The sequence below is a fragment of the Phaseolus vulgaris genome, chromosome 7 (assembly GCF_051622355.1).
Source record: "Phaseolus vulgaris cultivar YP4 chromosome 7, ASM5162235v1, whole genome shotgun sequence".
Classification (NCBI taxonomy): Eukaryota; Viridiplantae; Streptophyta; class Magnoliopsida; order Fabales; family Fabaceae; genus Phaseolus; species Phaseolus vulgaris.
This window is the reverse complement of record NC_143504.1, coordinates 45,391,127-45,453,294: the sequence shown is the minus strand read 5'-3', so window position 1 is coordinate 45,453,294 and position 62,168 is coordinate 45,391,127. Positions and strand designations below refer to the sequence as shown.

Sequence of the window (62,168 nt, the reverse complement as noted above, 5' to 3'; positions counted from 1 at the left end):
CAGCAAATCATGTGGTGCAGGGGTGGTGCTCGAAGGACCATGTGATGTTATTCTAGAGTAAGCATTGAAATTTGATTTCAAAACGTCAAACAATCAGGCCAAGTATGAAACTATCATAGCCGGTCTCAATCTAGCCTTCAATTTGGAGGTAAAAAGGCTCATTTGCAAAATTAACTCCCAACTTGTTGTCGGTCAACTTAAGGGAGAATTCAAAGTCAAAGAATCATTGCTACATCGATATTATCATTTCGTTCAAAATTTGATTGCTAGATTTACTGAGGTAATGATCCAGCACATCCGCCGTGAACACAATGCCCGAGCTGATATGCTCTCACATCTAGCCATGATAAAAAAGAAAGGGCTCCATCGTCGGTCATCTACGTTACCCTGAACAACCCTAGTATTAGTTCAGATGAGTGCATGACGGCTGATGTACAACCAAATTGGATGACACCCATCAAACAAATTTTAATAGATGAGAACAACGGGGCACACTCAGAAAAATTAATGAGGCAGCAAGCCGCTCGATTTCTTCTTATCGACCAGGATCTTTACCGTCGAGGATACACTCGACCTCTCTTAAAATGTATCACCCCTAACCAAGCTGACTATGTCATGCAGGAAATACACGATAGGGTATGTGGTACGCACTCGAGAGCAATAACAATGGCTGCTAAAATATTACAGGCAAATTATTATTGGTCGACCGTACAGAGTGATTGTATAGATTTTGTGCGAAAATGTGTGAAGTGCCAGGAATATGGTAGCTTATCTCATCAAAGGCTTGAGGACCTTCATTATACTCTCTCCTCATGGCCATTTGTGAAATGGGAAATGGATATCATCGGACCCTTTACTCCAAGAAAGGGGCAATGTAAATTTCTTTTAGTGGGAATAGACTATTCTACCATGTGGATAGAGGTCAAATCCCTGACGGCCATCACAGTACGGAATGTCCAAAACTTTGTATGGAAAAGCATTATGTGCCGTTTTGGAATACCACATGTCATTATCACTGACAACGGTCAACAATTTACCGACTGAGGATTGACTGAATTTTATAAAAAACTTGATATTAAACATATCACGAGCTCAGTGGACACCAGCAAACCAACGACCAAGTCGAGGCCACCAATAAAATCATTCTTAATTAATTAAAAAAGGGACTTGAACCAGCTAAAGGTAAGTAGACTGAAGAGCTTCTCGAAGTCTTGTAGGCTTACCGGTGTACACCACAATCTACTACAAAGGAAATCCCATATAGCCTGACATATAAAACAAAAGTTATGATCCCAATTGAAGTCAAAGAGCCTTCTCTATAACGAAAATTCTGGATTTGAATCTTAACAAATAAACTTTTTTGGTTGGCCTCGACCTAATCAACGAATTCAGGGACAAAAGAAAGATAAGGGAAGAAGCATGCAAGGTTCGGGCGGCAAGAAGGTATAACTTGATGTTAAAACCAAGAAGCTTCCAAAAGAGAGATTTGGTCTGGCGGATGTCCAACGATGCCCAGAAAAATGAGGGCAAATTCTCGAGCAATTGGGAAGGATCTTTCCGCATTTCAGACATAGCGGCCGGCGGGGCCTATTATCTAGAATTTCTATCAGGCAAAATTGTATTGAGAATGTGGAATGTCACGCATCTCAAATTTTATTATAGTTGATAAAATTCAATGAAAATAGTGTACTCTTTCCTCGCTCGGTTGTTTTATCCCTAAGGAGGGTTTTTGACCAAGAAGGTTTTTACAAGGCATTTAAAATATATTCTTGATTATTTATACACTGTTGACGAGGATTACTCGGTATTGGCTGCCGCTCAAATGTTAGTGATCCTTACCGGCCGACCAAACCATTATCACACTATCACCCCAAGCGATCAAAGTAAAAGGTGTTTTCACTCTAACTGAATTCATCGAGGATAACCCCTCGACCAGCTTAAATAACTATTGCCTAGAACGATCGTAGTATAATAAGAGTTTTCACTCCAACTGCATTTATCGGGGATAACCCCTCGACCAGTATAACTTGTTATCGTCCCGTGTGGCCAGAATAAAATAGGAGTCTTAACTTCAACTGCATTTATCAAGAATACTTTCTCGACCGGTACCACCTATCGCTCATGCGTTCTGGGTTTGGAGTCTTAACTCCAACTGCATTTATCAAGAATACCTTCTTGACTGGTACAACCGATTGCACCCCAACTTAAGTTATCAAGAATAACTCATTGACAAATACAAACCACTATCACTGAACGTGATCAAAATAAAATAAGAAATTTCAACTAAATTCATCGAGAATACCTTCTCGACCAGTACACTCTACCACTAACACGATCAGAATAGGAGTTTTTACTCCAAATCCATCAAAAGCCAACTCCTTGGCCAGTACAAATATCTATCGCGGTTAGAATAAAATCGAAGTTCTCACTTCAAAATCGTCAAGGTTACCAAATAAATTTACCATGCAATTGGCGGTTATAAAAGTCATCCTTGACTCCAAGCACCAATCTCGTCCCAACGCACGATGGCTTATAAAAAGAACAGGCCTTATACTATGACCAACTTATTACGCCACGTTGATCGAACGAAGTTATTTGGATTGCTATAGTTTAAATTATGTTACTCCTGATGCTCGACTTAATATGCAACATCTATAACTATAAGTTGTTTGAGGAAATTTATAGGATCAATCAGCAATTGCTAATTGTGTTTTTAAAGCATTGAACGCGTTCGTTCCAAATTATTGAAGACGGATTGCAAACGGCTCGGTCAGCCAGAACATTATCACTATGGAAGCAAGCATAATCAAAGTTAAAGATGTTATCAGCGAACGCAAAATGTTACAAACAAAGTGTTCAAAGCAAAAAAACAGTGCAAAAATTAAGACTTGTTCAGTACCCATATCTCGGGTTCAAGATATTACGAATATATTTATAAAGGTTTGATAACCTCCTCCACGGAGGCTTCGGCTTCTATATGAGCGCCGCCAAGGTTATCTCCTTGGCCTTTTCCATTCTTTGCTCCATTTTCTTCATCTTCGCCGACCGGCAACAATTTGTCATCTACGACATCCTTGTTCATGTCGTACCGGCCATTCTCCAAAGGAACCCCATGGCCACCTAATGAAGGTCCTGATAAAAACAGTTCTTACTTATTTGCAAGATGAAGGATTAGCATTTCTCCAATTTGGTGGATAATGTCTTCTCCCTCTCCGCGGTTTCGTCTTGATATTTGGTGAGGTCAATCTTCCCCGCCTCGGCCTCGACCTTCCACACGGCCACCTCCCTTTTCACCTTGTCGGCCTTCTTGGTGACTTGGCACAGTTTTTCATCCAATTTCCCCATCGTCTCATGGGTAGTCTTGAGGGAATTTGCATATCTGCCTTTAGCTTCGCCATCATGGTGGCCAAGTTCCTCTTCAGCTCTTCCCCCAGCGTCTCACGAATAAACAAGGCGCGACTATGAATCTCGGTCAGCTTCGCTACCAGGGCATTTGTCGAGACGGTTGCCAAAATTCTCTCTTCTTCCAGAGTCATCGCAACTTGGATACCTTGAGCCAATTGTAGGTGTTGGCCGAGCATGGTTGGCTGGCAAGAGGACAACCCCACCTCTACCCTTTGTTGTGTAAATTTTGTTACTCGACCCATCTTTTTGGGATCACTAGAGGTGTGATCACCTTCGGTGGCACCATGTCGACCGTAGGGGTTGAGTTCCCCGTCCCAAGTAAATCGAAAATGCTTAGTTTTCTTGCGGTTGCCTGCCTTCTTAATTGTTTAAGATAATTTGCCGACTCGGGATCTACGCGCGACATGATGGTGCAAAACACAAATGAATTAAACACCTCGTCAAAATAATGAATACAATCGTGCACATAAGAAGTTCATATACCAGTAAAATCCGTCCATCTCTTAGACGACTTGTACAAAGCTACCAACTTTCGAGTAGGTAACTTATTCGGGAGTTGGTCGAGTACACAAAGAATTTATTTTTCCCAAGGAATCATCGAGCACCTCGGTCAGGAGACATGTCTTGTCGGATTTTGGGTCCAATGAAAAGGAAATTTTGTTCTCCCTTTTGCATCATAAAAGTAGGGTTTGCCATCCGGCTCCACAAAAATTTTGAAATTATATTTCTTTGAAATTTTTATACAATGAGGTATAGGGTGCAAATTGAATACTCCCTGGTCGACATGTCAAAGACAGCTAACTCACTGGAGTACTCGAATGAGAGTTATAATAGAATAAAAAAGATTGAGGAGTGGGTAATAGCTTGAAAGTATCATAAAGAATCCTAAAAGCTTGAAGGGTCGCCCACGAGTTGGAATGCAACTGGGTTGGCGCCTCATTAAGGATCTGAAGGACCCCATGGTAAATTCATCAAAGGGGAGGATGACAAGTAAATCGTTAAAAAATGTGTTATATACAAAAAAAAATCTAGAGAAGCGCTTTCCTGGTTGTGGCCACGAATGTCGACAGCCAGTGCATCTAAAGGTGAATTGGGTTTCAAGATGGACACTTTGGATAAAAACTTATCCAAAGCATTTGGACCCCTGAAGCAAGTAGGGACGTCCAAGATGCGTGGATAGACCCACTCGTAGCTCAGGCAATCTGGCCTAAGGTCGAACGAGTGGTCTAATCCACTCACGTCTCTCACTCCACCAGATGCGGTGTGGGTAAGCTCATAAGACTCAATATTTAAAATACTATCAGAAAGATCGGCGGAAGAATACATTATTAACCTTGGTGCAAGAAAAGTGAAAGAAAGCTGGTAGACCCGACACTTAGAGCAAACTAAGTAAACTCTATAGCACAATAATTAAGAAATAAACCTTACTTCGTTTAAATGAGGTTTTATTTATAGGAAACCAAAGAGGAAAGAGATTATCATGTGAACTGCTCGGCACCGTTAGATCAGCATTCATCCAATAGCTCGTGCCATTCGACATATGAAACGACACTAAATCTCAACTGTTAGAACTCTCTGATTAAACAGTACTCACAAAACGACGAATTTTTTCGAAAAAGCAAGCGTCACATCTCTGCCAAGCATTTAATGCACACAATAGTCACATCTCGTCTCGGGAACTCCAACGGTCATTCCATGACTCTTCATAAATTAATTTCTTAGAGTCTGGGGGCAAGTGTACCGGTATGTACCAGATGAGCTACTCTCGACCTCTGTGACCGACCAGTCATGTCAAAGAATATCTCAAGACATGAAATAAATGACAATAACAATAGTTACTAGGGCACTTAATAAGTCACATTCATGTCCCAAAATATGCGGGAAATACCTCTGACAAATCAGCTAGGTATCGATTAACCAATTATAGATATTCTCTAAATATATCTATACTTTCTTATAAGTCATGGATTATGCTACAAATCAGTTGTTAACTGATACTTGATTGATTTAGCCTATTACCATAAGGACGCATGACCAAAACTATAAATAAACACCTCTACGGAGGTGTAAGGTACGCTTTTATCAATTACCAATATACACTCTTTACACAAAATACTTACTTGATCATTGGAGTACCCTTTCTAGGTCACCCCCGACTAAGCATCAACATTTGTGGAAAGAGACTCAAAAGAAGAAATCAGAGGATCACCGACACATCAGCAACTGTACGCCCAGTATCAGGTACTACCTATGCTCTCTTTGCCTATACAGTGTAAGTGCAATTTTGAATTTATTAGGGTAAAAAATGTAATTCTTTTTATATTCTTGTCATTTTAATCAATGATTTTGATTTTTTTTCTTATAGTTTTAGTTTTTTATTTTTAAGAATGATAATTTTAACCTTTTTTATTTTACATTGGTTTGTTATTTTATTTTTATATTTTAATCAATTAATTATTTATGGATAATATTAATATGTTATTTATTTTGTGAGAAATTTTGTTTAGTAACTTTTGAGGAAGTGAATTAGCCCTGCGCATAAAAGGCTTAGAGTGATAGAAGAATGGTTCTAGATAGTGTCCTATAGAAGGAAACTTATTTGTCAGGATTTTATATTTTTAAGTTAAAGTTGAAGTTAAAACGTAAGTATTAAATGTTCTTAAATAGAACAATAAATACAATTGTTCAGTTCTGAAATGATGAAAAGGACGTGTCATGAAGCAATTTTACTTTATAAGTAGGAGTATTTTAAAGAATATTTTTATTTACATTATAAAATGATTTAAATTTATGTTTTTAAATATTTTTATTTCAAATAAAATAAAATAGAAATATCAACATATACTTAATAACTATAAATATAAAATAATTTACATACATTTTTCATACAACATACTCAACCAGTTATACACTGAAAATAGATAGCAACTCTCCACTTTGCGGATAGCTATGGTTGGGTTTGGCATCATTACATTGTATAACCTTTTTTATTAGAAAAAGTTATAAGAACAAAATTTATTGAAAAAATATTTTATTGAATTTTTTATACTATTATTTTATGTTTTAAAGTATATGGATTTTAATATGTTAAAAAAATTTAAATTATTTCAAAATATTAAAATAAGTATATTTTAAAGATACAGTATATTGACACAATAAAAAATTCTACAAATAATCCAAATTAAAAATTGTACTATACAAAAGTGGGTCGAAATAGTATATGACATTGGTTATAACAATTGTCGTTGGTGTCGGTCGCTTGGTTATATTCTCTTCTCCTTAGAATCTCACTCCTTCAAACTTCAAGACTCCTTCCTCAATTCGCTAGCGCTTGGTCGAGATTGACATGTAAAAATTACTCTAACGATCAAATAAGTACTTTGTGTTCGGAGTGTATAATGAAAACAAATAAAAGCGTACCTTATTTCACTATAGAAGGTTTATTTATAGCATTGAGTCATGGGTCATCTAAATGATGAACCGAATCTAGAATGTATCAGTGTTAGTTGATATCTAGGGTGGTTATCCTGATTTCTCAGGACATTGCCTAGATTTGATGGGATATGACCCTGATTCTTAGGGAGTCTCTACAACTGTCTTAATTGCTATTTATTACAACTTCTTTAAATACACTTTCGATCTGTCGGTCGGTCACCGAGGTCGAGTGACGTGGATCGTTTGGCATCCAACCAGTACACTTGCCCCGGACTTGATGAACGTGTTTCAAAAGAGTCTAGATGTAACTATTGGACATCCTGAGGTAAGAACTGACGTTTACGCTTTAAATGTTGTGTCAGAGATATGATGTGTGTCTTTGCAACGCGTCGTTCGAGTTATGCACTTTTTGATTGAAGAGATCTAATGGTTGGTTGGTCGTGTCATTTCGAATTTGAGTGTTGTACACCCTTGGATGAAAATGGATCTAACAGTACAAATGGAACGACGTTTCGCTCCTTTGATTTTTGCAAATCTATAAATAGAGGCTTTGTTTGAACTGTGTTACGTTTTCTGCTTCTCTCTTTGAATCTGAGTTTTTAAGAGTTTTCCGAGTGCCGAATGCATCAATGTTCTTTGCATCTTCACTTTTGTTTCTTCAAGAGGTTAGTAATGGCCTATTCTTCTAGGTTTTGTAGTCTTCCCTCTTGTTCTTCCTCTTCCGAGCGTACACATTCTGAACCTAATGAGGTGAGGGATGTAGGTAATTCTGATCAAGAGGTCGACCTTGTTAGTCGACCGCCTTGCTACCCAAATTATGAGTGGGTTGATCCACGCGTCATTGATATCCCTACTTTTTTTAGGAGTTCGTCCGCTTTAGATGGATCCCTGTATAAAATTTTAGTGTTAAAACTTGACTGTCTTTCGGATGTGGTTGCAGTTGATAGTTGTAATCACACCGACCAGATTTTCATCATTGGGAAAATGGTCTTCAAGACGTTTTCTTTGTTTACACTTGTCTTTTTAATGATTTGCATGTAACGCTTTCCTTCGATGAATTCACTATGGGGTCCTTAGGATCCTCAATGTCGCTCCCACACAACTACATCCAAATTCTTAGGCAACTCTCCAGACCTTTTGGTTGATTTGTGACGCCTTTATGTTGAGGTCGTCCCTTTAATCTTTTATTTTCTATTACAACTCCCAACTGACTCATCTTGTGGGTTGGTTATCTTTGTCAAATCATTCGGATAGTATTCTTTTTATTCTCTTTACCTCGTCCAAAAAAACTTTAAAGAGAGTAAACCATATTTCTATGATTCTGTGGGGAAACCCAAATTCTCATTCCATTGGACCCAGTCGCCTACACTTTATACTTCATGAGTGAGGTCTTCGACGACCCCTCAGGAAGAAGAAGCCTTTTATGTCTTCGATCAAATTTCGAACAGGCTCCCTACTCGAAAAATCCTGACCGTATAAGAGTCGGCTCACTGATGGACAGATTTTACTGGTTTGTTAGAAACTTGGAAGTGAATTAGCCCTGCGCATAAAAGGCTTAGAGTGATAGAAGAATGGTTCTAGATAGTGTCCTATAGTCAACAAGGAAATTTATTTGTTAGGATTTTATATTTTTAAGTTAAAGTTGACGTGAAAACATAAGTATTAAATGTTCTTAAAAAGAACAATAAATACAATTGTTCAGTTCTGAAATGATGAAAAGGACGTGTCATGAAGCAATTTTACTTTATAAGTAGGAGTATTTTAAAGAATATTTTTATTTAAATTATAAAATGTATTTAAGTGTATGTTTTTAAATATTTTTATTTCAAATAAAATAAAATAGAAATATCAACATATACTTAATAACTATAAATATAAAATAATTTACATACATTTTTCATACAACATACTCAACTAGTTATACACTGAAAATAGATAGCAACTCTCCACTTTGCGGATAGCTATGGTTGGGTTTGGCATCATTAGATAGTATAACCTTATGTATTAGAAAAAGTTATAAGAACAAAATTTATTGAACAAATCTTTTATTAAATTTTTTATACTATTATTTTATGTTTTAAAATATATTGATTTTAATATATTAAAAAAATTTAAATTATTTCAAAATATTAAAATAAGTATATTTTAATGATACAGTATATTGACACAATAAAAAATCCTTCAAATAATACAAATTAAAAGTTGTATTATACAAAGTGGGTCGAAATAGTATATGAGATTGGTTATAACAATTGTCGTTGGTGTCGGTCGCTCGGTTGTATTCTCTTCTTCTTAGAATCTCACTCCTTCAAACTTCAAGACTCCTTCCTCAATTCGCTAGCGCTTGGTTGAGATTGACATGTAAAAATTACTCCGACAATCGAATAAGTACTCTGTGTTCAGAGTGTATAATGAAAACAAATAAAAATGTACCTTATTTCACTATAGAAGGTTTATTTATAGAATTGAGTCATGGGTCATCTGAATGATGAACCAAATCTAGAATGTATCAGTGTTAGTTGATATCTAGGGTGGTTATCTTGATTTCTCAGGACATTACCCAGATTTGCTGGGATATGACCATGATTCTTAAGGAGTTTCTACAACTGTCTTAACTGTTATTTCTTACAACTCCCAACCGACTCATCCTGGAGGTTGGTTATCTTTGTCAAGTCGTTCGGATAGTATTCTTTTTACTCTCTTTACCTCGTCCTACAAAAAGTTTAAGGAGAGGTACTTCAAGTTTTTTGTTGAACCAGACGGTAAACCACATTTCTACGATTCTGAGGGGAAACCCAAATTCTCATTCCATTGGACCCGATCGCCTACACCTTATACTTCATGGGCGAGGTCTTCGATAACCCCTCAAGATAAGAAAGCCTTTTATATGTTCGATCAACTTTCGAATAGGCTCCCTACTCGAAGAACTTTGACCGTATACGAGTCGGCTCATGGATGGGTAGATTTTACTTGTTTATTACGATTAACATGCATGTATTTTTATTCAATATGTTGACCGGGTGCTTAATTTTTTTCTAAATTTTCAAAAATAATGTCTCATGTCTTGAAATAATCTTTGTGGTTTTTCTTAAAATAACTTGTTGTCAAATAATCGTTTAAGATTTTTGGAATGCCATTTGGGCTTTAGACTTGATTTGCCTCTTGAAAGAAAATAACAATATTCTTTAAATAAATTGTGTGTTTAGGCTTTAAAGTTTAATGGAATGTTTGATAAACTAGTCGTATGTCCTTATTCGTCGCATTATGCGGTCGTTCGGATAGGGTTCCTAATTGTTAAGGAAATTGCCTTAGCCAATATTCATGGTGAGATAGCCATTTTGAAAGCAATATCTATGATCATGTTAATGCTTTTATTCATGCGGTCGGTAAGGGCTATTAGTTGTTAAGCAAGTTGCCTTAGCCGATGGCCATTTGTAGGCAATGTCTCTCATAATGGGAATGCTTTTACGTATGCTAATTGTTAAGAAAGTTGTCTTGATCGACTAGATTTTCAGGGGTATGGTGAGAGAGGCATCATTAAGGCATTGTCCCTGACCATAGGTATGCGGTCGGTAAGGGCTATTAATTATTAAGGGAATTGCCTTAATCAACGAGGTCTTCGTAACTTCAAGTTATTTTTGTTTTGTCTTGTAAAAGGATTGGTGTAACTTACAAGTCAAAACTGAAACACCAACCAATATAATTTTAAAGTGTTTCGTTAAAACCTTTTCGGCCAAAAACCCTCCTTAGGGATAAAACTTGAGATGTGTGGCATTCCACGTTCTTGGTACAAATTTTCCTAATAAAAATTCTAAATAATAGGCTTCACCGTCGTCGTGTCTTTAACTCGGAAAGGTCCTTCCATTTTCTTAAAAATTTTCCTTAATTTTTTCTAGCATTATTGCGCATTCGCCAAACCAAGTCCCCCTTTTGGAAGCTTCGAGGTGCCACCTTTGATTTGTAGCTTCTAGCCGCCCGAATCTTGCAAGTTTCTTCTCTTATTCTGCTTTTGTCTCTAAATACGTTGATTAAGTCTAGTCCAGCCGATAAGCTCTCCTAATTGATGTTGATGTCAAATAGTTGACGTCGTAGGAAAGGTTCCCCGACTTCTACCAAGATCATAGCCTTAGTGTTATACGTTAGACTGTATGGAGTTTTCTGGGTGGTTGTTTTAGGTGTGCACCGATAAGCCCATAACACTTTAAGAAGCTCTTCGGTCCACTTGTCTTTCAATGGACTGAGTCTTTTCTTTAATTCGTTATGAATTACCTTGATTACAGCTTCAGCCTGCCCATTGGTTTGAGGGTGCTCCACCGAGCTAGTGATGTGTTTGATGTTGAGCTTCTCGTAAAATTTTGTAAGTCTACGGTTGATGAATTTTTTATCGTTGCCAATGATGATAACGTATGGTATGCCAAAATGGCATATTATATTCTTTCATACGAAATTTTAAACATTTCGTGTTGTAATGGCTGTTAAGGGTTCGACCTCTATCAACTTAGTGAACTAGTCAATTTCAAGAAAGAGAAACTTACATTGTCCTTTACCTGGGCTGAAGGATCCAATGATGTCCATCCCCCATTTTGCAAAGGGCCATGGGGAGAGGATGTAGTGTAGGTTTTTGGGCTTCTGATGAGATAGAGCGCCATACTCTTGGCATTTCAAGCATTTGTGCACAAACTCAGTGCAATCACTCTAGACGGTCAGCCAATAATACCCTGCCCTGTGTACTTTTGTAGCCATAGTTCTTGCTTCTGAATGACTACCACATACGCCTTCATGTATTTCGCGCATGACATAGTCGGCTTGATCTGTTGATATGCATTTCAATAACAGCGAGTGCACCCTCGACGATAGAGATCATGACCAATAAGGACAAACCAAGCAGTTTGTAGCCTCATTATTTTCTCCTCTTGTACTCCACAATCACCATTTTCTAGGAAGCATTTGATAGGAATCATCCATGTTTCTTTTTCAACAATGTCCATGCATTCGTTCGTGTTAACATTGGGATTCTTGGGGACTACATAGAGGACTAATGGTGAAGCCCTTTCTTTTTGGTAGTATCCAACCTTTAAAGCATGTCGACTCTGGCTTTATGCTCACATCGAATGTGTTCAACCTAGAAGTTCTTGAATTTAGACATCATATTCCGAACGAGATGATAGTACTTTTGCAGTAAAGACTCTTTCACCTCAAGTTCTCCTTTAACTTGTCTAACTACTAGCTGAGAGTCGCTTCTACAAATTAGTTGTTGGGCTTCCATGTCATGTACTAAAAAGATGACCTCATACTCTACTTGATTATTTGACGTTTTGAAGTCAAACTTTAATGATTTTTCAAGGAGAATGTCGCTCAGGCCTTCAAGAACTACCTCTCCTCCACATGACTTATCATTGGATGAGCCATCCACGTGTAAGATCCATTGGAGATCTTCATCTTCAGTCGGTCAAGGGCTGAGTTCAACAATGAAATTAGCTAAGGTTTGGGACTTAATTGCCCCCCTTGGTTGGTACTGGATGTGAAATTCAGATAATTCAATCGTCCACCCAATCATTCATTCGGTCAAATCAGGTTTAACAAGGATCTTCATAATAGGATAATCAATCTTTACTATAGTGTGGTGATTTTGAAAATACATTTGCATCCTTCTCGCAATGATAACAAGTCTCAGGGATACCTTTTCAATTATTTGATAACGAACTTCTACACCGTGTAAGACTCAGTTAATGAAATAGATCGGTTGCTCTCCTTTTCAAATTCTTGTACTACAGTCGCGCTAACTGCTTCTTTTGAGACTGTGAGATATGCTATAATTGGTCATTGAGCATCCAGTTTTTGTATGACTGAAGAGGCCGCCAAGAATGCTTTCAAGTGAAGGAAGATTTCCTCACATTCAAGTGTCGAGTTGAACTTTTCCGCTTTTTGCAAAAGTTGGACGATAGGCTTGGTCTTTTCTGCCATCTTTGGCATAAATCTGGATAGAGTCATTAGTCAATTGATCAAATTTTGTATTTCTTTTACATTTTCAGATTTTCTCATTTCAGTGATAGCCTTACACTTAACTAGATTTGGTTCAATGCCACGATGGATGGGCATGAAGCTTAGGATTTTTTCACCTTCTACCCCGAATGCACATTTTTCGGGGTTAAGCTGCATACCATGGTCTCTAAGAGCTTTGAAGACTTCTTTGAGATCTTGAATGTGTTGTAGACATGAATCAGATTTGACCACTATGTTGTCAACATAAACTTCGACATTTCGGTTGAGCATTCCTTTAAAAAGTTTGACCCATCAATCTCTGGTAAGTTGCATCAGCGCTCTTTAGATAGAACGACATAAAAGTTGTCGCAGACGGTTATAAAAGTAGTTCCAGTCGGTCATAAAAGTTGTTTTCTCCTTGTCCATTGGATGCATTTGGATTTGATTGTATCAAGAGTATGCATCTAGGAAACTTAAAATATGTTGATCGGTCGCCTCATCAACTAGACAGACGATACTTGGTAGAGGATAAGCATCTTTTGGACAAGCCTTGTTGAGGTTGGTGTAATCTGTGCTCATCCTCCACTTACCATTAGATTTTTTAACCATGACCACATTTGTCAACCATGTCGTGTACTACGCTTTTTTTATGAAGTTGGCTTTGATAAGCTTATCGACTTTATTGTGAGCTGCATTGCGCTTCTCTTCACTCATCTTCCTTTCCTTCTGGGTGTCTAGTCTTGCTTCTTTATAGATCGAAAGATGATGTGTGATGACGTCCGGACTTACCCCTGGCATATCAGAGGTCTTCTAGGCAAATAAATCAACATTCTCAATAAGTGTCTGACTTACTAATTTGTTGTCGGTCGGCTGCAATGAAGTCTCTATGTGTTTTGTATGCTCTTCATCACGCAGAGGTAGAGGGCGAAGTTCCTCGTCAGGCTCAATATGAGTATAATTCAATTGGGGATCAAGATCTACCAATGCAACTATATATTCCCTTCGGGGAGATCTTGATTCCCAAGACCGATTTCTAATCAGCCCTATTGATCTTGGTAAGTTTCCTCTTCTATGTTTTTGTGACCGTCCACATGGTGATTCTCTATAATGTAGTTTATTGGTTGGTTTGACTTTAGCATTCTCGAGCTACCTTTTGGTTGACATGAGCGGTGACTATGTCACCTGAAGGAGATGGAAACTTCATGGCAAGATATGAAGTTATTACTATTGCTTTAAGACGGTTGATGGACGACCTTCTGAGCAAAATGTTATACGAAGTATTAGCGTTAACAAGAAGATACCTAATTCTGATAGTTTTGTGGATATACCTACATTCGCCGAATGTGGTGTATAAATCAATGTATCCTTGAGTCTAGAATCCTCATTTTTTGAAGGTTTTCCAGTACAGAATATCAACCAAACTTCCTTGGTCTACCAAAGTTTTAGTAACGACAAAATTGTCAAAATCAACTATAATGACCATAGGGTCGTCTTGAGTGGGGTTAATAGTAGTGAAATCATCGTCTGTAAAAAGTATTGGTGGGATTCTTGGTCGTTGTCTAATTGTGGTAGAATAGACTGACTAAATAGCCCTTGCATGTTTCTTGCAGGCTGAACTTGAACATCCTCCACACGCAAATCCTCCAACGATTGTGTTTATTACCTCACTAACATTTCTTCTTTAGTGGTTGCCCCGCCTGGGGCTTTCGCTCTTTCTTTGCTATTTTGAAGGATGTCGGTCGTCCTCATGACGACATGATTGTTCCTTCTCTCGAGCATGCTGAGGGTATGGCTCTCGTTCGTCTCTGGATGGATACCTTTCTCTTTATAGAGATCGATATGAGCCTCTTGTTTGGAAAAATTTGTGCAAGTTGTCAGTTGAGATAAGTTCTTCAGTTTTATCCTTCAATGCCTGACACTTTTCGGTCGTATGGTCGAAGTTACGGTGGTAGCCACATTGTTTAGACACATGTCGGCATCTCTCGGGATCTGTAGCTTTTTCAATGTCGGGATCAAGTCAGCATGTAATGCTTTGTCCATGATATTTCTTCGATCAACATTTAACGGGGTATAAGTGTGAAACCGAGGACCTCAGTTTTCTCTGGATTTGTCATATCGACGGGCACATATCTACCACCACGATCTTTATCCTTTCCCTTGTCTCCTTTGTTATATGCTCGAGCATTCTTGAGATCATCACGCAATTCTTCAAGTTGCATGAATTTAGCCCCTCGATTTCTCAGTTCATATAAGTTTTTTGTTGGTTGTTTGATTAGACTATTAGAGAGCTAGTCGGGTTGGAAAGTCGATATCAAGTGATGTATGGCTACCTCTGGGATAAGATTTTTTATACTCAGGGACAATTTGCTAAATCTTTCCATGAATGCTATTGTTTTCCCTTCTCTTGTCTTATGTTGACAAAAGTTATAAATGTTATGTCGTGTGGTCGACTAGTTTAGAATTGGGTGCCGAATTTGGCTGACAGAGTTTTGAAGCTATCCACTAAATCAAATAGAAGTTGAGTGAACCAACTGAGTGCCCCTTCTTTAAGAGAGGTAGGGAAAACCTTGCACCATACTTGTTAGAATATATGGCCTTTAAACAATACGGGGGTGAATTGTTTGAAGGAGATTTTCGAAAAGGTTTAATGAAACTCAGTGAAGAAATCCAGAAAAGGAACCAAGTTAGCCAAGAATACAAACTATTTTAAGATGAAACACAAAAAAACAACCGGTTGTTTTCAATTGTTTATACTAGTGAATTAAAAACAACTTAAAAACATAATCTAAAAGAGATCAGAGCAAGAGAAATGTACACAAGCAGTTTATACTGGTTCACTCTTAATCCTAGAGCTACATCCAGTCCCTAGAAACTTTTGGGTTTCTACTATGCAACCAAAACAGATTACAACACAAACCACCAAAAGAGTGACCTTGAACCCTTAAGAAACACACTTCTTTTGGCACAACAATCCACAGAAATCAGAATGCCCTCTGATTCTGCACTTACACTCAATTACAAAAATACAGTAATCAAGAAAGAAGAGAATAGAATACACATGGGTATTACAAAGCTTAAAGATCATAAGTACACCCCAATCCTATTCCACACACTTGAAAATCCAAAGGTTGAAGTGAATCTTGAAAACTTGAAATTCAATTTGCATTATGATTTCTCAAAACTATTTCTCTGTCATTCCAAGAGCGTATAACAAACTATTTATACTCCAGAGAATAATTAAAAACATTTAAAACAGGAGCGCATTCAGTTAGAAATCATTTAAGAGAGATTCACAAATCAAAATTGAATTCTGTTAGGATTTTCAAAGAAACAATCGGTTGAAAACACGAAACAACCGAATGATTTAGTTTGACAGTTAAGTCAACCAAGTCAAACAACTTTCAACCTTTTTCAAAACCTTCCAAGAAAAAAACAATCGATTGAGTCGATAAAAAAATAGGTTGTTTTTCACTTAGTTGAAAAACATTCCATTTTAAAAAGGATTTTAAATCAAATCAGTTTTGGATTTAAACAAGGAGTGGATTACACTTTAATCTACCCAGATCCCACCCATACAAAGCAGCAACACTAGCCTTTCATCAAACACCTTGGATTTGGATTCTTCAAAGCTCTTGATCACTCTTGATCAACAATACTGACTTTTCTGTGGTGTAGAGATTCATTTGTGTTTTGTAGACATTCATGCGTTCATCCAGGTCTGTGAAGCCATCATAAAGCTTGATGTTCAATCCCTTCCATTTAGGGGGAAGTCGTGCTTCCATAATTTCGTTAATGAAGGGATGTTCCTTCAGGTCATTGTCCTATTCAATGGCATAAGTGCGTTTAGTGTGATGTCTGAACGACTGGTGAGTCTAAGTTTGAACAGTGACCGCTTTTTCCTGATTCTAGGTATGTTCGCTCAGAGGAGATTGTCTTTGTTGTCTATGCGCAGACTCGGTTAGTTGTCGTCTCAACTCTTCATTTTATTCTTTGAGGAGGCGCACCTCCTTTTCATTCTTCAGACGGTCTTCTTTGCTTCTTTGACGTATCTCTTCCATTTGCTTTGTAGAGTTTGAAACATAGCAATCTGATTTTCATAAATTCATTCGTTGTTCGTTGTGTGTCTTGTTGAAACCATTGTTGCTTGTAATTCTATCTCGACCCCACGGTGGGCACCAATTGTACTTGTATAGATAAAATGGGCCTAAATAGTACCTGAGATTGGCTGTAACAATTTTCATTGGTGTCGGTCGCTCGATTGTATCCTATGCTCCTTAGAATCTCACTCCTTCGTAATTCAAGACTCCTTCCTCGGTCCGTTAGCGCTCGGTCGAGGTTGAGCTACAAAAGGTACTCCGACGATCAAGTAAGTACTCTGTGTTAGAAGTGTATTGTGAAAACTAATAAAAGCGTACCTTATTCCACTGTAGAGGATTTATTTATAGCATTGAGTCATGAGCCATCTGAATGATGAGCCGAATCTAGGATGTATTAGTGTTAGTTGACATCTAGGGTGGTTATCCTGATTTCTCGGGACATTACCCGAATTTGATGGGATGTGACCCTGATTCTCAAGGAGTCTCCGCAATTGTCTTAAGTGCTATTTATTACAACTGCTTTAAATACACTTTTTATCGGTCGGTAACCGAGGACGAGTGGCGTGGCTTGTTCGGCATCTGATCGATACACTCCATTTGTACTTGTATAGAAAAAGTGGCCTAAATAGTACGTGAGATTGAATGTAATAATTTTCGTTGGTGTTGGTCGCTTGGTTGTATCCTTTGCTCCTTAGAATCTCACTCCTTCATACTTCAAGACTCCTTCCTTAATTCGTTGACGCTCAATCGGGATTGACCTGCAAAAGGTACTCTAACAATCAAGTAAGTACTTTGTATTTGGAGTTTATAGTGAAAACTGATAAAAACATACCTTATTTCACTGTAGAGGGTTTATTTAGAACATTGAGTCATGAACCATCTGAATGATTGACCGAATCTTAGATGTATCAATGTTAGTTGATATCTAGAGTGATTGTCCTGATTTTTCAAGACATTACCCAAATTTGATGGGATGTGATCCTAATTCTCAGCGAGTCTCCACAACTGTCTTAACTATTTATTACAATTGCTTTAGATATACTTTCAACCAGTCGTTTGGTTACCAAGACCGAGGGATGTGACTTGTTCGACATTTGACTGGTACAACAATATATGAATGGAATTACTATCCTAGTCTTGTTAAAAAAATTGTTGTATAACTGATTGAGTATTTTGCATGAAAAATATATGTAAATTATTTTATATAAAAATATAAGAAATATGCGAGAAAATAAAATAGTATAATATCTTGATAAGAAAGTACTGGAGTCTGCATGGGATGGCATTAATTCCTAAAAACATGTTAATGTTTTATTTACCATGTCTTAGAAAATTATGCATGCCATACTTTTTTAAATTTAAATAATTTTAGTAACTATAAATATCTGTTTAAATTCTTTAAAAAAGAGTATTTTAATATTTTTTTATAAAATTTGATTTCTCATGTACTGTCACTTTTTATATTATCAATTAATAAAATTATTAAAAATATAACTTTTCATATAACTATTATTATAAAATATAATAGGATTATTGTAAAGGCCTATAAAATAGTTTTAGATTATGAGTGGTATAATTAAAATGACACTTAAATATTTTATTATTAAAATAAAAAATATATATAAATAAAAAGTTAATTATTTAACTTTTATTCTAATATAATCACTATTAACAAGAGTTTTTTTTTTCTATGTCTTTTCTCTATATTTCTAACACTATCCTTCATCAAACTGATATCAAATTGACCAATATCGAATCTTGATAATGACTAGAGTAAAATTGTCTAGTCAAAATTTTGATTGAAATAAGTTTAGTTTTGCTCATTTTTTTTTTTTTGAATTAGTTTTAAGTTTTTTTATTTACTTAATAGATAAGGTACTTGAGACTTTAGGACGAGTCTCTGTTAGTTCAGAATCCTAGTGATATATTTGGGTAGTTGATCAAAAGTCTATGATGCATGTTAGACTATCTCTATTTTCTTTAGGAATTGAAGTTCTTTATCGGTACACCTACTTTTAATCAAATAAGATAAACTAGTTTTACTTTTCGATAGAATCTTGGATTAAAAGATCTGAATGTGGAAGTGACATGGTCACAAGCTTCAAATTTTCTTATAGAATTTGTTGTTGAGTAAATTAAAGTGTTTTGATTGAGATTGAATGTGAAAGAATATGCATGGTATATTTTGTTGAATTGGTAGATTACATGTTGATTGTGTTTGAATTGTAGTATGAATAATTTGAAGTGTAAACATTAATGAATGTTGGTTGTTTGAATTTGAATGAATGTGATTTAGAAATCATGAATGTATAGATATAAAAGTTGACATATAAGTTCAATGAAAATATAGATCAAACTCCGAGTAAGGTGATATCATTTTAGTAATATATGTTTTATAAAATACAAGTTTGAGGATTGATTTTGAATAAAATCTTAAAAAGTATTAATTTTATGAAATTTTCTTATGATATCTTTTGCTTTAAGTAAAAACTTTTGGTTCAAACAAAAGATCAACATTCAAACTAAAATATAACAATATAACTTAACTAATGTTAACAAAAGATCACCGTTTAAACTAAAATATAACAATATAATTTGACTCATGTAAAAGAATTTTCTCTCAAACGAAAATTAAGTGAAAAATTGGGAATCCAAAAGATTATAATTTACAAAATTCGCTCTACTAAATGCTATCTATAGAGAAAATGTGTAACTTACTAAGAAAACTATCCAGCAGTTAGGTATCCCATAAATATAGGCTATGTTCGTATTCAAATCTCAAATCCTTACTAAATTAATACAATTAATTACAGAAAGAAATTAAACGTATATATGGGCCATATTCTCACTGATTTCTACAGAGTATCCAATGTGCAATTATTTAATGCAACATACATTATATATATAATATATATATATATATATATGTATATGTATGTATGCATATATTATACAATATTTCATAACTAATAGGTATTTTGTCAAAAAAAATTCTAACTATTTCCCTTTATAGATTTTCAATTTTTACTCGTTTTATCATTTCATTTTATTCACACAGTTTACTATCATATATTTTTCTATATATTTTAATTATTATTTTCATACTTTATTATTTCATAATCCATTAAATTTTTTAATATACAATTAAAGGGAAATGTTTCTAGTAATACTTTTGTTATGTTTTATAAATATGTTTTTCAAAATGTAAATTAAGTAAGTTTGCTTTTTTTTATTCAAGTTATTTTAATTACAATTTATATGTTTATTACATTTGCTAGGTTGAATAATTTTTATTTTTGAGATTTTGTTTTGCTTCATCCGTAGAAAACACGTGCTCATGTTTATTCATATTTGTTACTTCAAAATAATATAATTTTAAGAAAACATACAATTTTATAATAATAACATTTCAGAAAGTATATGATAAATATTTTGTAACTAAAAAGTTATATACTCACCTTTGAGTAAAGAGGTGACATGGTTATGTATTTTTCTTAAATAAAAAATAATTTTTATTTATTAAAAGATAATTTTAACTAAAAAGTAATACTAAGTGTAATTAAAAACGACGCATCATTTATACCATGATATAAATTATATAAATGACATGATATTATAAATATAATATGTAATAATTACATAATTATCATAAATTAATTTTTTTTACCTTATTATTGTTTTGTAATATTATTTCTTAAGTATTGCTATTGAAACCAACATTCTAACATTTCGATATGAACTAAATTAAAATATAAAAATGGAGTTACAATATTATCACATCATTATAATACAGCTTTTATAAATTTCATATAAAAATAGATAAATAAATTGTAATGAAATAAAGATATAAAAGAGTCTTTCTACTATTCTAAGGAACATCTTTATCAACTTCCGAATCCCAATGATTTGACTTTTGTATATGACTCTAACCAGTGTTAACAATGGCGGTTGTTACCAAAAACACACTGAAAATGGATATCAGTGAGTTGAGAAAAACAGTGGAGGAAGTGGAACTTGTTGATGCTCATGCTCACAATATAGTTTCTCTTCACTCCAACTTTTCCTTTATTCACGCCTTTTCCGAGGCCAATGGTGACGCCCTTACTTTCTCACCTAACTCTCTTTCTTTCAAGGTAACTTCGCTTTTACAATTTATTCTCTAACTTTGCTTCATCTACGTTCTATTGTTGTGTTGGAGCAACGTTTTTTTTAATTGCCATGTGCTGCAAACTTTGAGGGACATCGATTCATACTTCCAACAGTAAAAAAGAGTCAACGAGTCTGAACTAATGGACGTGTAATCTGTGACTCTTCACTAGGTGGTCAACTACTTATGTGTCAATGCTGGAACTCTTTCTTATTGTACTATTTATTGATCTTGTTTGAAGAAACTTACTCGTGATTTTATATTTTTTCAATCAATTTTGACTCACAAGGAAAGTGTTAGAGAGCAGGAAACTTCTAACCAATATTGCATTTGATTAGTTATAATGGGTTTTGGTTTTGGCGGTTTAGTTATTCTTTGGTTGGATTACATTCTGCTGTCACTACTAACAAAGGAAATAATCAATGCTTAGATTAGATTAACTGAGATTAGCATTTAATTAGTGATAATAAACCTAAGGTAAAGGGAGGAAATCAAATTAGATTTACACTTTTTCATCTTTCTGTTCATACAGAGCTATGCATAAAAAAGTCATTTCTCTTAAGCTTACTCTTAAGCAATTCAAGGTGCTTACATGAGTCAGGGTGCTGTCTCCATGTATCAGAGTGTTGGTGAATTTGATGGGGATTTCAGCACTTGTGCACTACTTTACTCTTCAACTTATATTTGCTAAAATATTATCCTCTAAAAAACTTATTTGAGGAACTTTATTTTCAGTCTGGCTGGAATCTCATTGTAACAGCCTATTTTGTCTTGTTAATATAACAGAGAAATTTAAGAGATATTGCTGAGCTGTATGGATCCGAGATATCCTTGCAAGCTGTTGAAGACTACCGGAGAGCATCCGGAATGCAATCCATCTGCTCATCATGCTTTAAAGCTGCAAGAATCACTGCCATACTTATTGATGATGGCATACAATTGGACAAAAAGCATGACATAGAATGGCACAAGAGTTTTATACCTTTTGTTGGTAGAATCTTAAGAATTGAACGATTGGCCGAGGAAATCCTCGATGAGGTGAGTTACCAGCACAAAATCACTTTTAATTTGCATTATCATGCTTATTAGGTATCTTTGGTAAAATTTCATAACAGTATTTCTCGGGGACAAAAAAATTCCATTCTGGTATTAGTTTAATGTTACTGTTTGTTTCCACGTGATTATATATGCAGGAAAGAGAATACTGTATTCAAATCCCTTCTCTATTGTTTAAGTTAGAGGGTTAGGCCTTCAAAATTTCAGACATCCGTGCTACTTCCTTTCTGTGAAAGCATTTTATAAAATTAAAGAAAAAACAGGAGTTTCGAAATGAGGAGAAATATGTTGTGTTTTGCAAGGTTCATTCTGGACCAGTAGTTTTGCACATGAACTTTCACAATATGTGCATCCATTTCGAAGGCTTCATCTGCGTAGCTATTTACAGAATTTCTTAAATTGTTTCTGCAAATTAATGTTCGAATACATTAAGCATAACTTATCAGAGAAAATTCTTTAAGTAGAGATTCCTTAGTCTTTGTTTGAAAGAAAATTTCCGACTAAATTATAATTTAATCAACTTTATATCACATCTTCCATTTGGATTTTGTGAAGTTTGAGTATTAAACAGCAACTTACACATATACTCTTCAAGGGAGAAAAGGAATGAAGAAACTAGTAAGTGATTTTTTTCCAACATTTTAAGATCCCATAGTATTTGACTGGTAAAAAGGGATTTTGATCCTTACAGTCTATGGGATGCTGAAATTTCCAAGACATCCCATCATGATAGCAGGCCAGAAAGTTATTTGCTTTCCACCAGAACCAGAATTGATCAATTGATGAGGGATTCTCTGCTATGCTTGATGCCTAAAATTATAGCTTGTTAAGCCATGTGAAGGTCTTAAAGAAACTTCGGTGACATTTTTAGTTTTGGTGCTCTTTCTTATTATGATTTCAAGACTCCTTCAAATTGCCATCCTTTAATCATTTTTTCACCTTGAATTTTAATATATATATATATATAGTAATATCAACTTTGTCTACTATTTTCTCTAATTTTTATGGACAGTGAATGTTTCATTCTCTCTGGAGATTATTATGCGGCAATTGAGTCTAAAAGTGAATTCGGAAAATTCAAAGAAATTAAATTTTATTTGGGAAATTATTCTCATCAGAAGTCTGTGAATCAAGGCCACTGCTGTTAGTTAGGGAATATGTAATTGTTCAATTGTATATTTTGCAAGCTCCTATTTAATTGCAGCCGTCTATTTGCAGTCTTATTTATGTTCTGCCTCTAGGTCATTCACCTTCTTGTTATATTATCTTATATATAAATCTGATGTTGAAGGACTTGCCTGATGGATCTTCTTGGACTGTGGATTCATTTACTAAAGCATTTGTCTCAAAGCTGAAATCATATCCTTTATATGTTTTTCTCTCTATCTCTCTCCACACACTGCACGCAATGCTGTTTTTTTAGCTGTATTAGAATATAATATTTTAGCTGTATTCCTTAGCAATGCTGTTACAGTTGCTGGTGAGATATTTGGATTGAAAAGCATAGCTGCATACCGCAGTGGCTTAGAAATCAATACTAATGTTACTAAAAAGGATGCTGAGGAGGGACTGAGGCAAGAATTGATTGGTGAGTAGAGTGTGCAGGTTTGTTTTAATATAATCTGTTTCGGTATATTCTTTCTCACCTTTCTTTACTTTCAGCTGGGAAGCCTGTCCGTATTGCAAACAAAAATCTTATTGACTACATCTTCTTGCTAAGTTTGGAGGTTGCTCAATCCTATGACCTGCCAATGCAGATACACACGGGGTAATGGACAGTTTTAAATTGTTTGATACTTTTACATATATTGATATCCAAGTATTTTGGGGGAATACATAATAAAAGCTGTGGATACTGAAACTCTTTAGGAATTTCAAAATATTACTCAGCTAAGATCAATTCAAATAATTTCATTTCTATGTGCTTAACAGAACCGTATTAGTAAGGTTACTTGAACAACAAGGCATATACTATCTTACATTTTGTTCTCAAAACATCAATGATAGGTGAAATTAGTTTGCACCTTTTCCATTTCTAGGATTTACCACACTTCTCTATATGTCAAAGATACTGTTTTTTTCTCTATTTACAGCTGTCAGGCAAAAATCACCATGATTCTCAGCTTTAGGATACTAATTTTTCTTTTGTTAACTAGCTTTGGGGATAAAGATTTGGATATGCGACTGTCCAATCCTCTTCATCTACGTGCAGTTCTTGAGGACAAGAGATATTCGAAGTCTCGGATTGTTTTTTTGCATGCATCCTATCCATTCTCAAGGGAAGCGTCATATCTAGCCTCTGTTTACTCACAGGCAAACATTTTACAACTCAATGACTCGGTATTAGTATATTTGAGTTACTGGTTAACTGGCATGTAACACAGTCTCTCTCTTTCAGGTCTACCTTGATTTTGGGCTGGCAATTCCAAAGTTGAGTCTACATGGGATGATTTCTTCAATGAAGGAGCTATTAGAATTGGCTCCAATAAATAAGGTGACAATATAACAAAATAAATTGAATATTATGTGTAAATTGCAAAGGAATAAGAATTTTATAATGAAATTAGAATCTTCTTGAACTTTGGGTTATCCCATGAAACCTGTAAATTGCAAGATTTTCTGGCCACGACAATTTATTGTTTCACGAGAATAAACTTTGCAATGCAGGTGATGTTCAGTACCGATGGCTATGCATTTCCTGAAACATTTTACTTAGGTTAGTTTGTAGTGTTTATCTCTTTGTGGCTTTTGCTGAGTTTGAAAACTCGTAACTCATATGGTGTGAATACTACTGGTTAATGCTATGAGTTTTTATTTTACAGGTGCAAAGAAGTCTCGTGAAGTTGTCTTCTCTGTTCTACGTGATGCATGCATTGATGGTGATCTCTCAGTTCCTGAGGCTGTGGAAGCTGCAAAGGACATCTTTGCAAGAAATGCAATTCACTTCTACAAGATTAGATCAGCTAACGGCGTTATCAGTTCACGTAGTAATTTGTCCCAAAAGTTGAATGATGACCTAGACATTGACGTCTCACTTGTTCGTCTCATGTGGGTTGATGGTTCAGGACAGCACAGATGTCGTGTGAGTCTCCCTCCCTCAAGCGCTTTCCTTTTACTTCATTGTTCTTGGTTAACCTTGGGAGGAAATTATAGAAAGATGTTTACTTTGAGTTTTCAAATGCTAGGTCATTCTTTATTCTGTTTACATTTGGAATAAATCTAAATTGCATGGTTCTCACTCCAATCATGTTGTATATAGTTAGTTTAGTGTTTTTTCTTAGATATGATATTATTATGGAGAAGAGAAAAAGATGAAATCTATGCTAGAAAAGTTCTGCTTTGGTTTTGCTGCATTACATAACGTTTCAGTTGCATTATTGTTGACAAAGTGAACAGAGAAGTCAGGAATAATGTTGGATGCTAGATGCATTTTCAATCTCTAGAGAAATTGTTGGAAACAAGTTGACTGAGTTCAGGTTTATGTCTTAAGTGAAAAAATAATATGAAAATCCGCCCCCCTCCCCACTGAATTGCTGAGACATTATCTCCTTTCACACCTTTTGTCTCACTTGAAATTCAGAATACTAAGTCACTTTCTAGGAAGTTCTAATGCTGCATCCCTCATTTCCTAGTGCACATACTGGGATTGCAAATTTATGTCTTTAGGCACTTAAACTTCTGGCTGTACAGGCCTGGAAAAGTTCCGTTCAGCCAGTTTATGAATTCTTTTCTTTAAATTACATATTGAGATGGAGTTGTATTTTATTTCAGGGGGTTCCTAAAAAACGTTTCAATGATGTGGTTGTTAAGAATGGGGTTGGTTTAGCATTTGCGGCTATGGGATTCTCTTCTCTTATGGATGGACCTGCAGACGGATCTGGTCTAACTGCAGTTGGTGAAACAAGATTAATCCCTGATTTGTCTACTCTAAGGAGAATTCCATGGTAAATAATGTTTTTCTTTACAGGATATGAGCATTTTGCATAAATTAAACTTCCTTTACAATTGATTCTCAAATTATCAAGAATATAATATTCTTCAATAAATTAACGATGGAAAAGCTGAAAGGGAAATATCTTTTTTTGCCTTTTAAACTCCCTCGCCCCATTATGAGATATACTTGTTTATGCGCAGTGCAATAGTTTTCAGTCTTTATAAATTGTATGAAGAACTCAAAACAGTGAACCTTCCAATTTCCTTCCCTCAATTGGCAGCTGGCATTTTGGTCTCTCATGTCATTGAAGTTTCGGAACCAGATAATTTTGGATTATTATCCTATGTTTTTCTTTTCCTTGTGTCTTTTTCTCATTTCATTTTATATCAGTAATTGTTTTACTACTCATGTTTTGTTTATCTTATTATGCAAGTATCTTGTTTCTTTTCGTTTTCTTCTTTCTATTAAATCAATTTTGTATTTAATTGTTGCCATGTTTATTAACTAAGTAAATAGCAATTGCATCATGGCATGGTTCAAGTGTCTTCCAGAATGGAAGTCATCTTAAGGTGTAGGCTTTTTTTTATCCAGAAATATATTCTTAAGACAGATACAATTTTGTTAACTAATGCAACTCTCTTTTGAATAGGAATGAAAAAGACGAAATGGTTTTAGTTGACATGTGTGTTAAACCTGGTGAAGCTTGGGAATATTGCCCAAGAGATGCCTTAAGAAGAGCTTCTAAAATTCTGAAAGATGAATTTGACTTGGTACGAAGCAGAGTTTCTTTTATCCATTGAGAAGTATACGATATTTAACTTTTTCTTCTGCTTCCACTTCCAGGAAATGAAGGCAGGATTTGAGAATGAATTTATTCTCTTAAAGAGGCTAACAAGGTATGTTACATAATGTTATCTCTATGATCGGAATAGTACAATTTACAGGCAATTTGTTAAAAATGTGGAGAAAAAAAAATTCAGGGAAGGTAAAGAGGAATGGATACCATTTGACACGAGTCCATACTGCTCCACATCAGGATTTGATGCTGCTTCCCCCGTACTTCATGAAATTGTCAATGCTCTTCATTCCTTGGGAATTTCAGTTGAACAGGTAAAAAGAATTTGTGACATGATGAATTGTAAGTGAATGTATGATATGACTTTGTATGATTTTCATTGACTACTACTTTTATCTTCTGAAGATTGATTTCACATAAATGAAACAAGATTAGGGTGAACCTAATACACTCTGTAAAGAGAATTAATAGTAATTAACAGGGCTCAACCAAAACACTATATTCTTAAAACTGAAAGTAAGCATTGAAAAGCCCATCAATCATGAATAATTTGGGCTTAAGCATGACCAAGGTCCTTAAAAGGATTATCCTTTATAGCATGTTTTAAGACATTGTCTGATACTTCTTTTCCAGCTGTCACCCTTGGCCCACTTTTTAAACTTACCTTTTTTCCTTAATATCCTAGATACACGGTGAAGCTGCAAAAGGTCAATTTGAGGTGGTTTTGAAGTATTCCATTTGCACTAAAGCTGCAGACAACTTAATTTTCACCCGTGAAGTTGTTAGGGCAATCGCCAGAAAGCATGGCTTGCTAGCAACTTTTATTCCAAAGTAAGTGGCAAAGTTTGTTGTAGTGTTATATGATATCCGTGTATTAGATTTTTGAACCAAAGAAAACCAAATTTGCATCTGAAAGCTACTTTGAAGACTATGCCAGCTTATTTGACACCATGTGGGCACAATTGTATAGTGATAATGTTGTAAAGAAGCCCATACTTGTATCTTCTACGGAGAAAGTGTCAATGAAAGTACCCTCGTGATTTGGATATATGCTAACTTAACAATATCTAAGCAAGACTTATACTTCAGGACTATTTCTCTTACTACCACTTTAAAATACCCGGTCGAATTTAAAATGTGAAAATAAATAATTTTAATAAATTTGTATACAATCAACTCTTTTATCATAAAATTATTAGTAATGAATGCTTTTACAATCAATGTGAAGTCACATATATCATACATGCTGTAGATGGGTATGTTAATAAAACATAATTGCAGCTGATGAACTATCTAATGTAACTGTTAAAAATATTTTTGTTGTAACGACAGTTTTGTCATGCTATTTTTTAAGGTACGCATCAGATGATTTGGGTTCTGGGTCGCATGTTCATCTTAGCTTGTGGCGCAATGGCCAAAATGTATATATGGGATCTGGTGGATCATCTAAGCATGGAATATCAACTTTGGGAAGAGAATTTATGGCTGGAATTCTACAACATCTTCCTTCAATCTTGGCATTTATAGCACCACTCCCTAACAGGTTGCTCTTACATTGTCTTATTCTCTGTTTTTTGACCGAAACTGATGTTATTGTATGCATTATATTGCCAGCAATAATAAAGTTTTAGTTGTTCGGAGTAAGATAGGATTCTTTTTCCCTCTTTAACAAGCGTTATAGTAAAATGCAAATACCACCTTTTGGAATTATGCTGCAATGTCTCTTAGCTATCTGAATTCCTCACAGTTATGATCGATTGCAACCCAATACATGGAGTGGTGCGTACCTTTTTTGGGGAAACGAAAATAAGGAGGCTCCATTGCGTGCTTCATCTCCACCTGGAACTCTTGACGGTCTAGCCACTAACTTTGAGATGAAATCATTTGATGGTTCTGCCAATCCATACTTGGGCTTAGCAGCCATAATTGCTGCTGGCATTGATGGGCTTCGAAGGCATCTTCCTCTTCCTGAACCTGTTGGTAAAATCATATAACCTTTATTATATGTTTATATTAACCATGAACTGTAAGATATTAAAATAGTTAGCTATTGTGTTAGTTTGTATTAACTTGTGGAAGAAGTTCAATATAAATTGTATAAATCTTTCATTAGAAATCTTGTAAAAAAACCTGTTGGGACTTAAGCGTACTACATTACACTATAATGCACTATACTGACCGTTGCAGTCTTTTGTGTTTCCTATATTTACTTTTCAGTTTTTTTAGTAGACAGACTTACTAGTTCCTTAAAATGCTTATGGTTTTGCAATGTGGGACCTAAATCCAAAATGGCCATCACATGGAAAGTATACTCTAGAAGGAATAAAGAGTCCAAAAGAGAGATAGAATTCTAGTGAGGTGGCACACGGCTACTGCATTTGCAGAAGGAATTCTCTTAGCTTATTCTGTTTTACAGCCTCTTTAATAGGACAGTAGGGGAATAAGGGAAGGCAAAAAAGAAGATTGTACACGGGTTGTTAGGAGAGTGTCTCTATATAGGACTCATAGGCTTTGGTTTATCTTTTTCATTGACTGTAATAACTTTGGTAGATTCTCTTTTATATCAAATAATACAGTTGCAGTGAAATCCTTGTTGGGGTTTGCATCAGAAGCCGAGGAAGCACAGTGGAAGCTGAATTTTATTTTCTTCTATCAAGTTTAATTCCAAATTTGCTGTCTTTTTTCATCTCTTTGTCTTTCATGTTCCTTTTACCAATCTACATAACGATTGCATAAATTTTTGTTGGGAATCTTACAATTTTTAGCTCCTGTATACAAATATCAATACAAACTTCTCATTTCATGTATGAAACAGATACAGATGCAAATCCGGAAATCCTTCAGAGATTGCCAGCATCCCTTTCTGAATCTTTGGATGCTCTCCATAAGGATGAGTTCCTTAAGGAATTTATCAATGAGAAGTTGCTAACTTGCATAAAATCAATTCGAAAGGTATGTATTCGATGTAGATGCCTTTTACCCTTGGGTTGCTGTTAAGCACTAGTTAGCTGCATGTTAGAGATATCAGACAAATGTTTTGCTTATTTTTTGTTTAAGCATGTTTTTCAAAATGTATTGTTTCTGTCCTTAAATATCTGTCCCGTATCAAACTATCAATAGACTAATCATGCTTTATGTAATAAATCCAGGAAAATGCTCCTCCAAAGTTTATCTCTAAAGTGAGCAAGTAATGATGTCTCTATAATCCATCCTTAATTAGTGGATTAAGATTTTAATAAACTTTCTTTTTCTTGGCACACTCATCAAATTAAATTGTGTGAATATACAAACCCTAAATCTTAAATCCTAAATCTTAAACCCTAAATCTTAAACCCTAAATCTTACAGAAATCTTAAACCATAAATCCTAAACCCTAAATCTTACAGAAGAATTATTTGAAACATCAAACTTTGTAGTAATGTTACTAGAGATTTCTTTGTATACATGGATTTGAATAGTTTTCTAGAAGACCAAGGAAAAGAAAGTGAGAAAAAAAATTAATTTTTTTTATAAATTAAATTAATTTATGCTAATCATAATTTGTAAAGATTTATCTGCAGTAGTTTTTTCCAAGTCTGATTTTTAAGGTATGTACAAACTAATTTTAACTTCTGGAAAATTTTGTTTTATTTTTAAAAATATTTATGTTGGAGATCTCATATCTACTATAAATAAAATCAATTCATAAGTGATTGCAAATTCCATCTTAGAATATATTGGACAATATTGGAAGTTTGCAAATTCCATCTTAGTTTCATTTCTATGATTTTCTTAGCCAAAAGCTGCTAATTTTGATGCTTAATGTGACTTATATTATCAGGCTGAAATTGAGCATTACACGAAGCACAAGGATGCATACAAGCAACTCATTCACCGTTACTGAGCTAGTTGCCTTTTGTAGAATTCAAGACTGGTTTTGAGCACAGTTTAAGATCTGGTGAAATCTTAGCAATGACCAATTCATGTTACTTGCTTTTACTCTCGAGCTTTATGGTTCAGGGTAAAGACAATAATGGTCGTATCTTTTTTATATTCTGTCTTAACTATTATGTGTATCTTATACGTATCTATTCTATGTACCCTATTCCTAGTAAGATATGAATCATGGCCAATTTCTCTATATTTTTAAGATCTTCAAATTTTAAATAACATGTGGATTTAGTTTTTTTGTCTAAATATTTATTATAATTTTTAAAGTTAAGAACGATTACATTTGCATATTTTTGAAGTTTGAGGATTAAATTATTTGACCTTGTCTAATGAATCGGCATTCTCCAATTTTGCTTTTTTTTTTATCAACATAGTTTCTAACATAGCGTCACAAAATCCTTTAATCTGAAATGAACATTTTTCTTGTTGCACAAACACAAATTAATTCACCCTACAAGTTACTGAAATACTGAAAGATCCTTTTTACAATCCTTAAATGAGATTCTTTAGAATCTATCTAAAATCTTGCAGGCGTTATGTATCTAAGTCTACTTATAATAAGATAAAGAAAATATGTGATCATACCTCTGTAAAATGTTTGATATACTTTCTTATCATTTTCGTCCTTGTTAAGAATAACAAACGCATGCAGGGGAGTGTTTATAGGCTTTGCGTCTGACATGTTGAGTTTTTTTCAACACTTAGACGTATTTTTTATGGATAATAATATCCCTTCTCTTTGTTTGATCTCGAGGCCAAGAAAGAACTTGAACTCTCCCATCATACTCATTTTTTAATTCACCCTTGCACAAAAATTTTAATAGCACGGAAGATAATATCAACATAAATTTGAACAATGATAAAATCTTTGTTGTATTATTTACAAAATAAGATTGCATCAATTTTTCCTCTTGCAAACTCATTTTTTTAGAAGAAAATTGTTTAGTTTATCACACTAAGCTCTAAGAGCTTGTTTAAGACCGTCTTTTTAAGTTTACATAGATTTTCTTATTTAAGAAAGCACTTTTAACGCCAATTGTGAAAGCTTTATTTTTTTTAAGCAATTAAGATTAACAAAACAAAATCTTTATTCCTTCAAGACGTGCAACAAGAGCAAATATTTTAATAAAATTTTATACAAATATTTTAGTAAAATTTTATACTTTTTTTTTTTTTACAATAGTTTTGTGCTACCAATCTAACCTTATTTTTAATCATATTACCATCTTTGTTAAGCTTGTTTCTTTCAGTCTTGTTTTAATCACATTGGTCAAATGGAGGAGGTACTAATGACGGACATAATTGTTAGTAAATTAGTTGATTTTTTTTTTCATGGTTAGAATTCAATCTTTGTATATTAGAGCTTGCTTTACATTATTTGGTTCTTCTCGAAAAACTAAAATTGGAGTAGCTTCGCTCTAAAAGACAAATCGATTCTAACATCCTCGTTTCTTTCTCCTAAGATTTGATCTTGAAAATAAGCTGAAACATATTTTCACTTCTCTTAAAAGTTTTGGCCAATCTATGTTAGGCCTTCGTCTAAAGCTTCAACTACCTTAGACTCTTTTGTTTCTTCATTTGACAAAAAAATTTTGTGTATTCTAGTAATGCGAAGATATACAAAATTTAAGTAACGGTCTAATACTCTTTTATTAATTTTGAAAAAAATCATCAAAATTTGCATTTATGATTTTTTTACTTGAATTTATCAAAATAATCAAGAAATATACCTTATCACATAATAGCTCATTTAAACTACCGTATAATTCATATTAAAAAGTTGAGAAAATAATTATTTTATCTATTTTTTAAAATTATTTTATCAATTTTCTAATAAGTAGTTAAAGGTCCACAAGCTTACGTTTTTATTTCTTCTATAATAAAATATTATTAGAATTTTAATTTTTTGAATAAATGAAGTTATTTGAATATCTAAAAAGTATTGTTTCTAGAACAAAATCTCAAATAAAACTATTACAAAAATTTAAACTAAAGTATTATTTTTGTTGGGGAAGCTAGTTTTATTTGAATTTTATTTACACAAAGGTGCGAAAGAAGAACACAACCCAATAACGACCTGAGCAAAATACGAACACAGATCTTGTTGGTGCCACAGGAGAAGGCAACATCAACAGTCGAAACCGACAGAAACTTGCAAGAGAGAACCGCTGAATCGCGGAATTGTTAACCAGGTGCGTTCTGCATGAATTGTGACCTAGAAACAAACAATTCCTGAGTAGTTTTTTTTTTTCTTTTGCTTTTTTCTAGTGTCCAAGCTCGCTGAATCGACTCTAAACTCGCGACTTTACTCGTGTTTGTTCGATTTCGCCAGAGCCTACTCGAAAACGATTCTAGTGCGAGTTATTTGTATTTGAAGTTTAATGTCCTAAATTTACCCTTTAACTAAGAGTTTTTCTCTGCTATTGATTTCAAACTGCTTTAGGACAGAACATGGCATCAAAAAGGGAAAGGGGTGTTGGTGATAGAGTAGAGGATGAAGGTCTGGATAATGAATCAAAAAGGCAGAAGCTGGATGAGGATTCTTCTCCTTCTCCTCTGGTCTCCATTGCGAATCCACTTTCTGGGTTGGCCAATAATTATGCTGACATTGATGACGAGGAAGAATATGTTAGAAGGGAAAGGAGTTCTGTTAATGAGAGGAGGAATGATGGGTCCCAGCACAATGGGCATAGACATGGAGAGGCTGATCATAGTGATGAAGAAGACGATTCACGTGAACAATTATTTAGTGGAAGAAACAATCGCCAGGTTGAGGTTCGGAAGGACTGTCCTTATCTCGATACTGTTAATAGACAGGTGCTTGACTTATCTGGTCCATTGTTGATAGTAGTTTTACTGATTTTTCATGCTATTTGAATTTTTATGACATTTATGCACGCGCAGGTTTTGGATTTTGACTTTGAAAAATTCTGTTCTGTCTCCCTGTCGAATTTAAATGTGTATGCATGTTTGGTTTGTGGGAAGTATTACCAAGGGAGAGGGAGGAAGTCTCATGCATATACACATAGTCTGGAAGCAGGACACCATGTTTATATCAATCTCCGCACTGAAAATGTCTACTGTCTTCCTGATGGTTATGAAATTAATGATCCTTCATTAGATGACATTCGGCATGTTTTAAATCCAAGGTTAGTCTTTTTTTTTTTATTTGGCTTTGCTGCAGACAATATTTTAGCTACATCTCTCTGTCTCTATCGTCATAAGCTGTTGGCTGGTGACTATGTTCATATTATAATATTTTGTGCAATGTATGTCAGCTGTTGTTAGCCGGTTAGAGTATTTATTTACCACTTGTATCTCCCCAGAAAAGTGATTTTTATCCACTCTGGTAGCTCAAAATTCATGCTATGGACCTTCGTAATAAGTTATTAACACCAAGGATTGTGGTTGAATTTGTCATCTGCTTACACAAAGTTTGTGAGCTTCTAGACTTGAGCCTTGGCTTGGACACTCTGTGAATAGGTATGAGATTGGATCCTTACTGGTGTTAAACGTATCCCCATCCACTCTATGGTAGGGCCAATGGTGAGCCCTAAACTAGAACTATCCCTAGACAATGCATCTGATCTGACGGGTAGATTGGGGGTCAACCTTGGAATCCCTTTTACATACCCAAAATAAAAATAGTTTCTTTGCATGGTGGCATAAGAAATAATTGTTTTACCCTTGTTTATTATCTCACTGATGTTAATATCTGTATCTTTATAATAAACAATGGCTTTTGTTTTTATGAGCTATGGGTTTGGGCTTTGTACTATGAGTCATGGTTGATTTCTTAATAAATTCAGTCACGTACATAGCATCTTTATGATTTGCATGTTGACATAATTTATCTTCTATTTTCTGCCTGTGTATGTGCCTAACTGCTTGTAATATGCTTGTTTGATGTTTATCAAATTATCAGCACTTGCTGTCATCATAAAAGATCAAGCTTCAATTTTCTGTAATTTAGAATCACATTGAAATATTTATTCACCGTTGATTAAGTTATCATCATCGTTATCATTTATGATTCTGCAGTATCTTATGTTTTCAGTACCTTGTGCATTCATATAGTTCTCTATATGCAGATTTACTGCAAAAGAAGTTGAACAACTTGACAAAAATAAACAGTGGTCTAGGGCACTTGATGGTTCTAGTTACCTCCCTGGAATGGTATATTTTTCATGCTTATAAGAATGAAATTTTTTAATATTATAGGAAGTTTGTTAGGTGTTTTATGGCCTACATTTATCCATTATACTATGACTTTTCAGGTGGGACTTAATAATATAAAGGAGACTGATTTTGTGAATGTAACAATTCAATCCTTAATGAGGGTTACCCCATTGAGGAATTTTTTCCTTATCCCCGAAAATTATCAACACTGCAAATCTCCACTGGTTAATCGATTTGGTGAGCTTACTAGAAAAACATGGCATGCACGGAACTTTAAAGGACAGGTTTGTTTCTGATAAATTCATTGTGTACCATATTATTATGATTTGGTGGTGACTTGTCCAACAAGATGCGTGTCAACAGGTCAGCCCACATGAGTTTCTACAAGCTGTGATGAAAGCCAGTAAGAAAAGGTTTCGGATAGGTGCACAATCTGATCCAGTTGAGTTCATGTCATGGCTTCTTAATACGCTACATGCAGATCTTAAGACATCAAAAAAGAATACCAGCATAATCTATGAGTGTTTTCAGGTTCTTCTTTATCCACTGTAATTTTCTTTTCTTTTGGTTCACATGTTGCTGGCAGAAGCTATTCACTAGGTGTGTTTGTTGTTTTAATTTAACTGTGGTTGCAGGGTGAACTTGAGGTTGTGAAAGAGATTCCTAACAAAGGGACCATTGATAAAAAAGAAAACACTGAATACCAGAACAATGCTGAGAAACTTTCGGATGGGGTAAATGAACGAAATGCATTTGTCAAAGAAACTTCAAAAATGCCATTTCTAATGTTAGGGTTGGACTTGCCGCCACCTCCTCTTTTCAAGGATGTGATGGAAAAAAATATAATACCACAGGTACTAATCCACCAATGCTACTGTTCTTTTTGCATGGGATGATGTAGTTGATAATGATATAATCTGCATCGAGGTGATCTAAATTGAAGTTTAAATTGTTATTCTGTTTGTAACTGTTATATTTGAGAGACTTGTAAAAATAAGAAATTTGTGGATATTAATGTATGGAAGGATGTTTTTACACTAATGCTGGTAACTAATAGTCACTTTTAAACCATTCTTTAAGAGCAAAGCAAAGCAAATAGTTTTAGATTTACTTGACTGATTATGTCTATGTTATACATCCTTTACAGTAAATTTATCTTGTTTTCTAATCATGTCTTTGTGTTGGCTGTTTATCTTGCTACGTGCCATGGACTGCGTCTTGACTGGGAATGTGCTATTCACTTTCTCAACTCGTCCATCACACTCCCATGAGTAAACATGCTCATAGTTGCGCATTGTCCTAGTTCCAATAAAATCCCTTGCCATGAAAGGACCCTTGTTTGGTTGATATCCACTTGTTCTGATTCTCATCATGAGCTTTCAACTTCCCATTATTTTACAACTCATCTTAAAGCATATATACAAATTTCTAGCCATCTCCTTGTGGAAAAACTCCAAGAAGTTTTGTAAACACTAAAAATGACCAGGGAGACAAATTTTGAATTCCTTTTCTGGATGCTAATCTATCTGTTTTGAGCCACCTGTGCACCCATTTGTATTTTGTAGTTGAAATTCCCATCTTCTTGTTGGGTACGTTGATGCATTCATTTTAAAATATCTGCAAATACCATGGGGTTAATGGCTTTCCTTTCCCCCCAACCAGTGATACCTTTTGTTGTGTACATTCTAATTGCTCGAGATTTATGAATTTAAAACGCAAACCTGTAATTATTTTACATACCCCCTCGACATTGTACTATAGTCTAGGTTATCTTTTATTTGAATGCCGTGACCGTGATGTAAAAGCTTTAAAGCAAGTGGTAGAGTTCCCTCTAAAGCAAGGATAATTAGTTCCAATTGCAATTCCACTTTTCCACTTGTGAACTTGAGTTTTGGTTTTCATGTTTAAAGCTTTTTTATTTGGAAGTTCTATCTGTCTTATTTTTCGTACTTGCCTGCTAATATAAATTGGCTTGATTTTTAGGTTCCACTCTTTAACATACTGAAGAAGTTTGATGGTGAAACTATCACAGAGGTTGTCCGACCTCATATAGCAAGGATGAAATATCGTGTTACCAGATTGCCTAAGTATATGATTCTTCACATGCGTCGGTTTTTTACCAAGAATAATTTTTTTGTAGAAAAGAATCCGACATTAGGTAATAATTTGTGTTGTGAGCTGTACTTTATTCAAGTTAACACCCACATACTTCTAACCTCACCCTATATTTGCTTCAGTCAACTTTCCTGTGAAGAACCTGGAGTTGAAGGATTACATTCCCTTGCCAACACCAAAAGAAAATGAGAAATTGAGATCTAAGTATGATTTAATTGCTAATGTTGTTCATGATGGCAAACCTGGTGAAGGTTTCTATAGGGTTTTTGTGCAGCGCAAATCAGAAGAACTATGGTAAGTTCTATTTCTCGATTATATAAAAAATCTCCATGAATTTGAAAGAATGAATTTATGGATGTTCAACAAAGACGAAGACTAATACCTTGTTTCTTTAGGTATGAGATGCAGGATTTGCATGTCTCTGAAACACTTCCTCATTTGGTCGCACTTTCAGAAACTTATATGCAGATTTATGAACAGCAGCAGTGAAAGGCTGAGTTCGAATCCTTTTCTATGTGCACCACAACCTTAAGCACATTATCTGCTGAAGGGTTGAGAATGAGAGATTTCAGGTGCACATAGCAGCCAGCTTGATTAGCAGGCTGCAATTGAGTTGGGATGGTTGGGGTTAAAACTAAAAATTAACCCCTGTTTCTGAGTATTGAAGCTGTCTATTTTGACCGGTTCAGTCCATAATATGCAGATGTACTGCATGCCTCCGAGTGACCCACTTGGATTTTTGTAGTACTTATCTGATAGTAAGTTCACTAGTAACACATGGAATGCGATATACCTTCAAGGGTAATCCAGATTTTGGTTCGATGAACATTCTCCCATCCCCTTCAGGAGGCTGTTTAGAATATGCTGATTTGGGACTGTTTAGTCCTTGAATCTTCAAGATCTAATGCATGGCGTTTCTTTCTATTTAACTATACAAATCATTTTTGGCACGCTAGTGTAAACTTACAAAGATTGATGTTATTGTGCTAGTGGATGATAATTAATCGGATATTGTTTCTTTTGTTCATTCAGTTCACACCCATGCCACATATGCTTAATGGCAATAAAAAAATTACACTAAGTCAATTTAATAGACCTAGCAGGGTTCTCTTAGCTCAGAACAGTGTTTGGTTTGGATACTTTCTGCACACTGGGTTCAACCTATGTTACTGGCTGTGGTCTAGGGTCATTTAATACTTCAATTTTTTTACTTGTGTACATCATGCAGTCATATCCTACTATTTCTAAAACTCTAAAGATAGCCATTTTTTTTTACTGATTCCAAACTTTCCAAAAATCATTTCTTCTGTTAATTGATTCTAATATCTTTTGATGTTATTTCTTTTTCCAACTAAGTTTCCCAGAAAGATAGTCAATAACATCTCAAAAAATTATGTACACTAACTAGTTCATCAAACAACAGGATATACTAAGTACCGTGTAACCAAAACAGTTAACTGATTAAAACAGCTAAATTACACTATCAAGACTGATTAGACTAAAATTAATTGAAAATAAAAAATTGTAAGACAAAAATTTAAATTTTGCAGAATTGTAAAATGGAACTTGTTCTTTGTGTTCATGTTCTCCCACCTTTCTTTTCTGATTTAGTCTCAGATTCTTCATCTTCGGTGTCATTCTCGGACTGAATTACTTTGTCAAAGAAACCCTCCTCCTTTGTTTCAGATTCAGAGGTGTCTTCTTCATCTCTCTCTTGGGTTCCTGTTGCCATTTCACTTCCTCCATTGTCATCATCTGTACTGCCAACCTGATCTGCACTAGTTGGTAGAAGATGAAGTACTAGTAGCAGGCTCTTGTTGTGGTGATGCTTGAGGCCCAGGAGCAAGACCCTGTACTTGATCAAGAGGGTTGGTGCAATGAGCTTCTATAAATGCTCTGCTACTGGAAGGCAAAGCTTTCTAAGAGGATGGTTTGTAATTTCAGCCGCTTTTGACTTGCACAGCGCATTAATAAAACTTCGGAATCCTAAGGGTGTCAAGTTCTCCCTGCATCATACCAATTTGAACATGCATCACCTTATCACCTTTTAAATTTTCTAAAATTATCCTTTATTTTGGATTTCAAAATTCAGAATTTGAAAATAAAAATCTCATTCTGGAAAAATAAATTCGAAATGTAACAAATACATTTTGAAAAGAAAAATCCAGAACATAAAATTTAAAAATATATTTTAGAAAAGAATTTCGAAATTCAAAAATATGTTTCAGAAATGTATTCCAGAAAAAAGGTTCGAGGAGTATTTTTTTATCCACATTTTCTTTTCATTAAGGTAATTTTGGAAGGATATTTTTGTTATTTTACTAAAAATTTGGGTGCATGTTCAAATTTATAAGGTGCGGAAAGAATTTGACCCTAAGGGTTCGGCTACTCCACGTGAAGATAGCTTGGACAACACAAATGTATACGGCTCCTAAAAATAATGGGCCTTTTCTTGCTCTACCCCCATAATTTTTAGCTGCACCCTCATAATTTCCATAAAATGACTATTTTACCCTTCATAAAAGTGACTTTTCAAATCTTTTGGAATAAGCTTATCAGAATTTTTAGAACATGGTCTCCGAAACAGAATTTCTTGAACATGATACTTCCTAAACGAACTTTTCGTGATTTTTTGAAGGCAGTTTCTTCCTGCACCCCTATATATTTTTTCCTGCACCCCGATAATTTTGTAAATTTCGAAACTGGCCCCCACAATTTTGGGATTTGGGAGTGTGCTACGGATTCATCAATCCGGAAGTGAATCATGGTGCATTCCGGATGAGGGGGTGTTCCGGAAGCAAAGTTGGCATAAATTATTGATTTCTGGATTGTTGAATCCGAAAACCTAATTTCTATTACCGATTGGTGGATCCGGAATGATTTTTTTTAATTATGGATTTCTGAATCCAGAATGCATATTTTGAATTACGGATTGGCGGATCTGGAATGGTTTTTTCAATTATGAATGTTTTGCATTTTTTTTATTTTGAATTGACACTATTATTCATGTACTACCGGAAGCATCAATCCGGGAGATTACTGGAAACGCCAATCCGAAAATTTACCGGATTTCATAATTCAGAATACAAAAAAAAAATGTACAGTTTATAGAGGGATAGTTTTGTCTTTGGCCAACCTTTTGGGGGTGCAGGAAGAAACTGCCTTTTTTGAATTCGATGTAGTTCATTTATTAAGCCTCTTCATCATTCTATTCTTCCAAACAAAGCTCTATTTCTTTTAGTATAAATTATATTGTGCATTGTCTTGAGTGTATTGTGTGTCTTCTTTCTTGCATACCTAGTTCCTTCAAATCAAGTTTCCTTAGTTAAGTAAGTAATAATCATAATTCTATTAACACTTAATAGTTTTAATTATAGGTTCTTACACTTACACTAACCATAAATAAATTTATTATTTTAATTAATATTTTTCTAATTGAATTTATTTTGGTCTTAATTATTTTTATAAAAAATATAGAAAAAAATTAACTTACTCTAAATTAATTTTAATTAAATATAAATTATCTTTACTCACAAAATTTTAGTTTTTAGTGAGATATATCGTTGAAAAAAAACTAAGAAACAAAATTAGAATTGAAAAAAAAAAGTTAAAGATGTTATATAGAAATTTGAGGATGAAAAAAAGCAAAATAAGATAAGAAATAAAAAAAGACAAACAAGAAAAAAATAAACAAACCTTTAATCAAAGTTAATATAATGTTAATGGAATTTTGATTAAAATAGCACATTTGAATATTTATTTCCTGTGATACTATATTGTATTAAATATTTATCTAAATAGCATATTGTGCTAAATAATTATCAAAATATCAAAGTTTACTCTACAAGTTCAGAAATTGGTTCTATTCTGAATTTCATTTTGTTTATTTTGCCTTTTCATTTAAAAATAAAATAAAGAGACTTGATAATTTTAAGTTTTTAAAAAATAATTATTTAAGAAAATTAGTTTGAAAATTACTTTTTCAAAAATCTATAAAAAAAATATAATCATTGAAAAAATATTTATTTTGAATTGACTTAGAATACTTTTTAATATAGGATTTTATTTTACATTTTTTAATATTTACATTTATTTAATCTGTATTTACTTTTTAAATATTAATTTTTTGAATTCAATAAAAAACTAAATAATTACTTCTCGAAATATTTAATTTTCTAACAAATTAAATTTTATATTTTTAATTTTTCAATTAATTAGTTCTTAAAATAATAATTTTATAAATTATAATATTTTTAAATAATTATTTCTAAATAGAATTAGTTTTCTATATTATTATTTTTCAATATATTTATTTTTCTAAAATATTATTCCTCAATATAATTACCTTTCTAAAAAATATATTTTTTAAATATATTTTTCTAAATATATTTTTCTACAATTTTATTCAAAATATTTGCTTTTTAAGATAACATTTTCTATTTTAAAATTTTAAAACTCTGTTTTCTTCATTTTTAAATAGAAAAAAAAAATTAAATAAAATCCAGATTTGAGTAATTATTAACATGCTAATGATGAAAATAAATTATCCAAGTGTGTTAATATCCCATGAAGTAAAATTCTTAAAATATAATTTATTTATTTTTACCTTCTCAAACCCAAGTTAGAGAACTTCTTTCATTGAGAATCAACTACCAAATATCATATACGACAGAGTTCATTAATTTGTTAATATTTATATCTATAACTTTTCTTCATGAATTAGTTTAAGTTACAATCTATTTTTATTGAAACTTTATCCTTTATATAAATTATTTTATTACACGAAATAAACTTTACTTTAGAACGATCTCTTCCATACCATAAAGAGACTCTTTAATTTTTATTTTTATTTTATACCAAAAGAGACTCTTCATTTATTAATTGAGTCAATGAAGATATTTTTTTTCTCATCCACCAAAAATAGTAATATATGAATGAATTAAAATTTAATTAAAATATAAATTTGAGTTTCAGTTTAAAGTAGGGGAACTCATTTTTTCTAATAAATTTTGGAGTTTAAACTAATAAAAGAGAAAGTATATTATTATAGTATTATTAGCATTTATCTCTATAATTTATTTTAAAAAATAGTATGTCTTATTCTTTGCTAAAAATATTAACTGCTTTTATTTTTACTAGTAGAAACCTAGACGCGCTTGTGTATTCACATTTTTTTACTCAAATTTTACTTAGCATACATACAAAAGTAATTTTGGATGATAAGTCGAAAGTGAAAAGTAAAAAATGAAGTGCAAAAGTGTAGAGAGTGATTGAAAATGAAGGTTATTTTATTTTATATGTGAATTTTGTGTAGTAATGTGTGAGAATATGCTATTTTTTTCTTCTTGTTGTTGTCTTAAAATAAACTAATGAAAGAGTGAAGAGTCATATAAAAACTGTACATTAATATTAATTTAAAAAATAATTTTATTTTTTAAGTAATTCATATGAAATGAAAAAATATTATTGTATTAATAAAATGAGATATATTAAAAAAAGGATAAACTCGAAAAAAAATTTATGTACACCAAAAAGCGGTTATAATAGAAAATCTTCTTTATATAGGTATAGATAATATATTAAATGTGTTTATTTTTTATTCAAATTTATTTTAATAAAATATTGAGGGAAGTTATGGGTGGGAGAAGAGTTATGAATATTTTTTTTTATTGAGTTTTATAAATAGCATTTGGTTAACCAGAGGTGAGAGTCAACAAATTTTGAGACCTCTTCGTTTTGAAGAATGATTATATTTTAATTTAACTTTTATTTCCTGTCTATATTAAACATTTTTTGTTTATGAATAAAATATATCTTTTGCTGACTCAATTAATAATTACACAGCCTCTTTATTGTATTTAAAGGTCGTTAAAGTAAAGTTTAATGAAATATTTTTTATGTTAAGAATAAAATTCTAATAAAATTACTCGAATATTAAACTAATAAACTTTACATATAAAATATTTAATTGCACATTTTTCCTACATAAATATTATTATTATTTTGCAAATTTTACAGCCAATTTTTTCTGACATATGAGCATCAAAGTTTTCAATTTTTACACGTTTTTCCGATTAGTTTAATTCTTAACGGGTCATGAAAAAACTTGGAACAAAATATCAAAATCATATAATTTTGTAAAAATTAGTGATTCGGTGTTTATATATAAAAAAATTATTTATTAATACGTCATTATTCCATTAGAATTTTAACAAATAGGTACAATGCATAAAAGTTAAAAGTTTAATAAAAGACGTAGAAGAAATGTTAAAATTCACAAATTAGTGATAATTGAGCAGAAAGACATGCAATTAAGGTTATAAAAAAACATTAGTTAATTGCCAATTGACCTACCAAATTCAATTTGTTATAAATTCATTAAAAAATTAATCAAATTTAATTAAATCAGTTATAAAGTTAGATTGAAATTGTATTTAATGTTGATTTTGTTTAACAATTTTAAAATAAAATATGAACAATGAGTAACTCTTAAGTTGAGCAATAAAATAAATAAATAAATACAAACAAACAAAAAATCTAAAATAATGTTACAATTATAAAAAAAAAAGTATTAGTAATATTTTGTTTTGTTATACTGGCGATCATAAGTTAAATAAATGTAGAGAAAAGTAACCAAGTAACATAACATTCATACTACATGAAACATTATGTTATCAAACGATATCTAACAAATAGTCCATAAAAAATTAAAAACAAAAATAATACAGTGAGTCAACTTAAATCAATATGATTTTCAACATGTTAATTATGAAAATTGAATCATTCAACCTAAATTTGTTTTAGTACAAATTTGAGACTTGTTAAATTTAATTCATTTTAATTATCGATACAGTTGAATTTAATAAAAGGAAATTAATCTCCAAATACAATGAACTATTGGTTTTAAGAGAAGTTTGTATGATTTACAAAATAAAAACATTTCAAAAGTAATATGTAGAAAATATATATAGATTTATTTAAAAGTGTAATATGATTTATTATTTCAATTTTATTTTCCAAACATTCAACTCTTAGAAATTGCAATCACGGAGTATCAACTACAATTACGTATAGATTTACACATAAATAACAAAAGAATCATAGAATCTAAACTCTCTTTTATTCTATTAATCATACATATCAACACTTAGATTTTAATATAAAAATGATATTCATTCAATGTAAGATTAAGGTATGCAAAATCTGAGTGAGCATATGCATTTATAATAAATTTTTCATAGCTTAATTTGTTTATGTGATTAAAACATAGTTAAGATATCATTGTTACTTAGTACTTACAAATACAACTAATGTAAACACGCTATGCATACTTATGTGACTCAACCAATCCATAATATCATACATCAATTCAGCCAAAAATATTTAATTTTAAATTCATGTATATATATCCACATAATTAATTAATAACATCTTAAATGTTTTTATCTATTTATATAGACATGCATAATGTTAGAAAAAATTTAACAACTCATATTTTGATAGTATTGTAAACAACAAAGTATAAAACATTACCAGACTCTCGTCAGTGAGACAAAAGACTTTTGTTAACAAAATATCATGTAAGATGAAAGTGTTTTATCTATTAGACGATATAATTCTGTGAAGTCTCTTTTACGTCTGATAAGCAAAGTGTTTGCTCAAGCAATAACCACATAGTCTTAAGCCAACATTGTATTTCACAAATATCTTTATGTTTATTCTATGTTGCGAAAAATGTTTGTTTCCTTCATCTACTAAGAGGGTTGACAAAACTTATGTCACATCAACGATCCGTTGGAAAGTAAGTTAAACATTTTTTGCCTTAACAACTCCCTATCTTACTTTGTCAACCCTCGAAAAAGTTATTTGGCATGTATGAATGCATGCATAAAAGGCATTTAATGCATATTCTATGTTCAAGTTGCTTAGACACAAGGAAGACATTCAAATGAGTTGAAGTTGTCCAATGAGAAGAAAATGATTTGTAACAACTCTTTTCTTCAATGCATATACAAAGATATCAATTGAAGAGAGAAACAAAAATCTTAGCCATTATTTTGAAAGTGCCAAAATGTTGTCAAAATATTTTTTGTGTGTCCCAAAATCTCCATAAAGAGAACTATTGTATTCGTTTTAGAAAACTAGTAGATATAGCTTAAACCTAAGTTGAAAGAAGATACTCATTTTAGTGAGCAACCCTATGATCTTTTGATCACATCTTAGACAATCTTTTTTTTTGTCAATAGTGACTACATTCTCAAACAATACTCAAATTTTTAGTCATAAGTGACTAAGTATTAAAGAATATTTGATGGGTTAACCATGAACGACTACGTTCAGAGACAATACTCGCACATGTTAGTCAGGAGTGACTACTAGTTGAAAGAATACTCGTGTTGTAACTTGCAATGTTAGTCTACATAGCGAAACTCAATATGATGATTGAAAACTAGACGTAATTTGCGTTACCAGACAAACCAGTATAAAACTTTAATTGCATGATATTGCATCTATACTAATTTAATAAAGAGGTTTTCAAACTATGTTTTTGAAAGTCATGAAAGTTTTTTTGTCGAGTAAAAAAACATAGTTTGACATGTTATCATAAACCATAATTTGCAAAATTTGTCAAAAGTTTTTAAAGCACTATTTAACCACATTTTATTGTGTATTTTATTGTGTTGTTTCTATTTTTCACACATAACATTTTCAACTTTAAAACATATCAATTTCATCGTATAAACAAGAAAATTAATTTTTTTTTCAAAATATCTAACTTAAGTGAGATTGTATAAGAGAAAAAAAAAATATATCTATCTCATTATCGCTTGAGAAAAAATAATCGCCAAAAAAAATAAATATTTATATCTTATTTTATTTTAGTTTGAGTAAGATTATCTCACTTCAATAAAAATATAAAGTAACAACTCAAAACGGTTTCAAAACTCACCTAAAACCATTCTCTAAGGTCAAACATTCTTAACAAAATCATTATACAAAAACACAATCACATGTTGCATAGATTTCACGTTGCAAGAATTTCAACCCAAAATAACCCTTTAAAACTCTATCTCCTACAAAAATATCAAACCCACCATAGAACTTTATTCTATTCCCACATACATTTATACCGATTTAGACTTAATATTATTATAAAATGTTCAAAGTTATCCTTCAAATTTAATATTTAAAATTCAACTCATTCACACATAAAATTCTTCAATTCAATCATCATATCACGTTCAATCTAATCTTGACGAGATATTATTCCAATATTATTTACTTCCGAAATAAATAAGAAATATTAATATTTTAAACATAGTTTTCTTACCTTAATTACTAAAATCATATAGAAAATTATTCAAAAAATAAGAAATATTAAGAAAATCCTAATTTGTTCACAGGGGATCTGAAACATATTATTACACACCAAAACTAATAGAAACTAATCTATTCAGTTGAAACCAAATTTTCAAACATGTAAACTAAATTAGAAAAAAAACACTTATTTGATTGAAATTTTGATGGGTCAAAAACCACGTCTCTGATACATCTTGATACTTCTGATAAACAGAAATACCATAATCATCTCCAAAATCTTAAACAAATAGAAAAAAAAAAAGTTTGACCTTGCAGGGCACGTCTGAGACATAAATGTTAAATACCTATATATGTCTTTTTCCTTATTATTTCTTTCATTTCATTTTGAATTCTCTCTTAAAGAACCTTTTTCCTATTAGCCTTCTTGTTACTCTTTTTCTCATTATATAATGCATTTCTCCTTGCAATTAACAATGCTCTTTGCAGTTTCAACTCTTGCAATTCTCCCCAACCCAACTGCTATTGAAGCTCTGAAGTGTATACACTCACACACCTCTCTCTCTCTATATATATATTTTTGTTGTGTTGGTGCTTAGAATGTGAAAGAAAATGATGAAGATTTTGCCTTGAATATGTTTATATATATGAATTTCAGTGACACAGGAAGAGGGAATGGAATTGAGTGAATTGAGAGAAACAGTGGAGGAGATTGAAATGGTGGATGGTCACTGCCACAACTTAGTTGAGTTTGACTCAAACTCCATCACTGGTGGTTTTGTCCAGGCCTTCACTGTGGGAGCCTTTGCTGATGCTGATGCCATTGCTTTTGCACAAACATCTTTATCCTTCAAGGTTTCTTCTTCTTCTTCATTGCTTTTTTACAACCCTCCAACTGTTTTTGCTTAACACTTTCTTTCATTTTAAGCTTTTCTTTTTCTTTTTTACTCACTAACAAAGTTAGGTAATATTATTTTAATTTATTAATCATTTTCTTAAAATATCTTCATTACAAATTTATATAAAAAGTCATTTAATTAGAGATTGTTAACTATGGGACTATAAATTAGAAAATTTCATATTATATATATATATAAAAAAAAGTGTAAATTTCATCTTATAAATCGGTTTATTAAAATTGAGTTAAATTTAAATTCACTTATTAATCTAATATCAAAGTTATTAGAATCTATTTAAACTGTTAGTTCAGGTTAGTGTGTCAGATTTTATAAGTTTTAAATAAATTTAAAGTCCACCTCTTAATAATAACTTCTTAACTAATTAAAAAGTATTTTTAAACTAGAATAATATAAAACTAGTTAAAGCTTGACTATATATATTTTTTTTTGTTATTTATAATTGAGTGAAAATTAAAGATGAATGTATGACCCCAAATATGTGATACATGGTCAAAAGTTAAAACGTGATGAAAATTAGTATACCCATTTGCATTTTTTTTTGTAATATTTATTACATTTTTCAAATTTATCCTATTTAAATTTTTAGACAAATGCCAATATCATTTAAGTTTAATTCTTCCATATATCATATATAACACTGGAAAAGAAAAAAAAAAGTGCCATAAAATATAAACGCGCGTTTTTTACATAAAATAAAATGCATACTATAATTGTGAGCACGTATTAGTTTAATTGACCATGTTTTCAATAACACATCCAATACATAAACATTACATTTAATGCATATATTATAAAAAAAAAATTGAAACGAAGTTATCTCATTAGTAAAATCATCCAATGTAAGCTTCATAATAAAATAAAATTCAAATATCTAGATTTGTTTTACTTGGAAGAGATAGAATAAATATTTTTATATTTAATTACATGAAGTGAGAAATGATAGTGATATACCATTTTAAATATATATTTTTATTGTTGTGTAAAATTTATTAGAAATATAAATTATGAGTTAGATGAATGTAAGTTCAATTTCCATGAATATGGAGAGTGCCTTTCTGATTCAAAGTACATTTGCATGATGTTTTTCTCTGTGTGGAATCTGGTTATGACAGCCAAAATGTATATTATATAATGATATCAGAAAGGTTTAAGAGATGTTGCTGAGCTATACGGAACCGAGGTATCTTTGCAAGGCGTAGAAGAATACCGTAGGGTGTCTGGACTACAATCCATCACCTCAACATGCTTAAAAGCTGCAAAAATCTCTGCCATACTAATAGATGATGGCATACAAATGGACAAAAAGAATGAAATAGAATGGCACAAGAATTTTATACCTTTTGCTGGCAGAATCTTAAGAACTGAACGAGTGGCAGAGCAAATCCTTGAACAAGTGAGATACCAATACACATTCACTTTTTTTTATTCTTTTGGTTTTAGGTGTTTGATTGATCTCTTGTTTTACATTGTGATGCTAACCATGTTATGATTTATATATCTTACTTTTTTCATCAAGAAATTGTTAGTTTGTTGTACCATCACATTGTTTAGTTAAATCTCTGCATAGTATGTAAGTACTGAAAAGATTGATCAATATTATGAACAGATGTGAATCAAGGCCAGTGTTGATACTTGTTAGTTAACAAGCAACAAGGATTCCATTGGATATTTTGTAGAGTTCTTTTGTATTGCATCCTTCTATTTTGCAATTGTATTCGCAGCTTCTTAGCTATTCATCTAACTTTTGAATTTATGCTTATCTTATATTTATGTCTAATGCTCCCTGAAGGGTTTGTCTAATGGATCTTCATGGACAATCGATTCATTTACTGAAGCATACGTCTCAAAGTTGAGATCATATCCTTTAATTCACATGACTCTTTACACACTCACACAAGTTCTTAGCTTAAAAAAATCCATGTTTAGCTGGGTTCCTTAGCATCACTGTTACAGTTGCTAAAGAGATCTATGCTTTGAAAAGCATAGTTGCATACTACGGTGGCCTGGAAATCAACTTAAATGTAACTAAAACGGAAGCTGAAGAGAGTCTGAGACAGGTGTTAATAAATGGTAAGTATGCAATTTGGTTTTAATATCATCTTTTTCAGTTTATTATTTCTCACCCTTCTGTATTTTCAGCTACGAAGCCTATCTATATACTGCATCACAGAAATCTTGTTGACTATCTCTTCTTGCAAAGTTTGGAAATTGCTCTATCATATGACTTGCCAATGCAGATACACACAGGGTATTTGATGGATTTTAATTGATCTGTACTTTTACCATATTGGTATCCAAACATTTTTACTGGAATTTACAATAAAAGCTTTGGGTGAAACTAATGTGTTTGGTTTCATGCTAGAAAATATTTGAATTGATTATCTCCAGAAAAACCAAATGTTCCCACCAAACCTCAATTTGACTAGAAGTAATAAAATGAAACTTTTGCATTGGAGTTAAAAACTGACACTAGATTTTACATCAAACTTGTTTCCAGAATAAACAAAATTTACCTATTGAAACATTAGTTTGTTTAGTTTAGCTATTCTACTTGATTTTATACCTGTTTCACACTTTATACTTTTCTTTCTGCAACTAGCTTTGGGGATAGACTTTTGGATTTGAGGAAGTCCAATCCTCTTCATTTCCGTTCAGTTCTTGAGGACCAGAGATATTCAAAGTGTCGGTTTGTTTTTTTACATGCCTCCCATCCATTCTCAAAGGAAGCATCATATCTAGCTTCTGTTTACTCTCAGGCAAGCATTTTATGATTGATGGCCTAATGCATTGACTTGTATCAGTATATTAGAATTTCAATTAACCAAATTTTATCCCTCAGGTTTACCTTGATTTTGGGTTGGCAATTCCAAAGCTTAGTATGCATGGGATGATTTCAGCAGTTAAAGATCTACTAACTCTGGCTCCAATACATAAGGTGACAACTTAAGCCATCCAAATAGTTGTTGACTGAGAATAGAACTTTTCAGATAAACGTACCAACTAAGACCTAGAAGAAGAAAATATCCATGTGTTATATGTAACTAAAATTAGAAGTTCATAATTTCCCTTGCTCCATCTTTTTTCATCCTCCTCTCATAAAAAAATAGGCATGCTGATTGCAGAGATTGAAGATTAAATCTAAATAAGTTATGCATAGGATTTGAACTCTCTAATCTCCCACTTGATTTTGGAAAGTATCAAAATGCATGTATAATTTTGAACATTTCAGTTCTTTTACCATTTTCTTGAAATTCCCCTGCTTTTTATTTTCAGTAGAAAAAGGCACTGAATGTGTATAAAATGGAGCCACTTTATGAAATATACTGAAATATAAAATGCAATTGTTTTAAAAGTTTGTTACCCTTTTATTATAAGATGAAGTTTCAAATGAACATGAAACTGAGACATTATATCTCAAATAATTTTTGCAATGCAGGTGATGTTCAGCACTGACGCCTATACATTTCCTGAAACCTTCTACTTAGGTTGGTTAACATCAATTATGACAACCAAATTTGAAGTTTATGCTTAAATGCTTGCTGTGACAGTTTCAATTTCAAATGTTTTCCATGTACCTTGTTGTCTTTCCTAAACCTTATCTACACACACCAGTTCTAGAATCTCCAATGCAAAATGCTAAGTCATATCATATGCTTATGACTTCAACATATATTTTCATGTTCATAACTTAAGAGTCTAATCCAAGCACTTAGAATCGTGTCTAGAATCTATAATTATTGCTGGAAATTCTTACATGAAAAATGAATGCAACAAGTAATGTTTGCAGCTTTCACTCTCTTAAAATATTTCCCCATCTCTGTACTTGTTTACGTTAAGATGATTACAAGTTGAAGTCATAAGTTTGGGTTTAACAGGTGCAAAGAATTCCCGCGAAGTTGTTTTCTCTGTTCTACGTGATGCATACATTGATGGTGAGCTCTTAATTTCCGAGGCTGTGGAAGCTGCAAAAGACATACTCGCACGAAATGCAATCCGCTTCTATAAGATTAGTTCATCCAACATCACTGTCCCTTAAGTCAAGGAAGCACCAACACTTCAAAAAGTAGCAATGTTACATAATTGTTCATGTCGAACACTTTCAATGTTTCTAGCTGCATTCTTTAATAAATTAAACAATGTGTTTTCTTATTACCTCCAGTATGATTCATGTTCTTATTAAAAAAAAAACACAGATTATTATACATGATCTCTACTTTATGATCATTTTAAATTACTTCTTCGTTGATATTTTTTTCTCCCTAAAATTTGTTGTTACAGTGTGTTCGTGTTATGTTTTTATCTTTATAACACATTAATATATTAATATATGTTTTGGGTGGTCTATACTAGTACAGGTCACGAGAAAATTAAATTGATTAAGATGTTTCATCATTTAGCACTACTGGAAAATTGTGGTTATAATGCGATTTATTGTGACAATTGTAATCCATCTCTCATTGAGATGGTTGTAAAATTATAAATACAAAATTATGTACATTATTTTTTTTAACTTAGATAGTATGTGCTTATTATATTAGTTCAAGAAATAATAACATAGTAAGCTTTTAGGTGTAAGAAAAATTTGTCTTCTCACTTCCTCTTTTATCTTCTAGTTTGTGCCTCGACCTCTTTCCGTCACCATCATTTTGAGATTTATAAAACCTTAGTAACATTACTTGAACATTTTTTTAATATATACATGTGCTCATGAACCTTCTCTAGACTCTATACACCAGTGTATCGTTGTAATTATCCATACTTCTCAAATAACCAATTGTTGATACCACTAAAGTTCTCACATAGAAAATTTGTTACCTCAAGCAGCTCACAATAATAATATTTTCAAAAGAATTACTTCTTTACTTTAGTTTCATCACAATTGTCATTACCACATACAATCCCAAAAAATCACATCCACAAGTTTAGATGCATTAAAATTATTTGCATATCACTGTTTTTTCATAATATTAGGAAAGTTTATAAAATATCACGCACTGCGGTAAGTTATTTTTAAACATTTTAATATATTAATAGATAAAATTTTCATATAATTATAAATTTTACACGGATTGCAACGTTGTTGATTAGATCATGCCTAAAGAGACCAAGAAATCAAGGACTGCAACACGTTACAGTGCACTTCACAGATCGTGTCCTGAGCAACAACAATGGGAGCACTAAAAAATAAATTGTAAGCACTTATTCCAAAATGCTGAAGGAAGGCTGTAAAGCTACGGCCAAAACTTCCATTTCATTACAAAATCACTAATCACACACTGACAGTCTAGTCAAGCCACCAATCACTACAGCACTGTCAGTTGCAGAAATACATTCATCCTCAACATATGGGATTGTTTTCCTTAGGGTCAGATCTATTGGAATGCTTCCATTGCCTGCAAACCACAAAGATGAGGCTGTAGCAACTATTCAAACTAAATAATGGTGGCGAAATATGCAATTCACACAATTGTTGGAGCCATGATAGCCACAGGTATGAAAGTGGCTGTATAATATGCAGGCATGAGACCAAGTGTGCAGCCGTTATAGTAATGCTGTGTTACTAGCAATAATGCATATATGCAATATACACCTTATAGCATAAGACTTATTATTACCAGCATCGATGCTATCCTGTTCTATACAAACGGCAGCATAATGAGAACCAGCTAACTCCAGAAGTCCAAACTGCCAATTGCTAGACGGATTCTGCAGGTCATCAGAAGACTCAACAGTAATATCATGTGCCTGTCAGCAGAGTAAAATGCTCATGGTAGAAAAAAGCCAACAAATCACCTTCCAAAATTTAATATGCTAATACTAAAGCAGGGCTTCATGCACACGCCCATACTACAGCAGTTGACTCCAGAGGAGAAATCGATATATCATCAGATAATGTCAATAAATAAGAGCTCTTTATATCTCAAAGTTCAAACAAACTTTACAAGTGCGAAGCATACCTTAGAAATCATATGAGGTGGAGCATGGATGTTTCCTTTCACATGGTCTCCTAATCGCACAGTGAAAGTCTTAAAAGGTGAGGCTGAGAAGCCCTTCCCTAGTGCTTTTACATATGCCTCCTGCAAATAGGAAATGTCTTTGTGAGTGACAGCTGCAGAACACAGATTGAATTTCAACTTACAACAAGTTATGCTGACGAACTATATTATGCTTATAATTAATAATTGCTTCAAAAATATAGGTTTCAAAGGAAATTGGTGCATACAATTCTAGACATTTTTAAATGGAGCTAACAAAAAAGGAACAAATCATATAGACACCTTTGAAATACATTAGATTAACTTGCATCTTTAACCAAAAATAAGTTTATGGTTTTACCTGAACATCAATTAATGCAAGAATATGCTTTCCAAGTAATTCCAGTTTTATAATAATATGGAAATATATTACCAATATCCTTAAAGCTAATGTAAGGTAGCAGAACACACCAATTCCCCATTACAATTCAAAAAACAAATAATTCTCAAAGAAAATAATATTGATATGATGATGCCAAACAAAAAAAGTAATTCAATTTTTTCAATATAATATGTTCCAACTTCAAAACAGTCACATTTGTTTCTAACCATACTCTTTATTCAATAACCTAACAGAATTAGTGACATTCAATACAGTTACTAACCTTTAGAGTCCATAATTTAATGAACTCCTGAAGTCGGAGTTCAGGGTCCACAATGTGAGTCAACATTTCTATTTCACAGGGAGAAAAGAATCGTTGTGCAAAGGCTAATGTATCATTCTTTAACCTCCTTTGCTTCTCTTCCACATCAATACCAATCTACAATGAGAATCACAAGTTAAACAAGTTCAAAGACAATAAGGTCTACAGAAAAAAGACATTTTGATAGAAGATATCATTAAACTATAAGAGAATACAATGACAGTGATGGGCCTCAACAAAATGAGCCTCCATTGAAACAATACTATCGGAAGAGAAAAAAAGATAGGGATAAAATGGGTAGTAAGGAGGAGACAATGGTTATGCAAGATCATAACAGACTGCATGCATTGCAAAAGGAGAATGAAGAGAGACGTGGAAATCAACTAAGTGGAGGGAGGATACGAGGAAGTGGAAGGTGAGGAGGGAGGATAGGATTCATTTCAGATATTTTGAGGGTGGTTGTTTTTGATGAAGATGGATGAAGCTTATTATCTGCTGTCCTAGTGTGTGTTTGATGAAGAAAATAGCAAGTTTGCTTTGAAGGTTGTAGAGTGATGTAATTAGGTGATCTTGTATGCAAGTTAGAGTGAGTTTAAGGTAGCCTTTTTTGCTTCGTGACCTACCTTATATGCCTAATCAAGGTGGTGAGATCAAGCACAAGAAGTGATTCAATGTTTTCCTAAACACTACTTTAAGTTTTCTCAAAATCAGGTTACTGCACAAAAATAAATCTGTTGATTTGTAAAACAATAGATTTATTTCTGAACTGCTGAAATGTTTTCAAAATTCTGTTAGGGCACCAAACAGTTTGTTGCAACCCGTTACTTCTGTTAAGATGAGCTGGAAGTATTTTCAGAAAAACAATTTGTTTAGATTTGATTTAACATGTTCTTTTTATAACAGCTTTTTAACTTCTTTTTTAAAGATGTTATAAACTGTTTTCTATATAAAGAGAGACACATCTCATATGAAAATGTAGTTGTGCAATCACGTTTTAAATAGAGATCAAAAGTTTTCAGTGAGTGGAAAAAGGATTTGAATGAGTTTTTGAAAGATTTTCTAAAAGAACTTCAAGAGTGCTTGTTCTTTGTGTGCCTTGATCTTGGTGGAGGTATTGTCACTGTTGTGCTGCAATCTGGGCTACTGGTTTTCAGTTTCTTGCATCTTCTTTTAGGTGTTTTCCTTCCTTGATTCATTCTTGTGTAAAGGTGATTGTGTAAGACACTTCTTGATTTCTTAAAGTGCAAGTAGTGCTGAAATAGGGTTTTCAGCTTTGAGTGCCTTGTTCTTGTAGGGTTCAAGAACTGCAAGGTGTTGTAATTGTGTTGAACAGTTTTTAGTGAATTCCACCTTGGTGTGAGGTGAAACTGGATGTAGCTCTTTATGAGTGAACCAGTATAAATTGTGTTTGCATCATTCTTCTCAATCCCTGCACTTTTTCCGCTTAATTGGATAATCTGTCAGGAAATAAATTTGTTCTTTTAAAATTGAATCTGTTATTTCTGGGCTTGTTCATACTGTTCTTTGTTCTGGAAAAATCTTTTAATCACAAGAAGCTTTCTGAATCTGTGTGTTGACTGGTTTAAGAACAAACAATTTCTTTGAAATAACTTTGTTAAAGATTTACTTTCTTTAAAGAATTGTATTAAAAGATCTTGTGTTGATCTCTTTATGTAAATCTTGTTCTTATTGCTGCTGTAAGAAATAACTCACCTTGTTCTGGAAAATTTCTCTGTTTAATCTCAATGCTAATCCGAACTAGTTTCTAGTTTTGATAAAGTGTGTTGAAAAATAAATTTGTTCCTTTCAAAATCAATCTGTTCTTTTCACCCCCCCTCTTGAACTTAGACTCTAATAGACCCAACAGTTTTCATAGAGCATGTTCTAATTCTTTGATTTTGATCTTATTTTTTGGCATTTTCCGTTTTTGTTAGCCTTGTAACCAAGGGTTGATCCTTGAAGGTTACATGAATTAAATAAAAGAATGGTTCCTATAACTAGTATAAGAGCTCCTGATCCTGGGAACATATGATGGTAGCCAAATGAATAGATAATTGTTTAAATAGTGTTGAACAGAGGCTTGAAGGAGTTCAGGCTTCAATTCAAGAAGAGTTCCACCAGCACATGGAAGAGATGATGCGACCAATGACAGAGCAGATTAATGCTGAAGTTAGGGAAGTTAGGGTGGAGAGGGAAGGTGAGAACAATGGCAATGGGGAAGACTGGATAGAATATATAAGGGAGAAGCATGTGAAACGAGTAGAAGTGCCATACTTTGAAGGAGACAATCCGCATGGGTATAGGGTGGAGCAATATTTTGTGATAAACTGCATTCCAAAAGCAGAGAAGATGGACACAACAATGGTATGTTTAGAGGGAAGGACATTGAACTGGTACCAATGGTGGGAACCTCAGGTATTGATGGTGACGTGACGGAAATTCCAGCAATCACTTTCTGGTCAATTTTAGATGGAATATTCGGAGAATCCATACGAAGTGTTGATGGGATTAAAGAAAAGGGACTCGTTTATTGAGTATAAAGAGAAGTTTGAACTACTCCCTACTTCTATGCATTTCACAGACGAAGAATTCATGACCAAAGCTTTTCGAAATGGAATGAAAGACGAAATCAAAGAAAATGTGAGGATAATTGGTTCAAGAAACTTGCACATTGTGATGGAGATGGCACAAAACATTGAGGGGAATATTGGGTCAGTCAGGTGGACACCTGGCACAAAACATTGAAGGGAATATTGGGTCAGTCAGGTGGACACCTTAAGTAGAGGAGTTGGGCCCAGTGCCAATAAAACCCCATGGGGTGGAAGGGGGGTTTGGGCCCAAGAAGGGACAAGAACCAAACCCTCTTACTCTTACGGACAACGAATATCAACTTGCCCATTAGTTGGAAGTCAAATTGAGACCCAAGGTAAAGGAGAAGGCAATAGATAAGAAGTGTTGCAAGTTACAATAAGAAAGGTTGGGCTTTAAGAAATTGAAAGAGAAGGCTTAAAAGCTTGGAGAAGTTCAATGCAGACTTGCGACAACACCTAATTGAGGTGCAAAAAGACGAATAAGTCATAGAGATTAAGGGTGATGTAGCATCATCTCAGGCCATGGCATCAATGCCACAAGAAAGGAGTTGAGAAATGAATGTGTAATTGGGGATGATGAATATAGTTTGCATGAAAGTATCAAACTCATTCCCAATGGAATCCAAGAAGAATTAAAAGGCCCAACCCTATAAATTGAGATCATTGGAAAAACGTGTGAATGAAAACCTTAGTCCCAGATTCTATGGGTTGTTCAGGGTCTTGGAAAAGATTGGTGTTGCTGCCTATAAACTTTTCTTACGAGAAACATCAAGGTTGCATCCAATTGTTTGCATATCTCAACTCACAAAGGCTCCTCCAACCAGTCAGCCAAGTTGAGGACCTTTACCTCTCTTAACAGGGGAATTGGAATTGCAAGTCAAACCTACAAATGTGGTAGCAGCTAGGAAGTTGTCAAATGGAAACTGGGAGGTACTTATACAGTGGGTTGGGTTACCCAAGGAGGACAGCACTTGAAAGAAATTTGAATTGATTAAAACAGTTTTTCTTAATTTTCACCTGTGCAGTGCAGCTTGATGTGGGGGAGGGGGCGTATTGTTGAGCCTCAACAAAAGGGGCCTCCATTAAAAAAACAATACTATAGGAGGAGAAATATAAACAGGGACAAAATGGGAAGTAAAGAGGAGACAATGGTTATGCAGAATCATAACAAACTGCATATATGGCAGGAGGAGATAGGGATGTGAAAATCAGCTCGAGGGAAGGAAAGTGGAAGGTGAGGAAGAAGGATAGTATTCATTTGGTATATTTTGGGGGCAGGCGGATGTTGCCACAGAGCAGGTTCTAATTCTCTGGTTTTGATCTTATTTTTTGCCATTTTTCGTTTCTGCTCAGACTTGTAACCATGGGTTATCGAAGTTTTACTTGAATTCAATAAAAGAATAATTCCTAGCAGACACTCATTTACAAATAATTTACTGCTATGAAATAGAATAGTGAATACATACAGCAGAACCCACAGTTACTCCACAAGCTATCAAAGACGAAGTGTGTGAGATATTAAAATGCAGTGGTGGGAGGCTCCAATCATCAGCATATTGCAAGTCCAACTATTCAAATACACTACTAACCGTTAATATTTACACAAAAGCTCAATGAACAAGGCATACATCAATTATGCAAAAAGAAAGTGCAAAAAATACAAAAGTTAATAAATTAATAGCCTAAAAACACACCTCAGGCTTGCCATAATTGTTCTTCCTGAACTTTAAAGATTTTGGATCAATTTGACAATTTGTATGATCTAGCAGTAAACAATACTGCTTAGATATTCTGTCATGATATAAAAATATCAAAACCAAATGAAGCAAAACTGTAGCAATATACTAATTATAGATGTAACCATGACAGATAGTTTCATACAAATCAAGGTCCATGAAACAAGTAGGTACTAAGTGCAAACTAATCAAATTATCTTAAAATTGTTATTAAGCTAAGGTTCGGAGTAAAATATTGTAGTTGATTCTCGAATTGCCAAAATAAATGATCCACAAAATTGCCACTGGAAAATTAGTTGCTATGGTGGCATATGCCAGGTTATGAAACCACAATAATTTAGTTCATTAAACTCTAAGTTGTGACTGAAAATATATATGACTTGCATAGATCGCAATATCATAGCTTGGTGATTGGTACACAATTAGAACAGTGTTATACAGATGAAAAAATGAAAAAGGAAGAAGAAAAAATATGACCCCGGCTCCAGAATAATATAACTCACATCTTGCTAATGTAGTGCGAACTAATGCACGGGCCAGCAGAGCTCTTTTCTTTATCTGCTCCTCACGCATGGTAAGTATACTTTCCTTCTCGCAAGGCGATAGAATTTCTAAATATCGGTTCAATAGGTTTGTGCTCTTGACCTCATCAGGTAAAACATACCAAAAATGAACTTCCCTACATTAGCATAAAAATAGTTGGCACCTTTAAATAGCATTTTACAAGATACATAAGTCTTCACTAAAAACACAATAAGCAACATAAGTCTTCACTAAAAACACAACAGTAAGTCACATGACATCATCCTTAATTAAATCTAAAAACATAATTGTACCAGTACATATATACAAGGAGTTAAATAGAAATACTCAATTGTTTTATACCTTTGTGCAGGGAGTTTCACAGGGAGCAAAGATGATGATGAAGCAGTGGTGAGATTCCTTCCCAAGCAATATATATTCATCAGCAGCAGTGCTTTGTGTCGCAATGAAGTCATGCACACAGACAGTGGACCAAGAGTACCTAGTATTATATTGTCTTCTAAATTAACTCTTCACAACTGTATCAGACATGAACAAGACAAATATAGCTATATCCAAGGAAATATCAAAATGCCAGTGAGATAATCCGATAAACAAAAAAGAAGTTAACATACAATACAACTAAAGTGTGGCACAGATTAGTTAAGAAAAACATCTTTCACTTAAACAAGATGTGTTTCACAATTTGTATTCTGTTTACATTTCAATAGAAAGTAAATCTCATTGGGCAAGTTAATTAACCAGAAAATCAATAACAAATATAAATAAATAAAAGTAAAAACCTAATTTAAGGGGCTTGTGGTTTCAAATTGAACAAAAAAAGAAGAAACAGAATATATAAACCGTGAAAGAGAAATAGTTGTCAATGCCTTAATCAGATAAGTCACCCAACGATTCTGGTAAACAGGAAAGTCCAAAGGTTCTGTCTACTTTCTTCAACAGAGACATTTAAATTACTAAAATACCCCTGCTGAATCCCCGATTGTTCTTTACAAAAGTTGTTAAACTCTCTAGAGAAAAATTTCAAACCATTTTTCTTGCATGATTGATCATCTTCCCGATTTGGTTAAGCATTAGGAGCATGTAATGCTTAAACTTCTCGAAGGCCTTTGCTTTCTGCTTAATCATGAATACCCACGTGAACATTGAGTAATCATGATTGAGAGAAAAAAGTATTGCATTGCACCTCACAAAGATGGAACTTTCACTGACTCCCAACAATATGCATGAAAATAATCCAATGCGCCTTCATCTTGTGCAAACCTATAGGAAAGTCCTATTTGTGCTGTTTTCCAAACATATAGTGTTCACAAAAGGGAAAATTCTCCCTATTCTCCCTCTTCTGGTCACCATGCAACCCCCATTTGGACAAAATGTCCAACCCTCTAGCACTCATGTGTCTTAGACACATGTGCCAAATTACAGTATCGAAAAAGGTATTATCAGATTATGCATTAATGAAAAGTTCAGAGCTGAGGTCTCGTGCAAAACAGGCTCTAAGCACGGCTGACAAAAGGGAACACAGGCAGAGAAAACAATTGTAGAAAATCGCAGAAAACACTTGCAGAAAATTACACGAAAGTGGCTATAGTTTACTTTTGCTAACTCCATGACAATTCTAATTGCAGAAAATTCTACATTTTTGTATACCGATGCAGCAAATCTTACTCGGAGAGAAAAATAAAACACAAACCCTAAATTATAGACACAAAAGGAAAATAAATAAATTCAAACAAATTAACCAAAACAAAAGCGAAACCCGAAATTGCATAGGTGAGACAATGAAAGATACTAACCTCTATTCACCATACAAGAACTGCACCTCTGATCAAACGAAAAGAGATTACTGGAGCAACGTAGCTTTCCAAAAAACAACAGAGCAGTTAGATATTTAGATTCAAATTCTGGGGCAAGACATGACCAAGAGTATGTGAGAGATGGAGAGAAATAAACAAACAAAAGTCGACGTAGAACGAGAGAGATGAATTATAGACTTACCAAATTCAGAGCTAAGAGGATTGAACAGTGAAGACGATGGAAATGAGACGGTGTTGAGATGGAGACACACAGTGACGAAGATGGAAGTGAGAAGGCGTAGTAGGGAGAAGGGTAAGAAATGAGGTTAAAAAAATTGGAAAAATCAAATTCTTTGGAGTAGGGAAAAGTATGGGAAAACTTGTAATAGATAGATTTGATGAACATAATAGAATAAATTTAATTATATATTAATAATATATTTTTAAAATAATTTAATCAAAAGAATAATTTTAAAAAATGTAAATTAAAATAAAAACTTATTATAAAAACCTCAACAAACAAAAGAATTATATTTTAAAGTAAAAATATATTAAAATAAATTATTTATAAGATATTAAAATTTAAAGTGTTTTATTCTATTTTATTTTTTATTTTAATTATTTAGTTTTTATAGTATAAAATATATATTTATAAGATATTAAACAAATTTTGTTTTATTATTTATTTTATTAAAATATGGCAACATATTAATAATAGGATTATTAAATTATTTAGATGATCAATTGTAATTACTTATAAAACAAATCTTTATATATTAGCAAAGAAAGTTTAATATCAATTTTTGGTCTACATTTTTATGTTTACGTTTTCTAATACGTCGATTCCAATAAGTTTTCTTCAACATATATTCATATAAATAGTAAATCTTTAAATTCAAACATTATATAAAGGTTTTCGTAGTCTTTAAATCAAATATTAAATTGTTATCTTCTCTATATTTAGAGAATAATTATTTAAGTGAGTTGATTTAGTGTTTTCTAAAGTAAAAAATATATAGTGTTTCTATTAAATATAAGATTAATTAAATTATAATTCAAGTATAAAGACTTGATTTTAAAAATAATTTAAGATAAAAAAAAAAGTTAAAGAAGATTGAATAGGAAGAACACACGTTTTTAATAGAAAAAGATAAGTGTAAAAATGAAAATCATCGGTTGATTTAGAAGATTCAAGACAAGATTCGTGAAATGAGTATTTACCTCTTGATGAATTCACAACTTTAAGAAAAAGTTCAAGGCTACTTCATTTAAATCAACAAGTTATGATACAAAGGAATGTATACATGTTTACATAAGCTAGCTTTTAAGAAAGGAAATTTAAGTTTTGTTTGATTTATGTGTATTCCTTAATAAACAAGGTTGTTTTTAAAAGCCATCCAAATAGCATGTCTTGGATTTCTAATCTAAAGAAAAAATATATATTTTCTATATTTTTTATTTACAAGGAAACTATAAGAAAATATTAAGAGAAATATTTTAATTTTTTTT

At 33.0% G+C, this 62,168-nt stretch overlaps 4 protein-coding genes across 12 annotated transcripts; 3 read left to right on the top strand and 1 right to left on the bottom strand.

Moving 5' to 3' along the window:
* Window positions 1-20,796: 20,796 nt before the first annotated feature.
* On the top strand, window positions 20,797-31,028 carry NODGS (nodulin/glutamine synthase-like protein). The gene is made up of 18 exons (XM_068635695.2): window positions 20,797-21,052; window positions 21,853-22,104; window positions 23,414-23,482; window positions 23,596-23,710; window positions 23,785-23,890; window positions 24,279-24,435; window positions 24,521-24,616; window positions 24,790-24,838; window positions 24,945-25,204; window positions 25,894-26,066; window positions 26,706-26,826; window positions 26,900-26,952; window positions 27,037-27,166; window positions 27,538-27,683; window positions 28,207-28,395; window positions 28,600-28,832; window positions 29,668-29,804; window positions 30,673-31,028. Exons 1-18 carry the CDS (start codon window positions 20,861-20,863, stop codon window positions 30,733-30,735), a joined length of 2,541 nt encoding a protein of 846 aa, XP_068491796.1. The 5' UTR covers window positions 20,797-20,860; the 3' UTR covers window positions 30,736-31,028.
* Window positions 31,029-32,778: 1,750 nt separating this feature from the next.
* On the top strand, window positions 32,779-38,103 carry LOC137828929 (uncharacterized). 3 transcript variants are annotated; one of them, XM_090305102.1, is made up of 11 exons: window positions 32,831-32,974; window positions 33,051-33,136; window positions 33,231-33,599; window positions 33,687-33,931; window positions 34,874-34,958; window positions 35,060-35,245; window positions 35,325-35,492; window positions 35,597-35,815; window positions 36,945-37,119; window positions 37,199-37,370; window positions 37,472-38,103. In XM_090305102.1, exons 3-11 carry the CDS (start codon window positions 33,234-33,236, stop codon window positions 37,563-37,565), a joined length of 1,710 nt encoding a protein of 569 aa, XP_090161228.1. In that variant the 5' UTR covers window positions 32,831-32,974; window positions 33,051-33,136; window positions 33,231-33,233; the 3' UTR covers window positions 37,566-38,103. The 3 variants fall into 3 exon arrangements, with proteins under 3 accessions (XP_068491794.2, XP_068491795.2, XP_090161228.1); XM_068635693.2 differs by lacking the exon at window positions 33,051-33,136 and having other exon boundaries at window positions 32,779-32,974; window positions 33,226-33,599; XM_068635694.2 differs by lacking the exon at window positions 33,051-33,136 and having other exon boundaries at window positions 32,810-32,974.
* Window positions 38,104-46,784: 8,681 nt separating this feature from the next.
* LOC137828928 (protein fluG) lies at window positions 46,785-51,548 on the top strand. 2 transcript variants are annotated; one of them, XM_068635692.2, is made up of 10 exons: window positions 46,785-46,934; window positions 47,053-47,249; window positions 48,456-48,707; window positions 49,104-49,172; window positions 49,267-49,384; window positions 49,454-49,562; window positions 49,914-50,070; window positions 50,154-50,249; window positions 50,751-50,799; window positions 51,190-51,548. In XM_068635692.2, exons 1-10 carry the CDS (start codon window positions 46,847-46,849, stop codon window positions 51,348-51,350), a joined length of 1,296 nt encoding a protein of 431 aa, XP_068491793.1. In that variant the 5' UTR covers window positions 46,785-46,846; the 3' UTR covers window positions 51,351-51,548. The 2 variants fall into 2 exon arrangements, with proteins under 2 accessions (XP_068491793.1, XP_090161196.1); XM_090305070.1 differs by lacking the exon at window positions 50,751-50,799.
* Window positions 51,549-52,318: 770 nt separating this feature from the next.
* On the bottom strand, window positions 52,319-61,023 carry LOC137828927 (uncharacterized). 6 transcript variants are annotated; one of them, XM_068635691.2, is made up of 10 exons: window positions 60,862-61,023; window positions 60,660-60,723; window positions 59,206-59,344; window positions 58,824-58,999; window positions 58,279-58,346; window positions 58,051-58,152; window positions 53,955-54,110; window positions 53,272-53,391; window positions 52,930-53,059; window positions 52,319-52,707 (listed from the first exon to the last, which is right to left on the bottom strand). In XM_068635691.2, exons 2-10 carry the CDS (start codon window positions 60,670-60,672, stop codon window positions 52,580-52,582), a joined length of 1,032 nt encoding a protein of 343 aa, XP_068491792.1. In that variant the 5' UTR covers window positions 60,673-60,723; window positions 60,862-61,023; the 3' UTR covers window positions 52,319-52,579. The 6 variants fall into 6 exon arrangements, with proteins under 6 accessions (XP_068491792.1, XP_068491787.1, XP_068491790.1 ...); XM_068635686.1 differs by having other exon boundaries at window positions 59,206-59,381; window positions 60,862-61,014; XM_068635689.2 differs by having other exon boundaries at window positions 52,930-53,020; window positions 60,862-61,013.
* Between the last annotated feature and the right edge of the window lie 1,145 nt (window positions 61,024-62,168).

Bases quoted from the DNA above. Each gene is read 5' to 3' on its own strand.
- LOC137828927 (XM_068635691.2), bottom strand. The intron at 59,000-59,205 runs GTATAAAACAAT...ATGCTAATGTAG, and splicing joins GTGAAACTCCCTGCACAAAG to GGAAGTTCATTTTTGGTATG. The intron at 54,111-58,050 runs GTATGTATTCAC...TTCTCATTGTAG, and splicing joins GAGTAACTGTGGGTTCTGCT to ATTGGTATTGATGTGGAAGA.
- LOC137828928 (XM_068635692.2), top strand. From the start codon at position 46,847: ATGCATTTCTCCTTGCAATTAACAATGCTCTTTGCAGTTTCAACTCTT. The intron at 49,385-49,453 runs GTAAGTATGCAA...CTGTATTTTCAG, and splicing joins GAGACAGGTGTTAATAAATG to CTACGAAGCCTATCTATATA. The intron at 49,563-49,913 runs GTATTTGATGGA...TTCTGCAACTAG, and splicing joins CCAATGCAGATACACACAGG to CTTTGGGGATAGACTTTTGG.
- NODGS (XM_068635695.2), top strand. From the start codon at position 20,861: ATGGCGGTTGTTACCAAAAACACACTGAAAATGGATATCAGTGAGTTG. The intron at 25,205-25,893 runs GTGAGTCTCCCT...ATTTTATTTCAG, and splicing joins CAGGACAGCACAGATGTCGT to GGGGTTCCTAAAAAACGTTT. The intron at 27,684-28,206 runs GTAAGTGGCAAA...CTATTTTTTAAG, and splicing joins CTAGCAACTTTTATTCCAAA to GTACGCATCAGATGATTTGG.
- LOC137828929 (XM_068635693.2), top strand. From the start codon at position 33,234: ATGGCATCAAAAAGGGAAAGGGGTGTTGGTGATAGAGTAGAGGATGAA. The intron at 34,959-35,059 runs GTATATTTTTCA...ATGACTTTTCAG, and splicing joins CTAGTTACCTCCCTGGAATG to GTGGGACTTAATAATATAAA. The intron at 35,493-35,596 runs GTTCTTCTTTAT...CTGTGGTTGCAG, and splicing joins TAATCTATGAGTGTTTTCAG to GGTGAACTTGAGGTTGTGAA.